The 72,089-nt window shown below is 40.3% G+C and overlaps 1 protein-coding gene and 1 long non-coding RNA gene across 2 annotated transcripts; both read right to left on the bottom strand.

Moving 5' to 3' along the window:
- Positions 1–26,932: 26,932 nt before the first annotated feature.
- LOC131255413 (protein EDS1L-like) lies at positions 26,933–67,220 on the bottom strand. The gene is made up of 3 exons (XM_058256123.1): positions 66,627–67,220; positions 65,636–66,421; positions 26,933–27,810 (listed from the first exon to the last, which is right to left on the bottom strand). Exons 1-3 carry the CDS (start codon positions 66,915–66,917, stop codon positions 27,052–27,054), a joined length of 1,836 nt encoding a protein of 611 aa, XP_058112106.1. The 5' UTR covers positions 66,918–67,220; the 3' UTR covers positions 26,933–27,051.
- Positions 64,091–65,508, bottom strand: LOC131255414 (uncharacterized). Its single transcript, XR_009176011.1, has 2 exons — positions 65,179–65,508; positions 64,091–64,359 (listed from the first exon to the last, which is right to left on the bottom strand). It is a non-coding gene; the product is annotated as an uncharacterized LOC131255414 (long non-coding RNA).
- Positions 67,221–72,089: the final 4,869 nt, after the last annotated feature.

Genomic DNA, 72,089 nt, shown 5'->3' with positions numbered 1-72,089 from the left:
TTCAAGTTCGGGCAACTCAATTCCAATCAGACAACTTTTGATCCTAAGCGTTAAAAAAATTTCTTGTATTAGAAATGGTATGGAATCACTTAGCGTATAAGCATAGACTTTGGATTATAACTATTGGATTACCACTACTCCCAAGTTAAGGCTAGGCTACTGGTTATACTAAAGAATGTAAATGACTGATTATGCTAAGATAATTGAAAGATAGACTTAGTTAGTTGGCTTGATTAGTTTGGAGTGAGACCTCATTCATTCGTTGGATCCCCTCAATACTTATAGGCTTCCTTAATAACTCTTAAGAAGGTTGTTTTGATTAGCAACTATTCACGCTCAAAGAAAACTTATATATGCCTCAGATTGAACGTTAGGTCAAAACAACACACCCCCTAGAATTGTCTTCTCAAGGACTTATTACGATCGGGAACATGGAGTAGAGAAACTATATATAAGTGAAGTATTCACAATTTGAATCAAATTCTCAATCTTAGTAGTTACCAATGAACTCAATGCTCTGATCAAGTAGAAGATCGGGATCAACTAGGATTAAGAACTAATACGATAAATTTTCTGTCATAGACTAGGCAGAAGGTTTATGTATCCGGCCCAGACCCACTATACAACTTTCCTTCTGTGTTGGCCCGACCACTTACAACTAAAAGTTTATTACTTCGCCTTTGAGAAGTGTTAAGAATATATAGCCAATAGAGATTTTCCTCTTTTTGGCCCAAGAAATTTCTCAAATGGGCAACAGATAGTTAGGGATTGGGTCTCGAATCACAGACCATTCTGGCATACATATTGTGCATATGAACTTAGAAGAATAGTCTGCCCCTTAAACTTGTTTTGTCCAACTTCTTTATGTACTAATAATGTATAGATGATCTTACGGTATTAAACTGGACATGATTAAAGAGGGTAAGTCGGGACCATAACAAAAGTTCTTTCTTAAGTAGAATTAGGTATCTTGCCACAAACTCACACCCATTCCTGGAATCAACCACAACACCCATCATTTTAGCTCTTTTTTATAACCATAGGTACTAATGCCATAACACACATCATCGATGGAAGGAAGACCAATATATTGGGAGATCGTATCCCATTTCATGTCAAGGATAGGTCCTAAATTACACCTTGTTCTGGCATACGGATCAGGACATAGATCCCTGAGCCTTGAGAGTGAAAATAATTTTAAAGGAGGGTAGAACATTATGAGCCTAATTTAGTTAAGTCAGTTTATACATCCATTGGATCAAAGTGGTGCAGTGGAAGCGTTGTGGGCCCCTGGCCCACTATCTCAGGATCGAAGGAAATTAATCCAGGCTGTGCGTAGGGATAGGTCACTAAATATGAATCTTCCTTAGAATGTCAATAATGAAGTCATTGAAGAAAAGCAATCAGGGTTCAAGTAATAAACTAATTCATATTAAAGAATAAGTGTGACAATGGGTACGAGTTGAATTACAATAACCGAGGTCAGCGTATCCACAAATGTGCTTGTTGAATATTAACTTAATAGGAGCCTTATCCAATTTCAGGGCGAAAAAAAGTTTTAAGGTAAACTAAATTGAGTCAGACTAGTATATATAGTATACACCCTACCACGCATATAAACTTGAAATCAATAAAACTTAGGAAAAAGAAATAATAAAATCTTTACTTATTCCCCTTAGCCAATTTCGGGGATGAAATTATTTTTAAAGGGGGTAGATTATAATGTCCTGGATTTTTCCCAACTTGGCGATGGACGTCTTTAGGCACTGGGTCGATCATAACACTTTATTAACTTCTTAGAACTCAATCCCAAAGTCTAAAATCCCTTTATAACCCATTTCCTTCAAAATCTCACCTTTTACCACCTTATTCTTCAAAATTTTCTAAGTACATATTACATGCGAATCCTATAGTTTAAGTGATGAAGAACAATACCTAAATTAAAATTTACTATAAATAGTAAATAAATATATAAAATGGGTTTTTGACCATTAAAATTTTGAAATCTCACGAAATAAATAGGTTATTTGGATAGAGCGGCTTCACCTACCTCAAAATCATATATTGTACATCGCGTAACTCATTCTGGATTGAAAGATACACCCATTTCAAATATCGAGTGGTGAAACCACTACTAGATATGACAACGAGCGGCGATGGCATCACTGCAACGGCGAGGCCTCGCCGTCCAGCGGACCGGGCGGGCCAAGCGGCCCGTTTTTTACAGTTTTTTGCCGATTTTGAAAAGTTATATCTCCCTCGATATAATTCCGATTTAAGTGATTCAAAAGGCAGATTGAAGATTGATAAGTCTAGTTTCATATAAAAATAAGTAAAAAATATAATAAAAATTTTAATATAGTTAAATATAGGTCATTGTGATAACTGTCTGAAAAAAATTAGTTTGGACAGCTACTGCTTCTAGAATTTTTAGAATTTTTCTACAACACGAAATCTCATGAAATTTGGTACAGACAAATTAAACTTAATAAAAAATTATAAAAAATAATTAAAATAATATACTAACTAAAAGTGCCAAAAAGGGGCATAGAACTGTCCTTAGAGCTTATTATGTCATAATTAGGGCAGAATTTAGTTAAGTACTAAACTAAATAATTGATGAATTTTGCTTGAACTACTTTCTATAAGAACTGTAAGACCCAAAACTATTAGAATGCTAACCCAACATTACCTAGAAATCTAGGATCAATCTCAAAACCCAGTTGCTCTCGAGAGCACATTGAAACTCCGTATCGGACCTGGACCGCGCGTCGAAAGTCCAATTACAGCGAAACTATACGGTTATGACCGCCTTACTAGGCTTGACGACCATTTTAGAAATCAAGTCCAAATAGTATCCCAAAATGCACAACTTGAGCCTAGAGCAAAGTGTGTGAGACACGCGAATATCTTTAGAAAATGAACTAAAACTTAAGTGATTTGGGTCGTTTGCTTGCAGGCCAAATTTAAGGTTTTAGACCGTCAGATTCTGACCCAACTACACCCTCGGATTAAGAAAAATGTCAAACACATGTCGGTGTACTTGTGGCCCTGATCGAGTAACTGTGACTGTCGAACTGAAACAGGTCCTCCACGGTCGATCCATAAATCTGATTAGACCAAAATCTTAACTTAGCCTAAATCCAATGTCAAGAAACTTTCCTCTAACCATATGCAGGAAATGGACCTCCAAATGTCCTCCATTGGACCGAAACATCCCCTTTTTGGCTATAACCTAAGTATACCATGGCCATGGGGCCATTTTCATCAGTTCTGGGCCTATATAAGGACCTAAACCCACCCCTCTCTCATCCCATAAGAAATTCCAAACCCTAGGAGAGAGAAGACAAAAAAAGAGAAGGAGAAAGTAAGGAGATGTGAGAGAGAGAGAGAGTTGTGGTTTGATGCCGGGATTCGTTCCTGCCACTCCACGAGCTGAATCCCTTCTCTAGTGTCGCTACACCATCGAATCTGAATCCATTTTTGTGTAAGAAATCCTAACCCTAATATTTTTAGGGATTCAAATGGAGGGATTGGTGAAATAGCTAATATATTTCATTGATTCAGGTAGCCGTTGTGCTGTAGTCAAAGAAGTAAGATTCAAACTGAGTCGATACGAGTCCACTGACAGAAGGTGCGGACTATAAACATTTAGGTTATGGTTTTCAAGGCCTTCAATGTTAGTTAATGGTTTATGGCTGACTTGATTGCTGTCACATGTTCTCAGATACGATGCTTTCCGTATATTACATATACATATGAACTATGTTGATTTTAATGCATCCCATGTGTTTGTGTAAATGTTTTGAATGAATATGGAATTATGATTTGTGATTGCCATGATAATTGATTGAGAATGTATGGTTGTTGTATGTGTGGTAACTTCCTCGTGAAAGGATCTGCCATAATATATGTTATAATAAATTTATTACATGTATGTTGATATGTGTAGTCAAAGTGTTTGATAAAATGTCTAAATGAGAAGTTGCTTATTAAAGTGTATTTAATAAGGGCGTTGAGATAGGATTCTCAACTACTGTATCTATAGTTACAGTTTCCTACATGTACTTATATTGCTACTACGTGATTTATGGATGAAATACCTATGTATGATAACATGTGCACTATGTGTTTGTTAAAATGCTCAAATGAGATTTATATTTGAATTGGTTGTTGAATGTTGTTTTGACTATCACATATGAACGCTTATTGGATTTGAGTTTGATTGGGACTACGACGTAGTCCAGGCAATCGATATGACTTCTGATTGAGTGGCTGGATCAGTTTAGCCACATTATATACATTCGATGAGTCTGAGTCGTATGCTGATCGTCGACACTGGTTAGGCCACGCGAAGTGCTTACACGCTCCATGTCGATTAATTCAACGTGTGCTCGTACAAATCGAATTTGTCAAATAACCCGATTGGCTTGTTGTGTGTTACCATGTATGGATGCTACTGCTTGAATCTAAGGTACCAGCTTACTAGTGAAAAGCCCGTTTAACCTTCGTGCCACGATTCAGTAAGACTCATGAGCCAGGCATGGTGGTATGGGACATCGTGGTCGAGTTATCAGCCTGCGCTGGGGTAACAAGCCTCCCCGTAGTGTCCAATGAATAAACCAGACTTGTGAGCTGAATATGGTAGTATGAGACACTGTATTCGAGCTGTCAGCCCACGATTAGGTGACGAGCCTCTCATAGTGACCTCGAGTATGCCCTAGGACTATGCTAAGGTGACGAGCCTTTCCGTAGTTACCTCGAGTATAAAATAGGCCTACCCCGGTGCAGCCTAGCTGTGGTCCCCAGTTAAGTTAGTGACGAGCCTTCGAAAATAGACGGCCAGTTGGTAAGGCATTGTGGTGTGACCTCGAGTGTGAATTAAGCCTACATTGAGGTGATGAGCCTCCCGTAGTAACCTACAGTGTAAACTCGTGAACTTACCTATCGTATGTGATTAACTAGGATTAACGACCCTAGATGGATCATTGTTTGGGTAAATGATATAAGGGGAGGTACCTTAGCTTCCCAAACCTGTTGTATGAGTAAATCTAATTAAGAACTTGGCTAATCATGCACATGCACTACATTGCATGTGCCTTTGGCGTTGGAGTTGAGTACAGTGGAAGGGTTGCATGCGCGATCGTGAGATGATGTCGCAGAGGGAGTGCAGGTGAGGGCATGCATCATTAACACATATCATCCTTGCATTAACCAGAGTACTTAGGAATACTTGTTGTATTGCTTTATCATTACTACTTGACTAAATTGATAACATGTTAACCTTTACTTTATAGTTCCACTGAATTAGCTACTCATTCCCACCTGGGACGATGTTTTAAAACACCACCCAAACTCTGGTTTAGATGTAGGTAATGGAAGAAGAGTTGGACTTCTTAGGTGCAGAGGAAGGATTCTCCTACATTCAACTATTGGGCGGATCTATGTAGATCTTATACCAATGCGCAGGGACTACTAGGATACTTGCTTAGTTAAACACATTTGCTTCCCGCATTTTATATGGTTAGAAACGACACATGTATATATTTAGCCCGATTTCATACTCATACTTTGAAATTTGTAAAACATTTTTATAATTAAATGTATATATTTTAATCTTCCGCTTGCCAAATTACATTAACTCTGGAGTATGATATGTTGTTTTAGTATAATCTCACTCATGTCTAATGCACTCATATGGACAACATTTAAACATCATTATCCATGTTGTATAAGTGATGCATTAGAACTCGGGAGTAGAGCTTTACTGTCAGACCCGTATCCTAGATCGTACCGTTCTGTAGGCTTCCGCGGTCTTCCCAGTCGAATTTCGACAACCTTCGACCCTTAACCGGCATTTGCGTGTGACCCTACATCACAAGCCATCAACCTGAATCAACTCAAACTGAGACTTGTACCCTTGCGACCGCGCCGTCACCGTAGTTCTGATGTCGCGTCTCGCGTGCCGATCCGATACTCTGGCCAGGAGATGTAGGCCAGCGTTCGGTGAGAGGAAAATGCCACGTGTGGGAATTCCGAGAGAATCTCTACATATGTCACATCAATCAATCAACCAATTAATCCCATCATGTCAAGTACATGTCAAGTACACATCACCTTTTATCCATTCCCAAGCAACCCCAAAGTCAAAAAGTTCTTACACAAGCCCGTACTTTTCTTACACCAAGCAACCCCAAAGTCAAAAAGCTTCTTACACATCCATCACCCATCTCTCACTTTCTCTCTTTACAACCCTCTCTCTCTCTCATTTTCATTTCTAAAACTCTCTTTCCCAAGCAAGAAAACACCACACGTCCAAGCTCTTTCTCCTCCAAGAGAGCTTTGTGTATGGCCCACTTCCTACCCTCTCGTCTCCCATCTTAACCATCCAAACTCCATCTCCTCCGTTAGGATTGAAGCTAAGGAGCAAAGGAAGCCTAGGGAGCAAGAAGAAGTGAAGGTGGGTGATCTTGGATCCACGTTTGCATTTTTTATGATTAAAGGGTCACATGTAGTGGGACCCACTTTGATGTATGCTTGTATCCATAGGGGCCCATAGTGGCGGGGCCCCTCCGTTATCTCCGATTTTTCTTTCCCTCTTTCCATCTTCCTCTCTTCTCTCTCTCTCTCTCTTTCCATGATCATGGCCCACTATGATGTGTGTATTTTAGCCATGCCATCCAAAATGGTGCGACCCACCTTGATCATATCCTCTTAATCGAAGCCGTCCATATATTTTATCCAGGCCATCCAGTGGGCTTAGATGATGAGCAAACACAAATATCAGGTTGTTTCAAAATAGGTGCGTGAGGTGTACATCCACACCATCCGTCCAAGGGTGCTGGACGTAACCGACAGTGGGGGGGTGCTAACAGTGAAGTATGGACTGACAGTGGGGTTGCTAGTAGTGAAGTATGGACTGACAATGGGTGTGCTAATAGTGGAGGTGTATTGAAGGTGGGTGTGTGCTGGCGTTGGGTGTGTGCTGACGGTGGGGTCCATGGGACCCATCCATGCCATCCACCCTTTTTGATGGGCCACACATGGTGTATGTGCTTTATCCAGACCGTCCACCACCCTAGGACGGTGGGACCCACGTCGGTGTGGGGCCCTCCCTGACACACACAGATCCATAGCTCAAGTGACAGGCTGAGTGAAAGATACCTCGTTTCAACGCTGGGACCCACCCAGCTCCATGGCTCACGTGGTAGGCTGAGTGGAAGATACCTCATTTCAACACTTGAGGTCTTGGTATCAATCCCTATGGAGGTGGCTGACATGGAGTTTGTGTACTGACGTGGAGTGTTGACTGACGGTGGGGTCCATGGGACCCATCCACACCATCCATCCATTTTGGTGGGCCACACCATCACGTATTTGATGTCCACCGTCCAAGGACAGTGGGACCCACCCCACGTGTGGGGCAACACCGTGATGAATGTCACTGTCCAGGTCGTCCAAGGCCTGGACGTTAGATATATATAATATATATTATATCATATTATATATATTATATATTAAATTATATTATATATGATATATTATATTATATAATATATATATTATATATATGTTGTTGTGGTGGGCCCTATGTGGGACCCACCTCTGTTTTGTTTCAGAAGAGAAAAAAAAGAAGAAAAAGTAAGAAGCAGCTATGCTGCTCATACAAGCAGCCACGTAGCTGCTCTCTCTCTCTCTCTCTCTCTCTCTCTCTCTCTCTCTTAATCGTCCAGAGTTCCGCAGGTCCATGGGATTTACATGTACATTCCAAGCTCTTCTAGTGGTGGGACCCACTCCAGGTGTATGTGTTTCATCCACGTGGTGTGGGCCCTGATGATGTATGGCTTTATCTACACCGTCTATTGTTTGGATGGTGGGGCCCACCATGATGCATGTGTTGTACCCATGCCGTCCAACCATTTTTGAGGCCATTTTACAGCATGGGAAAATGGGTGAGTCTAATCTAAAGCTCAAGTGGGCCCCACCATTTAAATAGTGGACCGTGACATCCACCGTTCAAACTCCTAAGCACCACAGTAGTTTCCGATTAAGTTGATATTTGTTTTCATTTCATCTATCTCTATGTTAACTTATGAATAGATCATATCTCAAAATACATAGGGTGGGCCCGACTGATATACCGACGCCCATTCGATTCGGCCCATTTGAATCGGCCCATTTGATCGGCCCATTCGATTTGGCCCATTTGAATCGGCCCATTCGATTCGGCCCATTTGAACCAGCACATTTGATCGGCCCATTCGATCGACCTGATGCAATGAATGTGAAGCCCATGAACAAGGCCCAGTGTGATGTATGTGTGGTCGTTACAATGTGTATGAATTCCTCATGTAGGCCACTCCTTGGGAGGGATGTTGGTTAGATGTCCACATTGATGAGCAATGATGGTTAGATGTCCTCATTGTGACCTTCCCTTAGGCCTTGTTAGGCCTATTCTCTGCGTGGGTTAACCCAAATGAGTGGGCCCCATTCGCCGCATGTGATTGATCAATTCAAATTACGGATTCCGATTACCGATCTCGATTATCGATTTCGATTTTTGATTTCGATTATGAGTATATAACAACATAGCATCATGATACATGTTCATATGCATCATCTGCATGCTTGTGATGAGATGAGTGATTGATCATAGCACATGCCTTTGAGCAGATTGTTTATGGGCTCCCTGATAGGCAGAGTCACCCACATGAGCACGCGGTACGCGCATGATTGATGTATGACTGGATTGCGTGATTCATGCTTCTCACATTGTATGACATGTATATTGTACGCCCTAGCGACATCAGGGCTATAGCCGTCACAGGCATATTGTGGTTGGCAGGATTGGATACCGAAAATCTTGTTCTATATGGGGTGCTATAGATATCCTTGGGTGAAAGTCCCTAAACCCTTATGGTACCAGGAGGTTGCTCCAACGTCTAGACCAAGTAGGTGCATGAGCGCCGAGTGCCGAATACCGTGAGGTTACGCTTTCCACTGTGTCATGGTCGGTTGGAAGGGGGTGCGGCCTTACCCACCCGAGAGGAGGGGGTAAAGCTAGGCTCAGTTTGACCAGCTCGAGGAATGGGTCCCCTATCGATGAGCCGAGTCCGATATTGGTAGGCCGATAGTGAGGTGTTTTCCACTCATCTTATTGCGCGCGATGGGGCGGCAATCTGGTTTGGAGTGTACTAAACCCTGGTGATATTTCAGAGTTGAGCTATATTGATATGTGAGCTTAGATGAGGATTCGCATGCTTGAGTTGCATTTCACACCGCATGGCCTTGTTACGGCTAATAACATTCATGGATTCATTAGCATATTCCGCATTACTCTGATACTGCATAATTGTATTACTACCTTACGCACACATTTACACCACCCTCTAAGCTTTCTATAAGCTTATGCATGACTATTGCATGCAGGTGACGTTGGACCGCAGCAGCGCTGAGGCAGGAGCACATAGCAAATCATCTTGGAGCTTTTATCCATTATCATTGTATTTCCCTTTATGCTCATTGTACTTGTAAAGTTTTTTATCATAGTGAAAATATGATGGAGTTTTTGGTTGTTGTTTGTGGGTCATGCCTTTGGTTATGCTTATTATGAATCAAACTGACGTTGAAAATCCTCCTCGTAGCATCCCAGGATCGGAACCTGGCGAATGGGCACTGGGAGCCGAGAATGGAGTACTACGAAGGCTGTCGACGTCGGATTCGGTGATCGAGAATTTTGTGAGCCCGGTTTCTGAGTTTGGGGCGTGACATTTGCTCAACCCCCAATTTTCAGGGCATTACACACATGGACATCCCTTAGCACCATCGATACCTCGTCCGGAAGGATAGGATGAGTCATCAACGACCTTACTTGGTTTCCGGTCAGGTTAATATTCAAATTGACTTCACTTAGAGGTACATGAACCTACACATCATCCCCGGGGGGAAGTGTGGTTGGCATTGTGGGTTCGTTCCCGGCAGTCCTACCACTTCTTCTCTGCATTTTGGCAACGGTTAAACCGGTAGCCTACAATAAATGTCCCACCAGGCGTGCCAAAAAATTGTTCGTTGTAGTTTTTACAATCATCTTCTCCGGCACGGGTGGCATGCAGGCATGCCAGAATTGGGATTGCAGTTCCAATTCAAACTGAACAAGAATGACCCCGAGTGTCGAAGTAGGCCGATACAGGGTATGACCAAGGTCTGAGGAGATTGCTCGCCTATTCAACCACTCGCTCAAAGTGTAAATGGATCAGGTGATGGTTAGGGGTTGGGGTTCATTCTCTGAAGATGGGCTTCTTCGTACCTTCTATTCGAAAGGACTTTCTCAATGTAGATGAAATGGAATAAAAGATATGAATTAAGATCGACCACTACAGAGAGTTCTAGCTGCGACTACAATTATCAACTATTGTACTTCGCTATGAATTGAGTTAAGAAATGTAAGCAGTAAATATGTAAAGTAATTATGCTAAGGAGAGAAATTTAATTGATAAATGAAGCAGTGACACTATGGAATGTAAAGTTGACAAGATAATTGAAAGATAATTGATTTATTGGTTTGTTTGGGTTGGTGTGAGACGAATTGTTTTATTGCAATCTTCTTCTATTTATAATCTTTGATATCTTCATTTTAGATCTTTCTCACGTTCTAACAATTATTGTAACCATTTCTTCCCTCACTCTATTTCCAGATGCTTCCCACGTTCTTGCTCTCTATAGTCTTCAGACACCCGTCCAGCGATCGTGTGAACCTAACCATTGGCTACTTGCTGCTTAGCCACCCTGACTCGATCGCACTTTCCTCAACTGGTTTAATGCAATTGATATGTTATGTCTCTATTTTCTGAAATGTGATAGTACATATTTGCAGAAAATCTTGCGACTGTTGAACACGTGCACATGTAGCTCACACGTGTTCGATCCTGAATTGCCAGAAATAGGCACCGACCAAATAGGGTACAAACATGCTTTATATACTTTAAACATGTTTAGTACTTTATCTTTTCTCTTTAATAGGTATACATATATGTATCTAGAGCAATCATGTATAAAGGTTATAAAGTACCTTCTACCATAACGAGTATGAATGTCGTTCAACTCACAGATATCACTGTGCACAAGATCCAATACTTGAGAAGATCTCTCCATACTAGAAAACGGTTTCTTTGTTATTTTGGTTCGTATGCACAATTTACATTTATCGTTCTCATTATCTATGTATGATATTAGACTATTCTTAGACATGAATTTTAAGGTATTGTACCCTATATGTGTTAATCTTCCAGGTCATAGTCCAACATATTCAACCATATACACAGAAGTGCTACTTTCATTCAATGAAAACTTTATCATACTATTACAAGCATATCCCTTTCCAATAAAATTCTCATTCCTTGACATAATTAGTTTACCGGACTCGTACACTACCCGTATTTCAAGTTTTCCCAAAAAATCCCCAGAAACTAAGTTTCGCCTCATGTATGGGACATGCAACACATTTGTTAAGATCACATTCTTTCCATAAGTAAACACTAGTTCCATGTTTCCTTTGTCGACGACCTTTGATCAGACTTCATTACCCATTTCCACTTCTTGACCATTGGTCACATCCTCATAGGTTTTGAATGTTGATATGTCGTAGCAAACATATACTGTGGCTGCAGTATCGTACCACCAACCAAAAATTTTTCCTTGGATTGTGTTAACTTTAGTGATCATTGCCACTATACCACCCTTTACTGCACTTGCTTCTTTCTTGGATTTAGGATAGCGGCAAACACGAGCATAATGCCCGATTTTTCCAAAGACATGTCAATGGCCTTTGAACTTTTTGTTCTTCTTTTGTGCTTTATTGAATTTTCTTTTATTAGGTTTCAGAGAATCGTCCTTCTTGGGATTCTTGTTCTGAGTGTTTTCTACTATATGTACTTTTGTAAGACCCGTATCCTAGCCCGTACCATTCCATAGGCTTCCGCGGTCCTCTCGGTCGAATTTTGGCAACCCGCGATCTGATTTCGACAATTGTGTGCAACCCTGAGTCATATCCCGTGTTCCAGAGTCAGCTTAACCTGAAACTTGTATCCTTACAACCTCGCCGTCGCCGTGGTTCCGATGCCACATCTCGCGCACCAGGCGATACCCAGGCCAGGAGATGTGGGCCCGCGTCCAATTCGAGAAAACACCGCGCATTTGTTAAACCCAAGAGAACATGTCCCATCAATCACATCAATCATGTTAAGTACCTATCTCATCCCCAAGTACAACCACCCTCCCCAAAGTCAACTCTCTCTTACAACCAAGTACACATCCATCACCCATCACCCATCTCACCCCATCACTTAACCATCCCTCTCTCTCTTACAACCCCTCTCTCTCTCTCTCTCTCTCTCTCTCTTCACTCCCAAGCAACCCCATGAGAGGAGCAAATGTCCAAGCTCCATGAGAAAGCTAGGTGTGGCCCACCTTCCTACCACCCAATCCCACCCTCCAAAATCAATCTCGACCGTTGAATCCCATCCACTGGAGCTTTAGAATGCGTTGATGGAAGAAGGGATCTTGAGGTGGGTGATTTTATTAATTGATTTGTGATTTGAGGGCGTACATATGTGGGACCCATCTTAATGTATGTGTTGTATCAAAGAGGGACCCATAATGGCAGGGTCCCTCCGCTACTCCGATCTCCATCTCTCTCTCCCTCTCTTTTTTTTTGTTGTTGTTTGATGGCCCACCTGATGCGTGCATCCACGCCATCCATCATGGTGGAGCCCACCTTGGAGTATGTGAGAAATCCTCACCATCCAGCAAATCTGGATAGTGAGACCCACTTGACGTATTGTTTGTCCAGGCCGTCTATCTGATGGTGGACCACCTAATGCATGTATTTTATCCAGCCATCCACTACTGGGACGATGGACCCCACCATGAGGTCTGTTTTTACCCAAACCGTCCGTCAGCAGGGCCGTGGGACCCCTTACCATGATGCATGTGCCTTCCATCCACACCGTCCAGTGTTCTGGATGGTGGGGACCACCGAGATGTATGTAAAAATCCACATCGTTTGTCCATTGTGGATTCACCTTTGATGTGTTTAGATCCAAGCCATCCATCTGGATAGCAGGTCCCATGTAGTGGGCAGCTGCTGCTGCTCTGGACACCAGCAAGTTACGTGGACCATACCACCATGATGCATGTGATTTATATCCACGTCGTCCGTGCTGATTGTAGCACGTGGGACCCTCCTTAATGATGTTATCCACACCGTCATCTACTGGTGGGCCACCCTAATATATCTGATAATCTGGACCGTCCAGATTGTGTGGACCCACCTTAATCACCACGTGTGACTCCATTGTCCAGCAGCTAGGACAATGGGTCCCACATGGAGTCCATTCCCAGACCGTTTGTCAAATGAACATCCAGGGTTGGACGTTTGAATGCATGTTAATATAATATATATATATATATATATAGAGAGAGAGAGAAAGAAGTGGGGTGGCCCATACATGTGGGACCCATCTGACGTGTGGATTTCATCCACACTGTCCGTCCATCTGGACGGGACCCACCTGCGTGGAACAAATTGGTTGGTGTACCTCGCACCAACTATGTAGCTGCCAACATTAGCAACTCTGTGGGTCCCACCTACCTGCTACATAGACGTCTACAAGGTTTGTGGGTCCCTCCATGATGTATATTTTGATCCACACCGTCCAGAATGTCTGGACGATGCTGGACCACCTTTGGACTGTGTTGCGGACCCCACCTCAATGTATGTTTCATTCCACACCGTCTAGAGTGTTTGGACGGTGCTGGACAATGTGTGGACAGTGTTGATTTACATGGACAATGTTTGGACAATATTGTGGGCTCCATCGCAATGTATGTAACCACGCTGCCCATTTGCTGCATATGCGGACCCACTTGTTATGTATTTGAGGCCCGGGTGCAAGGCCCACCTGTTATGTATATTAGGCCCATATGCAGGGCCCACCTGTTGTGCATATAAGGCCCATGAGTGAGGCCCATTTTGATGTACTGAGGCCCATGGGTCGTAACCCATTGAGATCGTATGCGACTCACCATGATGCGGTCCCTTGTGTGTATATAGGCCCATGTGATGTGGCCCATGTGATGCGGCCTATGTGATGCGTATTATGTCCTATGTGTCAAGGCCCATTGTGATATATATATGCGGCCCATGAGGGAGGCCCAAAGTGATGTATATTCGACCCTTGTGTGAGGCCATGGGCCCACTATATGTTTGGCCCTATGAGGGCCACCCATTGAGAGTAATGTTGGTTAAATGACCACATTGATGGGCGATGGTGGTTAAATGTCCACATTATAATCTTCCCTTAGGCCGATATTGATTCTAATTGTCGAGGCCGATTCCAATTCTGATTGTCAAGGCTGATTCTAATTGTTGAGGCCGATTCCGATTTTGATTGTCAAGGCCGATTCTGATTGTCGAGGCCGATTATCGATACCGATTCCGATTATTGAGGCTGATTTCAATTCTGATTCTAATTGTTGAAGCTGATTCCGATTCCGATTATCGAGGCCAATTTTGATTGTCGAGGCTGATTCTGATTGTTGAGGCTGATTTCGATTACGATTGTCGAGGCCGATTGTTGATGCTGATTCTGATTCTGATTGTTGAGGCCGATTCCGATTCTAATTGTCGAGGTCGATTGAGGCCGATTCCGATTTTGATTGTCGAGGCCGATTGTTGAGGCCGATTCCGATTCCGATTGTCGAAGCCAATTGTTTATCAAGGCCGATTCCGTTTATTGAGGCCGATTCCGATTATTGAAGCTGATTTCGATGGTCAAGGCTGATTGTTTATCGAGGCCGATTTCGTTTATCGAAGCATATTCCGATTATCGAGGTCGATTCCGATTATCAAAGTCGATTCCGATTATCGAGGCTGATTCTGTTTATCGAGGCTGATTTCGATTGTCGAGGCCGATTCCGATTACCGAGGCCGATTCTGATTGCCGAGGCTGATTAACGAGACCTAATGTGATGTATATGCGACCCGTATTTGAGGCCCATTATGATGTGTATTCAACCCGTGTTAAAGGCCCATTGTGATGTATATTAGGCCTATGTGATGAGGCCCATTACGATACATTTGAGGGCCAGGCAATGGAGTCCATTGTGATGTATATTAGGCCTATGTGATGAGGCCCATTGCGATGCATTTGAGGGCCAGGCGATGGAGTCCATTATGATGTATATTAGGCCCATGAGATAGGCCCATCGTGATGTGTATTAAGCCCTTGAGTGGGGCTCATGGTGTTGTATGTTAGGCCCTTTGTGAGGCCATGGATCCACTATACATTAGCTCTATGTAGGCCACTTAGGGGCAATGTTGGTTAAATGTCCACATTATCGAGGCCGATTGTCGATGCCGATTATCGAGGCCGGTTATTGATACCGATTATGAGTATGTGACAGCATAGCATCATGATACATGCCCATAGGCATCATTTGCATGTTTGTTATGAGATGTGATTGACCATTGCATATCTCATAGTGCAAGTAGTTTATGGGACTCCTTGATAGGTGGAGTTATCCCACATGAGCACACGGTATGTGTAGGATTGATGCATGATTGGACTACATGATTCATGCATCTTGCATTGTGTGATTGTGATTACTATACGCCGTAGCGACATCAGGGTTGTGACCTCCACAGGCATGTCGTAGATGACCAGATGGGACACCGAAAATGTTTGAGTTCGATCATCTGGGCACTTTGGATGTCCGTAGGTGAAAGTCCCTAAACTTCTGAGGCCAGGAGATGCCCCAATGTTAAGACTAAGTGGATACATAAGCGCCCGAGTGCCGAATACTAGGAGGAAACGTCTCCCACTGTGTCATGGTCAGTTGGGAGGGGGTGTGGCCTTATCCGCCCGAGCGAGGGGGCTATAAGCTAAGCTGAGTTTGACCAGCTCCCAAATGGGTCCGTTATCGATGAGCCGGGTAGGCATTGGTATACTACTAGCAGGCAAGTAGTGAGGTCTTTTCTACTCCCTAGGCTACACGGCCGGCTGGGGCGGTAGCCAGTTTGAAGTGTACTAGACCCCGGTGATGATCCCAGAGATGAACAGTACTGAAATGTGGACTTATTGAGCAGGAGTTACATACTCATTCATTCATTCATTCACTATCCACTTGGGTTGGTTGTGCGCAACTATTTGTTATGTGTACCTTCTCAATGGCCAGGATTTCGGTTGGGGCGCGTGGCTAACCTGAGATCTAGAGTTTACCACATTGAGTCTGACTATCCAAATTAGGTATGGGACTAGTTTGGATAGAAGTCCCTTGTGATGGACCTCATAGCCTGCGATACTATGTACTATCATCCCGACTTCACACTCAAGCATGGTCATTCCATTCGCACCGTATATTGCATTATATCCGCGGCATATGACATTTTGGGTTACTGTGTTTCTGCATTTGTATGTTCTAAATACGGCTAACAGTATTTGTGAACTCATCAGGAATTGTATATTGCATTGCATCCTTGGCATCTGATAATTGGCTCTGTATGGCTCCTCATTTGTATAGTTGATTTGTATTGCGTACTCTGATATTGTTTGATTCTTGGACTTGTCAGTATTTCCACTTACTTTGATATCGTATGATTCATGATCTTACCAGTATTTTCGATATTGTATGATTATGGCATTGTATTGAATACTTGGTCCTTACATTTGTATAGTTGATTTGTATTGCGTACTCTGATATTGTTTGATTCTTGGACTTGTCAGTATTTCCACTTACTTTGATATCGTATGATTCATGATCTTACCAGTATTTTCGATATTGTATGATTATGGCATTGTATTGAATACTTGGTCCTTACCTTGTGCACACACTTACACCACCCTCTAAGCTTTATATAAGCTTATACACGATAGATGCATGCAGGTGATGTTAGGTTGCAGTAGCGTGGAGCTTGGAGCATGTAGCTGACTTCTGGAGCTTTGATTTTGACATATGTATTTCCTTTTCAGCATTGTATTCAAATGTTTATATTAGTGGATATGTGTTGATGATGTTGCTTTTGTAATTTGGGTAAACTTGTGGTTATACTTCTTACGAGATAAATGTACATTAGAAAATCCTCCTTGTAAAATCCCAGGATCAGAACCCAGCATATGGGTGCTAGGAGCCGAGAATGGAGTACTACGGAGGCTGTCGATGCCAGATTCAGCAATCGGGATTCCTGTGATCTGATTTTCGAGTTTGGGGCATGACAACTTTCAACGAGGAATTTTCATTTATAGATTTTTTATCGTAGTTGCGGGATTCTTTCTCAATTCGTAGATGTTTCTAGATTTTTTCAGTGTGTAGTCATTGGTCTTATGCAGCAACTTCTTTTTGTAGTCTTTCCACATCGAGGGTAATTTTGCAATAATAGCCCCGACTTGAAATAATTCAGGAAGATCAATTTTAATAGCTTTTATTTTATTCGCTATTAGTTGTAATTTTTGGATTTGGGGTAGTGGCGGTTTATTATATATCATGTTATAGTCAAAGTACCTGGCTATTAAGAATTTGTTGGTGTCTTCTTCTTCAACCTTGTACTTAAACTTTAGGGCAGTCCAAATTTCTTTTGAAGACGATGTTTGTGTATAAATAGTATAGTTGGTCAGAGAGGGCGTTTAGTATGTATCCACAGCACATAAGTTCATCTTTAGCTCATTTATTGTTGGCAGCAATCTGTCTAGGTGTGTCCTTGTCGGTTGCTTCAAGTGGCAACTGCATATTTGGATAAAAAATGTAGTAGATCTTTAAGGCTGTCAGGAAAAACTTTATCTTGTCTTACCACCTTGTAAAATTGGTTCCCTCAAACCGATCGAGACAAATCAGATCTTGATTCATCAGCATGATGGAAGATACACCTTTAGTTTCCATTTGAATAACGCTTTAAGATTATTAGCGCAAATTACAGATTTACAACTTCTATAAAAATAATTAAAGAAACCGAAAATAAAGGATAAGTTGAAGCACGTGTGATCACGCCGTCCTTAAAACGTTTTCCCCCCCTTCTCAAAGTGATTGAGAATGCTGATAGGTTGCAGGCAAATAGCTTCTAGGATACGACAAGCCTGTTTGTGGTTCTGCATTCAGCAAACACAAAGAACCATGAATGGAATTCTGTATACACAAATTTCATTCTAGCAGATAAAACAAATAAAATCCCAGATCAGATAGAAAATTAGAAATTTTGTTGCTGGTTCAAACTACTACTTTGGTTTGTTTCTCGAGGACTACTGGCTATGGTTCGTAATGAACCTGTCTGGCTTGATCTTGTTTTTTCTTCTTGGGTTGTATATGAGAGTGGTTCGTGTTGTTGGTGATGGTCCAATGAACCACCCAAGCACTGTTTATATAGGCCAAGGTTGCTAACCGTTTTGGTCCTGGGTCATAATTCAATATGACCATTTTATGGTTGTTGGAGAGAAGCTAGCCATTATTTGCAGTTTTTGACCATTATGTATGTGGGACAACTAGCTGCTACATGCTAGCCTTTTAGACTCACCGGCTAGCCGTTTTATAACCGTTGGTCTAGCCACATGCAACAGTTTCTACATGATCTGGTTTAATGTTGCATGTGCAGTTAAACCTTTCTCTAATGGCTAGTTTTCAGCCTCTATAAAAGCCACATTGGTCTCATTTAGACCATCGCCCACTACAGCCACCTAACCAATATTCCTTGTTGCACTTGTCTCACATCTGCTACACAATGCACACGTGCGAAGTGCAAAATGTGCCATTAGCGCCTCTACAGCCACACTACCTCACATGCCAATGCCCTCGCATCGAGCACGAACCCATGACCGAGACCGTCTGTGCACTGGAACTGCAAGGCCCGGTATTCCATGGATCAACCAAGCAAATAATAAGGTACTCTACACTCCATATATAAAAATGTAAGATTTTCTTCTTTCCTTTTCGATATGGGACTATTCCCCTCTCTCTCTCTCTCTCTCTCTCTCTCTCTCTATATATATATATATATATATATATATATATCTATACATATATATAGAGAGAGAGAGAGACTCAACTACGCACTGGTTCGCACACCATTACCTGCGAACCTTCCTATCAACCATCAGATAAGGTAGATAGTCTGGATGAAGGTGCTCTTAGTGCGCGCTTGAAAGAGCGAGTTTCCTTCTCTCGCATGCCTCTTCACCCTATTCTTTAACTCTCCGAAGGATGCATCAGAAGCCTTTTCACATAAAATTCTTCTGCTGGGATGCTAGGTGGGTCCCACCAAGATGTTACTGATGAATCCACGCCGTCCATCCATTTTTTAAAATAATTTTATGGTATGAACTGAAAACTAAGGTGGATTAGATTCTCAAGTGGGGCCACACAGTGCTGATTGAACTCTCACCATTAAAAACTTCCAGGGGCTACCAAATTTTTGGATCAAGCTAATATTTGTTTTTTTTTTTCACCATCCAGGTCTATATGACCTAATCTATAGGTTGGATGTCAAATAAATATCATGGTGGGCCCTTAAAAATATTTAACACTGAGAATCATTATCACTGCTGCTTCCTGTGGTGTGGTCCACTTGAGATTTGGATCTACCTTAGTTTTGGGATAATGCCGTGAAATGATAAGGAAAAATGGATGGACAGGGTAGATTTCTCAAAAACATCATGGTGGGCCCCACCTAGGTTTCCAGCACGCAAAAGGCTTTTGCCAGAAATCCACATTCAAAAAAATCACGCTGCGGATTTCTTGCTCAAAACGGGCATGAGCTTTGAGTGGCCACCATGAAGTATGGGTTTTATCCACACCATTCATCCATTTTTAGCATCATTTTATAGCATAAAACCAAAATTTAGACAGATACAAGGCTCAAGTGGACCACACCATAGGAAGCAGCAGTGATAATAATTCTCACCGTTGAAAATTTTCTACAACCCACCGTGATTTATATTTTCCATCCAACCTATTCATAAATTTACATAGATCTGGATGAAGAGAAAACACAAATATCAGCTCCATCCAAAACTTCTTTGGCCCCCATGAATTTTTCAATGGTAATGGTTTAATCCCCACTGTGTAGCCCACATCTATCTTGGATCTGCCATGTTTTTCGGCTAATAGCTTAAAATGATGAAAAAAAATGGATGGATGGTGTGGATAAGACCATAGAAAACATCTCGGTGGCCACTCAAAGCTACCGCCTATTCCCAAAGACGGGCGGAGGTAGGACGCGATATGCGTCCCTCACTTCCCTAATGACAGGCGTGGATTAGCTACTGATAGGTTGAGTAACTAGACTCCCTAATGAAGTGAACGTCACCAAGTTTTGGGGGCCACACGATGATGTATGTTTTGTTTCTACACCGCCCATCCATCTGGAGAGATCATATTAGGGCATGATCCAAAGAATGAGTTAGATCCAAAGATCTAGTGGACCCCACCACAGAAAATAGTGGGGAGAGTGACGCCCACCATTAAAAAGTTTTAAGGGCCACAAAAGTTCTCGATCAAGCTAATATTTGTGTTTTCCCTTCTTTCATGTCTGCGTTAACATATGAACAAATTGGATCTCAAATAAAAATTATGGTGGACCTTTTGAAGGTTTCAATGGTGGGCGTCACTCTCACCACTATTTTCTATGGTGGGGTCCACCCCAGTGTTGGATCTACCTCGTTCTTTGGACCATATCTTAAAATGATCTCTCCAAATGTATGGACCATGGGGATACAATACATACATCATGTGGGGCACACAGAACTTGGTGATGTCACTTTAATAGCGACTCTGGCTACTCAACCTCTGCCAGTATCCAATCCGCGTCCCCTAATGACGCACGCAATTTGCAAAGTTCGCTAGAAATCTAGGTATGGCCCACCATGATGTTTGTGAGATATTTATCCTGTCCATCCATTTTTTGAGCTTATTTTAGGACTTGAGACCAAAAGTGAGCAGGATACAGTATCGTTGATAACTCCTTGGGGTCGACGTGATGTTCACATGCCATCTATACCATTCATAACATCATTCCTACTAGGATTAGCTAAGAACACAAATATTATCCTGATTCAAAACTTCTGTGACCTACGAATATTTCAACTGTGTAAGTTCAATCTTCACGTTTTCAACCCACTTGAGTATTGGATTCGGCTCGTTTTTCTACGCATGTCCTAAAATGATCTCATAAAACAGATGGATGGATTGAATTTCTCAAAAACACCACGGTGGCTCCCACTTAGGTTTCCAACGCAGGAACTTCTTGCGAAAGGCTTTTGCAGGAAATCTGCATCGCGATTTTTTCAAAAGTGAATTTCCTGCTAAAGCCTTTTATGTGCTGGAAACCTAGGTGGGGTCCACCATGATGTTTTTGAGAAATCTACCCCGTCCATCCATTTTTCCTTATCATTTCAGGGCATTATCCCAAAACTAAGGTAAATCCAATTCTCGAGTGGACCACACCACAGGAAGCAGCGGTGATAATGATTCTCACCGTTAAATATTTTTTAGGGCCCACCGTGATATTTATTTGACATCCAACCTGTAGATTATGTGTGAACGTTGATGTCAGCCATAGGATACGCCTCCTGACACGGTTTCCTACGGAAGCCTTTTGTAGGAAGTTACAACGCTGGGATGCTAGGTGGGGCCCACCATTATATTTATGAAAAATTCACCCCGTCCATCTGTTTTGGGAGATTATTTTAATACATAGCCAAAAACTAGAGTGGATCCAAAACTCTTGTGTGCTGCACAAGAGGAAACAATGGGGATTCAGTTACTACCATTGAAACATTCATTCTGCCACAAAAGCTACTTATTAGGCTAAGTTTTTTGTGATTTTACTTTAGCCCATTAGTAATAACCTTATAAATAGTTTAGATACCATATAAACATCAAGATGGAGCCTAGGAAGGTTTCAGTGGTAGGAAAGTCTTTCCTCAGTTTTCCATTTTGTATGGCCCCCTCAAGTTTTGAATCTACTCCATTTTTGGTCCTATGTCCCAAGATGATCTTGCAAAACAAATGAATGAGGTGAATTTCTCACAAACATTACGGTGGCCCCAAATAGCATCGCAGCACGCCTAATTCATGTGACAGCCTTCCACGGGAAACCCTGTGTGTATGGAAACAGATTGGCTATGGAAGTGGATTGCGTCCTACCCCCACCCGTTTCTAGCTGGGAAGGGGCAGCAGCTTTGAGTGGCCACTGTGATATATGGGTCTTATCCAGACCGTGCATCCATTTTTTTCATATCATTTTGGGGGTATAAATTCAAAAATGAGGCAGATCTAAGGCTAAATCCAAACGAGGAGGCCGTTTGGCTAGTGATGCTATCCAGCGGCTAGTGGTCAGTGCTATATGGGCCCCACTATGATCTAGTGTTTTATTCACATTGTCCATCCATTTTACACATTATTTTAATAATATATCCCAAAAATGAGACAGATCAAAATCTCAAGTGGACCACACCATCGGAGACAGTAGGGATTGAACGTCTACCATTAAAAACCTCCTATGGCCCACTGTAATGTTTATTTGACATTCAAACTGTAGATCAGGTCATACAGACCAAAGTCAAAAAATAAATATCAGCTTGATCAAAACTTTTGTAACCGCAATAAGTTTTTAATGGTGAGATCAACACTGTGTGACCCACTTGAGATTTTGATCTACCTCAGTTTGAACCCATAAAATTATCCAAAAAAATGGATGGACGGCATGGATGAGACACATACACCATGTTGGGTCCACATAGCACCGACCACTAGCTACTGGCTAGTGTAGGGGGAGTAGCCAATGAACGCGGATTGCGTCCTACCCCGGCCTGTCTCCAACTGGGAACGGCAGTAGCTTTGAGTGGCCATCATGATGCATGGGTCTTATCTACACCGTACATCTATTTTTTTTTTTCTATCATTTTATGGTAGAAGCCCAAAAATGAGGGAGATCCAAGGCTCAAGTGTACCAGACCACGGGAAGCAACAATGATAATGATGATAATGATTCTTACCATTGAAACTTTTTTAAGGCCCACTGTGATGGTTATTTGCCATCCAACTTATTCATAAAGTTACATAGACCTGGATGAATAAAGAGAAAACACAAATATCAGCTCCATCCAAAACTTTTGTAGCCCTCAAGAAGTTTTCAACGGTAAGACTTTAATCCCCATTGTGTAGTCCACTTGAACCCTGGATCTGCCTCATTTTGGGATTTATTCGCTAAAATAAGAAAAAAAATGGATGGAGACCCATACATATAGGTGGCCACTCAAAGCTGCTGCCCGTTACCAGCCCGAGACGCCCAGCCGGAGACGGGCAGGGGTAGGGCGCAATCAGCTTCCGTAGCCAATGGATGCGGATTTCCCGTGAAAGCCTTTCCCAGCAGTTCCTGTGCTGGAAACTTAGGCAGGGCCTACGATGATGTCTGTGAGAAATTTACATGTACATCCATTTTATGAGCTCGTTTTAAGACTTGAGACAAAAAAGTGAGGATCCAAGGCTCAAGTGGGCCCTACTAAAGGAAAAGTTGGGTAGGAAAATTCCTACTGTTAAAACCTCCCTGAGGATGACAGTGATGTTTAAATGCCAAAATATTACCCTGATTCAAAACTTCGGTGGCCCCACGAATATTTCAACTATAGAATATTTCAAATGCGGACATTCAATACTCACATTTTCAGCCCACTTGAGTATTTAATTCAGCTCATTTTTGGTACCATGTTCTAAAATGAGCTCGCAAAACAGATGGGCGGGATGGATTTCTCATGAACATCACGGTGCGCCCTACCTAAGTTTTCAGCGTATAACTTCATTCTTGCCTGTTAGTAGCCAATCCGTTCCATTTACAGCGGTTTCCTGCAAAAGCCTGTTGCATGAAGTAGGCATGCTGGATGTTATACGGAACCTGTGATGTTTGTGATAAATCTATCATGTTCATCTGTTTTGTGAGATCATCTTAGGACATATGACTAAAAATGTGGCAAATTCAAAACTTGAATGTGCGATACAAGATGGAAAACTGGGAAAGACTTTTCTACCATTGAAACCTTCATGGATCCACCTTGATGTTTATATGCCATCCAAACCATTTATAAGATCATTACTAATGGGATGAAGTAAAATCACATAAAACTTAGCCTGATAATTAGCTTTTGTGGCCGAATGAATGTTTCGATGATAGTCATTGAATCCCCATTCGTTAGTTGAGTTTTGGATCCACTCCAGTTTTTGATCCAATGCACACTATCTTATTTCCATTCGTTAGTTTTCCGATAAGAGATGAGCCTAGTTCCGGAGAGAGCATTATCATTCGAGAATTTCGCTTGACAGTGTAGACTTGATTAAGGTATTTCGGCTGCTTGGGGTTCGTTTAGCAGAGCTGTCCGAGAGTATGACACTGGACTGAAAAATCGGGGATGTCTCGAGGCAGTTTCTCGCTTTGAAGACGGTATTGTCATTCCTTGTCCCACGACATATGCCGTAGGGTACTACGTAGTATCAGTGGATGCGATGTAGGATGCATCTATTTTACTTGGACTGGGAGACCCTGCCCGTGAAACATCCAGTTTGGGTACCTCCTACTGAGGTGCGAGATCTTGCCGTAGACAACGCCTTTAGCTATTTTGTGGGGGTCATGGACCGTCCTAAGACTCTTAACTATCGTTGCGTAGAAATATCTTCCGCCAAGAAGTCTGAGAATGTGCTGGAAGGATGGGCAGCTTCCGCCAAGAAGTCTGAGAATGTTCTGGAAGGATGGGCAGCTTTTGGAGATAGGTCTGAGAATTGAGAAGTGTGACCGAGGGCCCACAGGAGCAACAATCTTTGGCGGTGGTCCAATCTACTGCAAGACGTGAGGCTGAGGTAGTAAATGCGGCTCCCAAGAGCCCAACAACTGTCGCATTGGAGGCAAGGTTGTTGGATGCTCACAATGAGTTTCATGGGAGGCTCCCGGGTAAGAGTCCAAGAAGGATGGTGGCCTGGGCCACTAAAATGGCATCGATGATGACGATGAAGTTGTGGTAGACGATCATATTATTTTCACACGGTCTACAATTGCAAACGAGTAAGTGCCAGGCGCAGAATATGAATGGTTGCCCCATTAGATTGTCTCGTTGCCTCAGAGGGAAGGCGTCATTCCATTTAATCAGACTCTTGCCTTCGAGGAGACTTTCTCCCATTCATGAGGCTTCGAGGCCTGAACTTGGCATGTTGCCTGAGCACGGCCTGAGGGCTTAAAGCACAGTTGGTTCCTTCTACGGCCACGACATTCCAAGATACACAGTCGGTTGACTTAGAAAGCTGAAGAAGTGTTATAGTTGCTTCTCAATCAGAAGGGTGCTGAATAGAGTGTTGCGACTTTGGTGGAGTTGGTAGACATAGTGCCAAACGCGACAGTCATGCCCCAGTGGGCCTAATGATGGCATCATGCCCACAACAGATTTTGTTGGGGGTGGTTCTGTAAATGAGGCTTCAGTTGAGCCACAACTGGAGCCTGGATTGTCTTTGCTTGCTCAAGGCACAGAAGGTGAGGAATTACCTGAAGTATCTAGTGGATCACTCTCATCATCTGACTCTTGAGGAAATTAGAATTACCTGAAATATCTAGCAGAGCACTCTCATTGTCCGACTCTGAGGAGATTTTTGTGGGGACACAGGATGTTGGCACGTTTTTCACTCTAGTAGAGAGAGCATGAAGAGATGGAAGCAGCTTTGATGGATATGGGAGCCGAAGATGCTAAGGTGGTTCTGATGGAAGCCAAGCAATCTGCGGCTCTTGCCAAGGGAACCTTGGAAGAGGAAGTCATGGACCATCTTACAAAGGGGATCTGGCAATTGTTCTTGATAGAGTGCCGGTTCCTACTTCTAGCATGTAACAACTGATGATGAGATTTACCCATATTAGGCCGTGGGTTAGATTTCAGTAAGGTTAGCCGATACTACCAATTGGCTGAATCTTGATGAAGAGTGGAAGGCTTTAGATTTCTGTAAGGTTAGCTAATCCTACGAGTTGACTGACTCTTGATGAAGAGTGGAAGGCATTACAGTCCATTGCCATGTGGATCAGGACAGATGTTAGCTGGGTCAGGCCATCTTTTGGCCAATCTTTCAAACATAGCATATCAGCCAGAGGGATTCAGGACCGAATCTACTGGTTTGGCCAAAAGAGATCGCTTGCTGGCCATAGAGGCCGAAGTCCCACGGCTTAAGAGAGTCTGCAGTGAATTACTCAGCTTTGCTAAAGCAGCTAAGAGAGAGGGTGACGGGTAGCCACAAATGCTCAGGGCTTCGCAGTAAAAGGTGAAAGACATTGAAGTCATGTTTGTTGTGGCCAAGAAGGAACTTGAGAGAGTGAAAGCTAGCTTTTAGGAAGCTAAAGAGCTTGTGGAGAAGGTGAAAGACATTGAAGTCATGTTTGTTGTGGCCAAGAAGGAACTTGAGAGAGTAAGCTAGCTTTTAGGAAGCTAAAGAGCTTGTGGAAAAGGTGAAAGACATTGAAGTCATGTTTGTTGTGGCCAAGAAGGAACTTGAGAGAGTGAAGGCTAGCTTTTAGGAAGCTAAAGAGCTTGTGGAGAGAGAGAGAGAGAGAGAGAGAGAGAGAGAGAGAGAGAGAGAGAGAGAGAGAGAGAGATTGAAGCCATGTTTGTTGTGGCCAAGAAGGAACTTGAGAGAGTGAAGGCTAGCTTTTAGGAAGCTAAAGAGCTGGTGGAGAGAGAGAGAGAGAGAGAGAGAGAGAGAGAGAGAGAGAGAGAGAGAGAGAGAGACTCTTTATTTATAACATTACAAGATGTGTGGGAACTGCATCCATGTTGGGCCTTAATGGGCTTCCAACATGGGTTGGTCCGCTACATGTAGCTGCTTATTCAACTGCCTGCCTGCAACTTATTCAAGTGACTTGCAAAATGTATTTAACTCACACTACATATAAATCTAATTGAAGAAAGAAGATAGTTTCCCACACCCAGATCTAAATCTAATTGAAGAAAGAAGATGCAAATTGATTGTTTCCCACACACACATCTAAATCTAATTGAAGAAAGAAGATGCGTTCCTTCCCTCTCCACTGATATATCTTGCAATACAAGACCCCAACCTATGTTGTTGAGGGAGATTCTTCCACCACTTGACAAAAGTGGACCCTTCCAAGAACACATCTCTAACACCCGAGTCCCGACCACTAGCACCATTAATCCCTCTCGATAACTCATTTTCCAGTTCCAAGACCCTCCCACTAATTTCTTCAAAGCCTTTTCCACTAGCAGTGTCAAGACAGAGCTCCTCAACCTTGGCCCAAAAACAAGAGTCGGTGGTGGACCTGGCAATCATTCCTTCGGCATGCTCAAGCCACCTTTGGGTGAACCTATAACGCGTCGGCCTTCCTTTCACCATATACGGCCCAGTGTCTTCATTCTTGAAGTGCCGATAGTAGTTGGCTATGTCCAAGGGCTCAACCAGGCATCGGTATCTAGTGCCCAATTGCACCCATTCTATCCGACTCTCAAAGTCATCAGGCAATTCATACCTTTTCAACATCTCAATGATCTCATCCCACAGCCCAGCTAAGTCAAGCCTTTTCAAATTAGCATTGAAGTCTTTTGTGTCCTTTTGAAGTTTGAAGGCATCGTAGTAGCCTACTTGACGTATCTTGCATGTTTCTCGGTAACTATCTAGCATGTTTAGTGCTTCTTGAATCTTGTTACGGTTGGCTTCAATCTTGTACAGGTTTCTCTGTTTATGCTTCTCTGACTCTCTGGTGGCACGAAGGCACAGCCTAGCTTCCATGCTCTGAAATGCCAAACACAAACAAGGGGTGATTGATAAAGCACAAAGCATGTGATGGATATGCTTGCTGAGCTACAAAAATATTTTTTTGCTACGTTAATCAATGTCTGGCTTCTTCTTCTTCTTCTTCTTCTTCTTCTTTTTTGATGGTGACAAATGGTAAATTGAAGATTACTTCCTTTTGAAGTTCTTGTTATTTAAGCATTCTTATTGGCATGGCGGAAGGAGGACTTGTAAAGCCAAACCCAAATAAATAGATGGGACAAGGCTGTGACAATGATAAATAATTGGACTCATCATCATTCCAAGGTATTATTGTCCACTCATATAAATTTAATTATGGCGAGATATGTCATTAAGATAGTAACCTACAAAACAGGTTCCTGTAGAAATTAAAGACCTCCTAAAAAGAAAAGGTCCATGTTTATTATTTGTTATTCTCATTAGTAGTTATCATTAGTAATAGTATTTAAAACCAAACTAATTGGAAAATTTCATCATTTGTGTCGTTAGTTCCAACTTCTCAATAATTAGATGACTAACTGTCATTAAAAAGCTTTCCAATAAGATGACTTACTGTCATTAAAAAACAAATAGGCTCTAAAAATGAGTTCATCTATTTTTAATTAGTATTGGAAATCTTGATCTATAATACATAATGAGTTCTTGTTAACATCAATTATCTATTAGTGATCAATATCTCCAATACATAATTACTGTTATAACTAAAATGAGATGAACTCCTTTTTAGGCATCTACCAAACAGGGCCTTCATGTTTTAGACTTCAGTGTGTTACATGATATCACATTTTCAAACCCTTTTGGATAATTTCTACACACATTTTAATAGATAAATTAAAAAAGGGTTATTTCCTGAGGGAAAGAAAATGGACATGCATAGTTCAACATCTTATATGAAAGCACATCCCAAAAGTGTCAACAAGTTGATATTCTCCATGTATTCTGCTCCAACAAAGTTCCAACTAAATAATAGCATGGTGTTGACTATGCTGTTCATCGTTCATCCCATCTTACATCACAACTAGGTGATGTTTATAAAGCTAACATTGTGGGCCCCACCATCCCAGATTTTATAAACAGATCTAAATTATGGACCCCTCTTCCGATCAACATAGTAACGTAGAGAGTTCTGGCATGTTATGGTTGGGTAAACAAATATATTAGAGAGATTTCACCAAATTTCAACTATATAAAATGTTCAATCTTTGTTTTTTTCTTCCAGGGTTTCCATCAATCTCAAAACGTAGAGAAATTGCTTTTCATGTTCAATTTCTTCATCATACTAAACCAGTCTAAGAATCAAACAACTTTGTATCATGTTAGGATTTCCTACTTAATTGTCGTCATTCTTGCCAACATGATCAACAATTGTTTTAACTCTCAGTAGCAACATGCTAGCCGGTCCCAAGGGCAGGTGAAGGAGGATTGATGTCAGGTTGGCAGCTATGTCGGCTAACTTTGAAAGACATGGATGCGCAAGGTTTTAGAAAAAATCCAGATTATAGATTTTAAGGATACCCGTGTAGATGCAATCAAATTCCCAAGAACACAAAATATAAGGTAAGAATTTTACCTTAAATATGTGTCCCGTTGATTGTGTTGATGAAAGCCGATGTTGATCCTCCAACCTAGGATGTCTCTCCTTGATCTATCCCAACAACAAGTGATGATTGTTCTCATGCCCTGGCATGTGCACTTGAGAGCTGTCCACAGGTGGACCACACACGATCAAACCTTTTATGGAAGGAGGAGAGATGAGAGATATTCTCCTCTTTTCCTCTCACGAAATGTCTAGGGGGGGACGTGAGATGAGAGATATTCTCGTCTTCCTCTTCTCCTTTTTCTTTTCCTCTCACCAAATGTCTAGGGGGGACATCTAAAGCTCAAGCTATTTTGGGGTAGGATCTATTTATAAGAGGTGAAATTAGGGTCTCTGTGTGTGTGTGTGTGTGTGTGTGTGAAAGCTCCTAGCCATTAATCTCTTGTAGGCCTAACAAATGGACCAAGATCTTAACCATCGAATATCCATCAAGTATGACAAAACATTTTTAAAGGTGAAAACAAAATATAAACAATTAGAAACATTAAGATAAAAACAACTTGATGAATGGTCCGATCACCAAGATTTAACTCGCTAAGACGTCTTGGGCGGACTAGTGTGTTCCATATATGTGTACCTCGTTCACATCCTTAATGCATTTGCCCACCACATCATAAGTCAATCGCAATTGTAACCTCGCAAGGTTATGGCTCTTGATAAAGTGGAATAGAGGAAAAGGATTCATGTAGTTGACCCTAATTAGTTGGGATAAGGTTTAGATGATGATGATGGTGATGATGATGATGATGATGAATTGTAACCTAATAGGGTGAGCCAAAGTTCACAACACTAAGATCTCAAATCTCCATACATCCTCAATCTAAGAATTATTCAAAGCTGGTACATGATCAAGTTAATCCAATTTGAACATGATAGGCCTCTCAGACCAGAGACTTGATGTGATCATCTAATGCAAGTGAGTCATACCTATAGAACTCGTAAATATGATGAAAACTCACAGTCCTATGCGGTGTTTAAATTATCAGCGATATTATCGAATTATCACCGATAATTTCGATATCACTGGAGTTCCGACACCGAAACTCCCTTTTTTCGTTTCTCTTCCTAATATCGTTCATTTTTCGGCGATTTTATCGATTTTTTGCGAAAAATCCAGTTGTCAGCGAGAAATCACGGTATAACTGTAGCAAACAACCCATTTTCGACGATAAAAGGACCGACAACATCGGAGCGTTGCGTAAATACACAAAATATCCCCCCCAAAAAAAAGGAAAAAAATGGGGAAACTTGCGAATTTCCGTACCTGTAGAAGAGGATCGGTGAACGGAAATTGCGGTGGGCCAATTGATTGATCGGTGTGCCGTAAGTGCCATCCAATCTCTACTTTCCACTTTTTTTCTTCAACTACTCAAAAATTTCAAACCTAAAGATGATTTTGGCGAAGAATCTGCTGAAGATTAGGGATTTGGAGAGATTTTCTTTCGAAAATTTAGGGTTTTGAGGGCTCCTTCCGAAACCCTCTTCCATTTCAAAAGCGGCCTGACGATGGGTTTTTACGGGCGCGGATTGGCTACTGACAGGTTGAGTAGCGAGATTGCTACTGAAGTGACGCCACCAAGTTCTGTGGGCCCCACCATGATGTATGTTTTGTATCCACGCCGTCCATCCATCTGGAGAGATCATTTTAGCATAAGATCCAGAGAATGAGTCACATCCAAAGCTCCAGTGGACCCCACCACAGAAAATAGTGGGGAGAGTGACACCACTATTAAAAACTTCTAAAGGCCACAAAAGTTTTCAATCAAGCTGATATTTGTGTTTTCCCTTCTTTAATGTCTTTGTTAACTTTTGAACAGGTTGGATTTCGATAAAACATCATGGTGGGGCTTAGGAAAGTTTCAACAGTGTACATCAATCTTCCCGTTGTTTTTTGTGGTGGGGTCCACTAAAGCTTTGGATCTGCCTCGTTCTCTGGGGAATGCCTTAAAATAATATCTCCAAATGAATGGACGTTGTTGATACAACACTTACATCATAGTGGGGTCCACAGAACTTTGGTGACATGTAGCGAGTCTCGGTACTCAACTTGTCAGTATCTAATCCACATCCGATTTTTACGGAAAATGAAATTGCGTATTCAGTTCACTCTTACCATACCGAGTAAACTCTGTTAGGCCCATCGTGAATGTATCTGGTCTATCCACGCCGTCCATCCGTTTTTCCTTCTTATTTTAGGGGTTGAGACCAAAATTTAAGCATACCCAAAGATCAAGTGGACCGTACCATTGGAAACAGTTGGAATAATAACTTCCACCGTTGAAACATTTCTTGAGCCCACAGTGATGTTTATTTCACATCCAACCTGTTCATAAGATCACACGGACATGGATGAAGGGAAAACACAAATACAAGCTTGATCCAAAACTTCTGTGGCCCCCATGAAACTTTCAACGATAGATGTTCAATTCACACTGTTTCTCGTTGTGTGTTCCACTTGAGGTTTGGATATATTTCATTTTTAGGCTCAAGCCCAAAAATTATCTATTAAAATGGATGGACGGAGTGGATAAAATACATAAATCACGGTGGACTCCACAAAGTTTACTCTGCACGGTTAGCCTACTGAGTTACTCGCTACGCAATCTGCTTCCTTTTAGCGTGGTGTGCGGGTGCGAACGTCAATGGCGTGTGGACGTCACCAAGTTCTGTGGACCCCACCATGATGTATGTGTTATATCCACATGATCCATCCAATTAGCAAGATTATTTTAGGTAGTGAACCCAAAAATGAGGCAGATCCAAAGCTAGGGTGGACCACACCGCCAAGGCAATGGGGACAATGATTCCTACCATTGAAACCTTCCTAGGCGCTATGGCCCATAGTGGTGTTTATTTGTCATCCAAGTTGTTCATAAGATCACCCGGAGATGGATGAAGGTAAAATACAAAAATGACATGGATCCAAAACTTTTGTGGCCCCTAATTACTTTTCAATGGTAGGCATGTTTAATTCACATTGTTTCCTGTGGTGTGGTCCATTTGAGCATTGGATATACTTCATCTTTGGGATCAAGCCCTAAAATTATCTTGTAAAATGGATGGATGGGGTGGATAAAATACATAAATCACAATGGGCCCCACACAGTTGACTCGGTACGATAAGCATACTGATTTATATAATGCGCACGTGTTACTTGTTTGTATCCATGGATTGATGGGTCGATGTTATGTAGGGCCATCATAATGATAAATATTTTATAAATGTCGTCAATTTATTTTGATAGATAATTTTAAGGCATGAGTCCAAAATGAGATAGATTTGCATGACTACATCTCAGGTGGACCACTCTTAAGGGAAACAGTTATGATTAAATGCCCACCATTAAAAACTTCATAGGGCCATTGTAATGGTTTTTTTTTTGCCATCCAACCTCTTGATTAGGTCACACAGATCTTGATGAAGCGAAAACACGGTTTACATTATGTTAGAATTTGCCACTGTACCATTTTCAAATGCTAGGTATCAAGTGTCATACGTAGCCAGAGTATCAAATACCACACTGATTGGATAATCTAATCCATCATTGATTTGGCATCTTTGAGTTCATTTACTTTTATGTCTTAATTACTGTATGTCAACTGCATTTGTATTATATAAACTCATTTTGGTTACTATTTGAGTGATTTCTTACAACAACACATGCCTTTTGGCCCCCATTAAATGGAAACTTCTAATTTAATGCATTCTCTTTGCAATTTTTTTATTCTTGAATATGTAAATATGTGTATTTAGGCATGTCCTGAAGTTTCACTAAAAAATTCCTCCATTTTCTCCATATTTTCCCCCTTTTTCCCTGCATTTCCGGTTATCGGCGATATTATCGGCAATAACAATATTATATCTTTATCTCCGGCAAGCGAAACTTGTAGCGATACCGACAACTCGAACACTAGTCCTATGTGGGATAGGGCAAAGGCACAAGATGCACAATGGTAAAAGTTGTCCACCCCAACTCATCATTGGCTCCCCTCACATAATATGACCATATAGAATATGATCACAGGTAGCCCAAACCTGCTAAAGTGATCATAGACATTTTAGGTTACTCAAGAAACATGGACCACAACTCTCCCATTGTTGATGGCCGTCATGTCCAATTTCATCATCCGCATGGACAACCAGAAGAATCCCTCCTTGTAACCCTCACAATCATTAACAGTTGAAGTTTCCCATGCATTAATTATGGCATCCATGATATACTCCAAACATGTGCAAACATGCGCACACATAATAGACTGGTAGGGTAGCCACAACCACATACGAGCCTGACATGAGTGCAAGTGCAACTTTAAAAAAATCCCCTAGACACCCATATGGGTATGCATGAGAGCTTCTCATTTTAATGAGTCTAAGACCCTATACATAATCATCACTTACAAGGGAGGCTCTGTCTATCCACTGTGTGACTAAACTAAAACCCACTTTTCAAGTCTTGAAATTGGTTCTTCTCGAAATTGCAAACATATTTTCTACCAAAAGGCTTTTACCAGAACTTTATGTTTGGAAAACCCCACCCCTCTTATTCTAAGACAAGCTCTAAGCAACCTACCATTCTGAGTTTATGGCAACTCATCCACCAACTTATTTTGCAGTCAGTGACAAATGATAGGTTTCTCACTCCAAAAGAAACTTTGTCTCCTTGATTTCTTCTTCATCTGACACTTCTCATCAAAGGACTCCCCATTTACTAGCTATATATGACTGAACTTGCTTCCATTTCCAAGGCAAGTAAACTATGCTTCCTTGAGCTGTTTAACAGGTAGCCCTGCAACATGTTGAACGAAGACCTCATGGTCACTAACAAGTTCATCAGTTCTAAGATGGAGTGTTGCTCCTTTCATCCATTGATTGCTGTGAATTAGGGTATGAGCTTTTTCATGAAGCCTCTCATGATCACTCTATGCGGCGGGTTCCTCTTCTTTTTTTTTTTTTTTGGGGGGGGGGGAGGAACTTTACAACTTACCTCTTGACTCAGCACAAGAAGTTTGACAGCTACTTCTCGAATGTGTTAAAGACTCAATGTTCACAAACAGTTGAGGTGAAGCATCGGTGAAGTGAGAACATGTAATAGATGCCCTTGTTCGGCTAGTAGCTGGCGTCTCCTTCCTGTATATTTGGGAGAATTCTTCACTCTGGATGTTGACTACCACTTCCAACATTTTTCTATCACAGGAGTGGTTTTGTTCAATGTGTTCATGTTCATTTTGCAACTCCTCAGCATTCATCCTCTCCTATAATTCCCAATCATTCACAATAGGATTCCATACACAATATCTAGTACATATAGTTTCTAAGTAAAGTTTATATCTTTAAAGAAATGACTACATTCCCCCCTGTCAACAGACAGATCAAATGGTCCAGAGTCATGCAACGCAAGTTGTGCTCAAGAAGCTAGTGTGGTCCAAAGCACCCTTAGAAAAAGGGTTTTTAACTATGCAAACCAATGGCTGGTGTGAAAGAAAAAGAACCAAAGACATCAATGTTTGATCCCTGTACCAATAATATATCCCTATTATACAGCAGTACCCATACCAATAATGTAACCCTGTATATGGCAGTATTCAGTAAGGTGCCTATGACTTGCAAAGAGGATTTTTCTCTTCTCTAATATCTCGGCTAGCACTGACAATACATACATACATACATAGGCTAGCATTAACCACAAATGCGGAAATAAAAAATAAAAATAAAAATAAAAATAAAAATAAAAAGAAGAAGAAGAAACACACATGCCCAGGCCCACACACGTGTGCGCGACATTGTTTTAGGTGTATTTATGTATTGAGTATATATGTATATATGTGATCATATCCTTAGTTAAAACCATCAGTCATTAGGTCTTTTCCTAGCACCTCCACCCACGTCCTTTTAGGCCATTCCCTTGCCCTTTGAAAGCCTACAACTTGAACTGACTCACTCCTTCAAACCGGTGCAGTTCTTGGTCTCCGTTGCACATGTCCAAACTATTTAAGTCTACTTTCCCTCATCTTATTACCGATTGGTGCCACTTCTAAGTTCCCTCAAATTCATTTATTCCTAATTCTATCCTTCCTTATCTTGTCACTCATCCATCACTTTCCCAGACACACTTGTCACTCATCCATCACTTTCCCAGACACACTTGTCACTCACCCATCACTTTCCCAGACACGCACCCATCCATCGCTTTCCTAGAGGCACACACCGACAAACATGTGCACATGCACGCACACGTGTGCATGCGCAATGATGACGTATTCCAAATGGGACTTCTTTCCACTTTCATAAGCATACACCACATACACATAGAAACACATGATAGCCTATACCAAATGGGACTTCTTTCTAGTTTCATAATAATACACCATACATGTGTATGGCCCATGCTTCCAAATTACCTTGTCTCGGTTATGACCCGCTTCTAGCTATCCAACATCCAGGACCTTTCTGCTCATCATTGAGTGTCCTGAAAATCCTTTTTAAAAAATTAAAAAAAATTGGAGTCCATTTACTAGTCCATCACATGATTCCTTAAGATCCTACCAAGATCAAGATCTCAACCTAGATGGTCCCAATTGTTGACCTGGATGCTAACTGCTTAAATCCATTATGCCAAAGTTTTAGGATCTTCTAGATTCCACAAAACACAGAAGCTTCAGTTTCTTTGACACTCAAGCTATCAAAGGGGGAGATACATGTAAAATCTCAACGAGATTGGTGCCTTTGGATCATGGTGATAGTTTCTGTCATAACATTTTGTGAGAGATGCATGAGACTATCTCCAATTGAAGCCATGATTTTAAATATTGTCACAAGTTGTATCAGTTTTGGTTGGGACCAGTCCAAGTCGCAACATCGCTATGCAAATTATCCCCAGATCAGTCCGACATGATCCCATCTTGGTTCAACTTATCCCATATCAAGATAAGTTATGCCAACTCAGGGAAATTCATGATGAGTTTGGGTGAGTTGATTGCATGCATGTGTGTTATGTTTTCAACTGCTCAGTTTATGTCCACCAATCAGCTAGGTACAATATAAATCAACGATGATCTTTGTTTAATGATCGATGTACTTAGGTCACATGACATAGATTGTTTAATCTGAGTTACACATATGCCACATACAATTTCTAAGCAATTACAATCAATCATCACACTCTGCCAGTGTCAAAGTTTTTGTCTTTTACTAAGTGAAATGAGATCAGCGAATTCCACATGGTGCGTGGGACACATGGCAATGCAACCCGTTGTTGACCCTATGCATTTTATGAGACAAGTGTAGCAAAGGGTTATTGGATGTTTTAGGCCTTTGAGAAAGGAGAGGAGAAGGAAGAACAAGAAAGAAAACGAGTGTAGGAAGGGATAGTTTGATGTTTAAGGCTTACAAGAGAGGAGCGGAGAGAAGAAGAGAAGGAACAAGAAGGGACATTGTTTTTTTCCTTCTCTACTCGAGTGCTTTTTTATTTTATTTTATTTTTGTGCTACACTTGAAGAAGAAGAAGAAAGAAGGAAAGAAAGAAAGAAAAGAGGTTCTTCTTTTTCCCTATGCCAATCACAGAAGAATTGGGTCCCTAGCATGGAGTTATGAGATGTGACCATCTTTTTGGATCCTTGTCGTTTCTCTTGTTGTAATCGTAGAAGAGTTTTCAATTCCACGAGGAAGGATTAGTCGTACTTTCTTTTACTTGAAGCAAAAGGCTAAAGACAAGCATGCAAAGTATCAATAACAAGATGCTGAAGATCAGTATTTGTAGGTGTATTGGCCTAGCCAGAAAACAGTACAATGCAAGCGTCATATATCGGTATCGGCCTGTATCAGTCGAACTTTTTTCTAAGCCAAAGTAAAGGAAAATATCACAAAAAGGAAAACGACAAGATATTCCAAGAATCTATCTTCCTTTCCATTTTGGACATTTATATAATGGTGTATTAGACCTTCCTTCGACAAAAACAGTCATCTATCGGCTTGACCCATTAAAAGTCAACCAAATGAGCCTGAGGGGCTGTTTGTTTTTCCAATTACAGCAGTAATTGTGATAGTGGACAGCAACTAGGCTAACGATGTTAATGCAAAATGGTGGGGATGGAAGAATCCGAGATCGAATAACAAAGGACAAGAAATCAGGAAGTTCAGGGATGAAGCCAATCTAGGGATAAGGATAGAATACGTGAAAGTAATAAGAGAGAATATTATATGAGATTAGAAGGGGGAAAGGGATGGATTTTGTAAGTGTTGTGATATATAAAGCACATTTATTTGTCAAATTTCGATGGACAAAACAACTTGTTATGTGATGACTCAAAAGATAGAAAGTTCACCTTCAAGTGAACTAAGATGGAAAGTTCACCTTCAAGCTCAAGACATGAAGTTGGAAAGTGCAAGTTCAAGACATGAAAAGTCCAAAGAACTCAAGCTCTACTTCTCTTCTAGTTCAAGATCAAGCTACATTTACAAGATTACTTCAAGTAGAAGATCGAATGAACGCAACCGAAGATTCAAGAACAAGCTACAAAGTATACACTTCAATGTTCAATGTTTTCAGGTATATTTGACCCTAGAAAGACCTTAGACTTAGGTTCTTTCGAATGCCAAACATAATTGGGTTTCTATAATTTAAATAGGCTTAAGTTCGACTAGTCTAAACCTTAGTTCGACTAGTCTAGGCTTTGGTTCAACCAGTCTAGGAAAAACTTCGACTAGTCTAAGCTTTCAACTGAAAATCAAATAAAATTTGTTGGTTCCTCAACTAGTCCAGAAAAGGACTCGACCAATTGAAGGCACACCCTCGACCAGTTGAAGGTGGCTTGACTCGAAGTCCAGCAATGCATTTTGGGCATCCTCGACCAGTCGAGTAGGCCACTCGACCAGTCGAAGGACGGTTTAATCCGATCCCGCCTGAAATTTGAAATTTGGTTGTTTCTTAGACCAGTCAAAGCAACAATTTTTCAACCTGTAAATAAAGGTCTTTTCTCACTCCGAATTACATCATTCAAGCCATAAAAATCCTTCACTTTGAGAGAGAAAAGTCCCCATCTTCTTCAAGCTATAGAACAGTATTTTAAATTCCTTTTAATAGCTTATTGCTTTGTAATTTTTAGATCTCTTTTTTATGAATCATATGTTTTAAAGGGAGTTCTTGTTCCTCCTTTTGAGATCTAAGAAATTCAAACAAGTAGCCCAGGTTTGAATCAAGTTAAAATCTATTTAAAACCTAGAACCCTTCATTTTGGTTATTGGACATTGATCATTGAACATTGAACATTGAACATTTGTCATCAACTGAAGCGGTTCTACGGGCTACATCATTCAACGTCTTCTGAAGAAGATAAGTATTTACTTTTTGTTTTTGGTTTATTTGAAATATCCAGGAAAATCTCATGTATTGGTTTTGACTAAGATAGCTAAAAAATCTCAGCGTGTGGGGTTTTGATTGTGATAGCCCTTCTAAAATCACAACTGTATAGGTTTTAAGGTGAACCTAAGAAAACCTTGATTTTTAGTGAACGCCAATATCACGTGGGGTTGTGATTATTGGGAGTGGAGTAGGTGTGGTTGTTTGAGGACAGTTGGTGTACACACAGAACCACTATAATTCCTAGTGTTTATGTAGTGAATGATTTTTGAGATGTACATATGGTGAATGTTTGTAAATATTTATGTACATGTGGTGAATGTTTGTAATAGATAGTTGCATTTCTTTTTCCTCTTATTCTAGTTTGCGATCTTGATTCTTGAAATCAGGTTGTCCTACCTAAAACCTCGGTTTTTGGTGTAAGGTTGTCCTATGAACACGGTTTGAATCAATTTCTCAATACTATTGCAATTGAGATCTCTGATTAAGTTCTGATTTATTTATTCTTTCAGTACATTAATTTTTATTTGGCATAGTCCTATTCCCCCCCCCCCCCCCCCCCCGGGACTGGCTCGCCTCTTTCAAGTGGTATCAAAGATAAGTGGCTCATTTATTTGGATTTATTTCCCATAGTTTAAAGATCTAGAGCTTCTGATATGTCAGATTTCGATAGCCTATATCTATTACCAGGCCACCACCATTTGATGACTCAAATTATGCCTATTGGAAAGCCAGAATGCAGATTTTCTTAAAAGCCATAGATGAAAGCGTGTGGCAAGCCACCGTGACCAAATGGAAACCACTAGTGTCTGAGGTTCTAGGCAGTGATGGAACTAAGTCCATTAAAGAAACACCTTTTTATTTATGGACCATACCTCAGAAAAATGAGAGCAGTGCAAATGCAAAGGCCTTAAATGTCATTACTTGCGCTTTATCACCTGATGAATTCAAAAGAATTATATCACATGATACAGCTAAACAAGCCTGGGACATCCTTGAAATGACACATAAAGGAACAACTATTGTTAAAAAATCTAAAGTCCAAATCCTCACTACAAGGTTTGAGGAAATTCGTATGGAAGAAAATGAAACTTTCATGGAATTCTATACGAAATTAAATAACATAGTGAATTCCATGTGGGGTCTAGGCGATGGAATCCCAGAAAGCAAGGTTTGCACTAAGATACTGCGATCACTTCCTGAGAGGTTTAATTCCAAAGTAACTGCCATTCAGGAACTTAGAGACACTGATCAAATGAAGGTTGAGGAGTTAGTCAGTTCACTCCAAACATACGAGTTAAGTTTCAAAGCTCCTAAAGGTAAGCCCATAGCCCCTAAGTCATCCAAGTCTATTTCAAAAGAAAACAATGCTAATTCTGATTTAGAAGATACTGAGGATGATATGGCTTTACTTGCTAAAAAGTTTTATAGAATTTTCAAAAATAAGAAACGATCTGATTTTCAAAAACCTTATGATAAAAGAAAAGGTAAATCAAAAACTTGGCAATCTGTAAAAGACAGCCAATGTTTCAACTGCCATGAATATGGGCATTTGGCGAATAAATGTCCCAAAAGGGATAAATAAAAAAGAAAGGGCATGATTGCAACCTGGGATGAATCATCTGGCTCTGAAAGCTCTTATCAGTCAGATGAATCAGAACAAGAAACTTCAAATGAAGTGAAAGCCCTAATGATTATAGCCAAAGTCACCTCCTCAGATAGTTGAAACTTATCTGATTCTGAGAATCTCAGGAGTGACCCTGAAAATGAGAGTGAAGATGATATTCAAGACGCCTATAATGCCCTATATAGGGAGAGTTGTAAAATAGCTGTCAAGTTAAAGATTCAAAAAGAAAAATTTCTTAAACTAAAAGAAGAACTTGAAAATGTTGTTTTGGAAAAGTCTCATTTTTCTGATTGTTATGAAAAAACAAAACTTGATTTAAGTTTTAAGACTTCTGAATTTGAAAACTCAGAATAGAAAATGAGAAGTAAAAACTTGAAGTCTCTTCTCTATTGAGTTCTAAGGACACTTGGAGATACGCCCATGGAGACCCTAAGCTGGAAAAATTACTAACCGCATCCAGAAAATGTGGCGATAGATCGGGTCTGGGCGATATTAAAAATGCTCCATTGAAAAATAAGAATGCATCTCCTATTTTTGTAAAAGGAGAGTCCTCGAACTCAAAAGGTAAGAACTTGAGAAATAATCAAAACAATTTCAAAAATTCAAAACCTTTTCAAGCTTCTAAAATCAAGCCTAATAACATCATCTTTAGAAATCAAAGTTATAACCCCTTGGCTAAAAACATAGTGGACTTACTCAAAGAGCTTCTCAAATCTAACTTGAATGTTATCGGAGTTGACAAATAGAGATATTTCAACTCTTACAAACCGAGAAAAACCAATGGTACTCCTAAACCCAAGACTACAATGATATGGGTTCCTAAAGTTACTTGTCTTGCTGCCCACACTGCCTTTAAAGCTTCTAGCCATTCAAAATGGTACCTAGACAGTGGATGTTCAAGACATATGACAAGTAACAAGGAGATATTCACCAACTACAAAGAAATGAACGATAGTTCAATTACTTTTAGTGATGGAGGCAATTGCAAGATTATAGGCCAAGGTACTGTACAACTCTCTAACCTTCCTCCTTTTGAAAATGTTTTATATGTTGAAGGTCTTAAACACAATCTTCTTAGTATATCTCAAATCTGCGATAACAAACATAGTGTAAAATTCACTAATCAAATATGTGAGATTTTAAATGAGAAAGGATGTGTGATTCTAAATGGTCGTAAGACTTCTAAAAATTTCTATATTATCAATGAGACATGCTCGTCTAAACTTTCTTGTTACATGGTCCAAACAAACGAATCAGAATTGTGGCATAAACGTCTTAGACATGTCAATTACCGAAACCTCTATAAACTGAGCAAAGTTGATCTAATTCGAGGTCTACCCAAATTGAAAATGGTTGATAGAATATGTGGCGCATGCCAAATTGGCAAGCAATCTAGGAGTAGTCACAAGAAGATGGAACTCCTTAACCACAACCAAAACCCTTGAACTTCTCTATATGGACTTAGTTGGACCGACAAGAACGGAGAGTCGAGGCAGTAAAAAATACTTTCTAGTTATCGTCGATGACTTTACCAGATTTACTTGGGTAGCTTTCATGAGAGAAAAAAATCTGAAACTCTCGATGAAGTTAAAAAGATATTAAAATGAATTCAAACCAAAAAAGAAATGAATGTTATCAAGATCAGAAGTGATCATGGTACTGAATTCGAAAATAGCAATTTTGAGAAATACTGTACCGATCATGGCATATCGCATGAGTTTTCTGCTCCTAAGACACCTCAACAAAATGGGGTTGTTGAAAAGAAAATTAGAGTGCTACAAGAGATGGCCAATGTTGTGCTGAACAACATGAATTTACCTAAAAATTTGTGGGTTAATGCTATAAATACTGCATACTATATTATAAATCATGTGTATGTAAAAAAATCTAAAGATAAAACAGCTTATGAATTATGATTCAATAAGAAACCAACTATTAAATACTATCGAATTTTTGGAAGTAAGTGCTTTATTTTACGTGACCGTGAAAACTTAGGAAAGTTTGAAGCAAAGAGTGATGAAGGGATTTTCTTGGGATATGCTCTGAATAGTAGAGCGTATCTTGTTCTGGATAAAAGACCAGGAGTGATTCAGGAATCCATTAATGTCATAATCGATGATTACCTGATCACACCCACACCTAGTCGATAAGATGATGAAGTCAATTTAATTGAAAAACCTAACTCTTCATCTAGTCCAGTTAATATTGAACTAAGATTAGTCAAGGAGGAATCCTCACTGGTGTGTGAACAAGGAAACAACTAGAGAATATTTGCAATTATGTTTGCTTTACTTCTCAAGTTGAACCGGCCACGTAAAAAAAGGCACTTACTAATGAAAATTGGATTGTAGCCATGCAAAAAGAATTAAATCAATTTGTAAGAAATGATGTCTGGTATTTGGTTCCAAGACCAACTGATAAACATATATTTGGAACCAAATAGATTTTCAAAAACAAATCTGATGAATTGGGCAATATTATTCGAAACAAGGCTAGACTGGTTGTACAAGGGTACACTCAAATAGAAGGCATATATTATGATGAAACCTTTGCGCCAGTAGCCCGTCTTGAATCCATCAAATTGTTTATATCCATTGCTTGCTTTAAAAAATTCAAAATATATCAAATGGATGTCAAAAGTGCTTTCTTAAATGGGGATTTACATGAAGAGGTGTATGTTGAACAACCTAAGGGTTTTGAGGACCCCAAACACTTAAATCACGTATATCGCCTTAAAAAGGCACTTTACGATTTGAAACAAGCTCCCAGGGCATGGTATGAAAAACTGACTAAGTTCTTACTTAGTCACAATTTTCTCATGGGAAGTGTTGATAAAACTTTATTTGTTAAAAAATACAATGAACACATACTGATTGTATAGATATATGTTGATGATATCATATATGGTTCTACATGTACTAACTTGTCTATTGAGTTTGCAGAACTGATGAAATCCAAATTCGAAATGAGTATGGTTGGAGAACTGAATTACTTTCTAGGCTTACAAGTTAAACAGCAAGAAAAGGGTTATCTTCATTTCTTAAACCAAATATATCTTCATTTCTTAAACCAAATACGCCTTAAATTTGGTTAAGAAATTTGGATTCGAGAATGGTAAGAAATTCGATACTCCTATGAGTACGACTCTCAAACTCTTAAAGGATGAAACAGGTAAGAGTATAGACTCTCGCTTATATCGTAGCATAGTCTATTATACTTAACTGCTAGTAGACCAAATATTTCCTTTAGTGTTGGAATCTGTGCAAGAAATCAATCTGATCCAAAAGAATCACATCTTATTGCTGTTAAGCGAATAATTAAATATGTCGCAAGTACTGCTAATTACGGTCTTTGGTATCCACATGATACAAATGTACAATTAGCTAGATATACAGATGCTGACTGGGCTGGGAACATCGATGATAGAAAATCTACCAGTGGTGGATGTTTCTACGTTAGAAACTGTCTGGTTTCCTGGCACAGTAAGAAACAAAGTTCGATATCCTTATCCACAGCTAAGGCTGAATACATTGCAGCCGGTAATGCATGTACCCAGCTGGTTTGGATGAAGAGAATGATTCTGTATTGCGGCAACTCTAGCGCAATTAACATTTCTAAAAATCCCATTCGACATTCTCGTACGAAGCACATAGACATTCGTTACCATTATATTCAAGAATTGGTTGAAGATGAGCATCTCTTTAGAATACATGTAGACCGAAAAACAGCTTGCCGATATCATGACGAAACCGCTTGACAGGAATAGGTTCTCTAAATTGAAACATGATATTGGTATGTGTATTTCAAATTAATTATGTATGTTATTATTTTTATTTTTTAAAGCAAAATTTTAAAAAAAAAGAATTAAAAAAAAAATTTTAAAATATTGATTTTTTTCATTCTGCACGACTGATCGAGCACGTCCTCGACCAGTCGAGGAACGCAGGTTGGCTTCCTAAAAGGGGGGAAAATCACTTTTTCTTCCCATTTTCTTCTTCTTCCTCAACAACTCTTTGCTCAACCCGTCGAACCCATCTCCATAGAGTCCGTATAAGTACATCATTTTCAATTTCCTTTTAGATTTGGGTTCTTCTATGCATTTTAATCTCTGTGGTGTTGTTAATTTGTGATTTTCACTCTTTTCTACTAGGGTTTTTGGGCAAAAATCTGACCTTAGCCAAACCCATATATTATACTCTCTTGTGCATACTCTACATGGAGCATCGCTCTAAGAGGAAGCTCACATGCAAGGGCCCTGACAGCTCCTCCCGGACGACTCCAATTAGGGTGAGAACCCTACGAGCTCCTGAGAAGATTCGGAGCATGCAAGGGATTTCCGCACTCAAGATATAATAATCGAAAGACGGTAAATCTTGATCATATTGCTCGCTTCGAGTTGTTGCCCATTCTCTCGGCCATTGGCTAGGAAAATATATTTGGTTGGGGCAGACCTGCTTACCACTCTATTGCACAAGGCATGTTGGCATCCATCGGCAAGTTGTCCCTTGAAAATCTTACATTTTCCATCAATTTTAGAGAAGGGACAGTGCCGATAGATAGGCACCTAATTTCGGGTCTACTTGATGTAAATGTTAACGATGAAGGTATCCCGATTCATCCTCTTTCTAATAAGATGTTTGAATCTGAGCGTAGGTATATTACCCATAAATTATGCCAATTTAATACCGAGTGGAGTGGCGGTAATGCACTATGTGCCACCCAGATGATTCCCCGTTTCCGTGTCCTTCACCGCATTTTTACTTCGAATATATATCCGCAGTCTGGAAACAAATCTGAGTTCACTCCATTAATGGCTCGTATTCTCCATGCTGTCGCATCGGGTATCCCCATTTGCCTTCCTTCCTTGATCTGCTATTTGATCATCCAGTTTCGTATTCATCCTGGTCATGGTTCTATTCCATTCGCTTATCTTATGACTACACTTGCCCTTCATTGCAATTTTGTCATTCCATCCACTGAGGCCGCTGAGGCAGTTCTTCCATTTGACAATACGAACATTAATAAAATGACTTTGAATTATCTCCCCACTCGGCAAGACGAGGATGAGGTCGAGGAAGAGGAAGCACCGTTGCTAGCAGATACTTCGATGGATGATATCTTTGCTGAGTTAAGAGTCTGATGATGAGGCGGATCCTGACTTTCAACCATCTCAATTCGATGATCGCCTCCGCTCACTAGAGGACAAGGTGGATGCTTTGAAAGTATCTCAGGACAATATGGCTGAAAGCCATCGCTCTTCAATGAAATATATGCGAAAATATTTTCATCGCATAACGAAGGGCCTTCACCAGATTGACCCATCTATTCCACCACCTTCTTCCTCTAGTTCCGACTAGTTTTGCTTTGTTCTGATTTTGGGGTTGTATAACTTTAAACTTATGCTTAAGTTGGTTGTATAACTTGGATGATATTTTGGATATTATTATGCTCTCTTAATGTTTACCCATGTTTTACTCTTAATCATGATGCTTAACTTGTCATTCTATTATTCATTTATCTCATATTCCTACTTTCCTATGTCAACTTGTGACAAAAAGGGGGAGAGTTTGTATGGTTTTGATTGATTTGTATGGATATGATTGGTATGATGATTAGAATTGATTAAATATATATATCGTTAGAATGGATATGTATGTTAATACACAGGTATTTTGCACAAGGCAGTGAAGCACTGATTGGGAGGGAGTAAATTTTTGCGCTGCTCATAGTGAGGGAGAGTGTGATTTCAAACAAAGTAGATATGTTGAACTTGTATGTTTGTTTTGTTCTGTTTTGTCACAAATTTGACAAATGGGGAGATTTGTAAGTGCTGTGATATATAAAGCACATTTATTTGTCAAATTTCAATAGACAAACAACCTGTGATGTGGTGACTCAAAAGATAGAAAGTTCACCTTCAAGTGAATCAAGATGGAAAGTTCACCTTCAAGTTCAAGACATGAAGTTGGAAAGTGAAAGTTCAAGATATGAAAAGTCCAAAGTACTCAAGCTCTACTTCTCTTCTAGTTCAAGATCAAGCTACATTTACAAGACTACTTCAAGTAGACGATCGAATGAACGCAACTGAAGATTCAAGAACAAGCTACAAAGTATACACTTCAATGTTCAATGTTTTCAGGTATATTTGACCCTAGAAAGACCTTAGACTTAGGTTCTTTTGAATGCCAAAGATAATTGGGTTTCTATACTTTAAATAGGCTTAAGTTCGACCAGTCTAAACCTTAGTTCGACTAGTCTAGGCTTTGGTTTGACCAGTCTAGGAAAAACTTCGACCAGTCTAAGCTTTCAACTAAAAATCGGATAAAATTTGTTGGTTCCTCGACGAGTCCAGAAAAGGGCTCGACCAATCGAAGGCACACCCTCGACCAGTCGAAGGTGGCTCGACTCGAAGTCCAGTAATGCATTTTGGGCTCCTTGACCAGTCGAAGGCATTGCTCGACCAGTCAAGCAGGCCACTTGACCAGTCGAAGGACGGTTTGATCCGATCCCGCCTGAAATTTGAAATTTGGTTGTTTCTTAGACTAGTCGAAGCAACAACTTTTCAACCTATAAATAGAGGTCTTTTCTCACTCTGAATTACATCATTCAAGCCATAAAAAGCCTTCACTTTGAGAGAGAAAAGTCCCCATCTTCTTCAAGCGATAGAACAGTATTTTAAATTCCTTTTAATAGCTTATTGTTTTGTAATTTCTAGATCTCTTTTTTATGAATCATAAGTTTTAAAGGGAGTTCTTGTTCCTCCTTTTGAGATCTAAGAAATTCAAACAAGTAGCCTAGGATTGAATTAAGTTAAAATCTATTTAGAACCTAGAACCCTTCATTTTGGTTATTGGACATTGATCATTGAACATTGAACATTAATCATTCGTCATCAACCGAAGCGATTCTACGGGCTACATCATTCAGTGTCTTCTGAAGAAGATAAGTATTTACTTTTTGTTTTTGGTTAATTTGAGATATCCAGGAAAATCTCATGTATTGGTTTTGACTGAGATAGCCAGAAAATCTCAGCGTGTGGGGTTTTGATTGTGATAGCCCTTCTAAAATCACAACTGTATAGGTTTTGAGGTGAACCTGAGAAAACCTTGATTTTTAGTGAACGCCAATATCACGTGGGTTGTGATTATTGGGAGTGGAGTAGGTGTGGCTATTTGAGGACAGTTGGTGTACACACCGAACCACTATAATTCCTAGTGTTTATGTGGTGAATGATTTTTGAGATGTACACGTGGTAAATGTTTGTAAATCTTTATGTACATGTGGTGAATGCTTGTAATAAATAGTTGCATTTCTTTTTCCTCTTGTTCTAGTTTGCGATCTTAATCCTTACTGGTTCATGAAATCGGGTTGTCCTACCTAAAACCTCGGTTTTTGGTGTAAGGTTGTCCTATGAACACAGTTTGAATCAATTTCTCAATACTATTGCAATTGAAATCTCTAATTAAGTTCTGATTTATTTATTCTTTCAGTACTTTAATTTTTATTTGGCATAGACCCCCCCTCCCCCCCAGGACTGCAAGCTCGCCTCTTTCAGATTTCACCACGGAATCAGCACCAGTGGCGATCTTGGAATCGGCACCAAGACGAAGGAGAAGAGTAAGCACCTCTACCAGTAACAAGCTATGAAAACTCTTTTTCTTTCTTCTCAAAATCAAGTTACAATAGATGTCCCCTTTTCCCCCAAAGAAAACCCTATATAAGGACTACCAGACCGACCTACATAAACTACTTATTACAAAATTACCCTCGCAATGACTTTTTTAATAAATTAAAAAAATTCAATTAAAAAAAAAAACACGTGTACGTTGTTGGGCTCAAGGGGCCCACCCGGGCCACCTATTGTGGCTTTTAAAAGTGGTTGGCTAAGCTATGGGGTCTAGCGAAGAGTTGTGGGCCCCACCCTGGCTTTACTTTTCCTTTTGTAGACTTTAAGGCCCCCATCATCCCTCCCTGGTTTGGAGAAGCTCAACCTCGACGAGTTAGCTGCTTGGTACCTCTCGTACAAATCAGCATTAAGACGCTGAGAATTGGAAGTTGTAATCCATGTGCAATAGGAGATTGGTCTACCCTTCCATTTGACAAGGAACTTGTGATATACACCATTCTTACTAGACACCAATTGATTATCGTATACATCTTCTATCTCTTCGCTTGTAGTAGGCATGGGAGGCAATCTTATGGCTTGCTTTTCATATTCTTCATCTTCACAACCGCCATGATAAATAGTCAAGTCTTCAACATTGAATGTTGAGCTGATGTGTAAATCTTCTAGCAACTCCAAAATATAAGCATTAGCACTGATTTTCTTCAATATTTTGAGAGGGCCTGCACTCCTAGAGTGAAGCTTTTAGTACTTCCCCTTAGAAATCTTTTTGGTCGGAGACGTACCATCACTTTGTCACCTTCCTTGAATTCCATGAAATGCCGATGCAAATAAGCTTGTAGTTTATATCTTTCATTGTTGGTTGTCATCTTCCTTCTTACTTCTTCATGGATGTCATGCATTATGTTGGGCAAAAGTTTCAACTTCCCCAGTCAGTCGCACATCTATAGGCAGGGCAATAAGATCAATGGGTTGTGTTGGTTTCATTCCCAACACTACCTCAAATGGTGACAATCCAATTGACCAATTAACTGAACTGTTATAGACAAATTCAGCTACAGACAGGATCTGATCCCACCTTGAGACATGGTCACCAACTAAGCATCGTAGTAGAGTTCCCAAACTCCGGTTAACCACCTTTGTCTGGTCATCTGTTTGAGGATGATATGCAGCTGAAAACTTAAGCTTGGTGCTGATAATCTTCCATAATGTTTCCAGAAGTAGTTCATAAACTTCACGTCCCTATCAGAGAATAAATTTTGGCACACCGTGTAAGCAAACCACCTACCGGAAGATCAAGGTAGCCATCTTTGGAGCATTTGAGGTCTTAAGAGCAAGGAATGAAATGAGTCATCTTAGAAAAATGATCTACTATGACAAAGATGGAATCATTGCCTTGTACAATCTTCGGCAACCCCAAAACAAAATCCAATAGATGTATTCCCATGGTTCTCGAGGCATGGGCAGCGGTGCATAGAAACCTATCTTTTGCTTTCGTCCTTTGGCAAGTTGACAAATTCGACATTGTTACACCCATCTCACCACATCGCGCTTCAATGAAAGCCAATAAAATCTATCTTCTACTAGAGTAATTGTTTTACCACACCCAAAATGACCGCCAAGGCCACCCAGTGTAGAGAAGTGCTGGGTATGCACAAATGAGTTCCAAAGAAGAGATACCCATCATGCACACTCAACTTTGGGTGATTTGCATGCTACCCAGTATGAAAATCCGTGTAAATCTGCCCAAAATCACCATCTCCCCTATAGTCACGGTTTATTTGGTCAAAGTCGATCACTTCTATTGACATGGTTGTCAACAAGTGGATTTGTCTGCTCAATGCATTAGGTGCTTTGTTCTCAACTCTCGACCTATGTTTTAGCACAAAGGTGAATTCTTGGAGATAAGCACTTCATTTGGCATGCCTATGACTTTAACTTCTTATAGAAATTAAGATACTTAAGTGCTTCATGTTCGGAGTAAAGAACAAACTCTTTGCCGATGAGGTACTGCCGCCAATGCCTCAGTGGCTGCACCACTGCATAAATTCCACATCATATGTTGAGTACCTTTGTTCGGTTGCATTCAACTTTTCACTAAATTAAGCCACCGGGTGTTCATCTTGACCAAGTACCCCTCTGATACCGACGTGAGAAGCATCACAAGCAACTTCAAAGATCTTGTTGAAGGCCAGCAATTGAAGAACTAGGGTTGCAGTCATCTTAGCTTTTATATCTTCAAAAGCCTTAGCAGCTGCCTTGGTCCACGTGAACTATCCCCTTTTCAAACACAGTAATCAGTGCCACAATGGTGCTTAAAGTTCCGATGAACCTCTTGTAAAAGGTAGCTAATCCATGGAAACTTTGCACTTTGTGCACATTAGTAGGAATAGGCCAATCTAACATTGCTTTTACTTTATCTGGGTCAGCTTCTACACCATGTGAAGAGACCATAAAGCCAAGAAAAATCACACTTGCACTCATAAAAGTGCACTTATTCAAGTTAATATAGAATTTTTCTTTTCTGAAAACTCTCATAACTTCTTGAAGGTGATCAATGTGCTCAGAAGCCTCTTTATTATTTACAAGTATATTATCAAAATAGACAATAACAAAGAGACTGATGAAGGAACATCATACTTGGGTAATTACTCACATGAAGGTGTTAGAAGCATTGGTCAATCCAAAAGGCATAACCAACCATTCATAGAGCCCATCATCTGTTTTGAATGTTGTCTTCCACTCATCCCCATGTCTGGTTCATATCTGGTGGTAGCCGCTTCCCAAGTCAATCTTCAAAAAGACTTTGGAACCAGCCAACATGTCGAGCATATCATCAAGTCGTGGTATTGAAAAACAGTACTTAATGGTTATTTTATTTATGGCACAGTTGTCCGCACACATTCAGCAACTCTCGTCCTTCTTTGGTGTCAACAAGGCCGGGACAACACATAAACTAAGGCTTTCTTTAATAAAGCCTTTCTATAACAATTCATCAACCTACCTCTTTAACTTGACATACGCAGTTGGATTCATCCTGTAGGCTGGTAGATTAGGAAGCACAGACCCCGGGACGAGGTCGATAACATGCTGAATGTCCCTCATAGGTGGTAGTTCATCTAGGGTACCAGATTTGGGAACTCAGACAACAACCGCTCTACTTGTGGATTCATCATTTGCCCCTTCATCAAGACCTTATCTTTAACCTCTCACGCCACTAGAACATACATTACACATCCCTTTTTGCTCACTTCCTCAAATTGTCTTATAGGTAAAACATTGGATGACTTCTGAGGCTCGACTCTCTTCTTCATTGGTTCGCTTGCTTTCATAGGCATGAGGAGAATCTTACTTGTCATTAAATTTGAAGGTAAATGTGTTGGCCTCTCCGTCAGTAAACACTTTTCGGTTATAAAGCCAAGGCCTCCCAAGAAGTATATGAGAGATCTTCATGGGAACTACAATGCACCAAATGGAGTCTTCATAGTGGACTATCTTGAAGTCCACCACGCACCTCTTGGACACTAGAATGGTCATGTTATTGACCCATGCAATCTTATAGGGTTGTGGGTGTGACACCACTAGTAATTGTATCTTCTAAACCAGCTCTTGCAATACCACATTTGAGCAACTCCCCCCATCAATAATCAGGTTGCATACCTTATCACCACACCTAACTCTGGTTTGGATGAGTAGTTGGTCGCCAGTCTTCAGTTTCTTCCTTCTTAGGGGTTGCGAGTACTCTCTGAACAAGGACCAGTGTTCTGTATTTCAGGTCACATTCATAGGTTTCTTGTTGTTGTTCATCAGCCTCACATGGATCTTCTTCCCCTTCGGCTTCATTATCCTCTTCCTCCACACAAGTAGCACTAACTTTCTGAGGGCAACATGCCACATAATGCCCCTTTCCACCACAACTACAACCGTCTACATCTTTAATATCTTTGTGCGATTCACTTCCTACAGGAGCCTTACCTTTATTCTCCACCAAAAAGGGTGGCCTTGAATTTATAGACTTATTGGTCATTGTGTTATTAGGAGTCCTCGTTGTCCGGCTAATTTTGGCACCTCTTTGAGTCGTCAAATCCACGGCAACAGTGCCAAATCTCCTCCCAACGGGTTATTTAAGTTGTCCCTTAATTTTCAGTGCTAATTGGAATGAATCATCCATCCTGTAAAGTTTCATAGTGATCATCTCTCTTTGAATTTCAGCTTTGAGGCCAAACTTGAAATGAGAGAGAATATGACGTTCCTCCCCATTAATTTGACAACGGACCAAGAGCCTGTTGAAGCCAAGGTATACCGTAACAGTAACGGTGGCCATAACGGCCACCATTACCTTTATGATATGGGTCATAATGGCTATTACGGACCCTTTTTTATTGAAAGAAAAAATCCAAAAAACCTCAATTTTCCACGTAACATTTAAATATATATATATATATATATATATATGAAAAACCTATATTTTCCCCATAATAGACCATTATGGGCTATTACGACCTTTACAAGGGGGCGCAACGGGCAATTTATGGCAGTTAGAGGTTATTTTTTCCATAATGGTTGTTAGGACCGTTACAACCCTATAACGTGTAACAGTTGCCACCATTACATTTACGTGACGACCTTTACAGCACACCATGGTTGGAGTGCTCCATGTATTCTTCTACCGTCATGCTCCCTTGTCGAAGTTTGACTAGCTATTTGCAAAGCATATCCTCATAATCAAGAGGAAGATACTTCTCTTTTAACTTCAATTTCATCTCTTCCTAATGAACAATGGGCGATTGGTCAAGTTGATACATACGATCTTCCGCACTTCACCAAACACGAGCATGCCCCTTGAGTTTCATCTTTGCAAATCGGATCCAACAATCATCATCCATGTCGTACCATTCAAAGCAATCTTCTAATGCTGTCAACCAATAAAGAAATTGATTTGGCTCCATTTTACTAATGAAATCAAGTACGTCTATTTTCACTTTCTTCATAATATCATCAACTACATAGTTACACTCACGTCTATCCCCTCCAAAATACATTGGTACAGTCTCCATAAACACACCCCGTAGAGGAATAGGCTGCTCCCTAGCAACTTTATCGGCAGTTAGATCAGCGGGTGCCAATGGATGCTCTCGAGGAAGATCATCGACGTCACCCTCTTCTTCTGCCACCTTCTGTCCAAAAGGCTCACCGTCTCTCGTGTCATGTGTAGGGTTTGTGGGTACACGACTTCCATCATTCCTTAACTCCAATCACTCCACTCACATCTCCAATGCATCCATGCGATGTATAAAGTAGCCAATCTAAGCTGCCATGTGAGCAAGCATGTCATCCCATTGCACATTCGTAAATCTCCCATGGTAGGATTTGCCTGTGTGAGTTGACATTTTGGCAAACCTAGGCTCTAATACCAATTTGATAGAGGACAACAACTGGGTTAACGATGTCAATGCAGAACGGTGGGGATGGAAGAATCTGGGATCGAATAACGAAGGACAAAAGAAATCGGGAAGTTTATGGATGAAGTCGATCTAGGGTTAAGGATAGTATATGTGAAAGTAAGAAGAGAAATAGAATATTATATGAGATTATAAGGGGGGAAAGGGACATATTTCACCACGGAATCAACACCAGTGGTGATCTTGAAATCAACACCAAGAGGAAGGAGAGGAGTCGGCACCTCTACCAACAATAAGCCACGAAAACACTTTTTCTTTCTTCTTAAAATCAAGTTACAATAGATGTCCCCTTTTTTCCCCAAAGAAAACCCTATGTAAGGACTACTAGACTGACCTACATAAACAACTTATTACAAAATTACCCTTGCAATGACTTTTCTTATTATTATTATTTTCAAAAAAAAAAAACACACATGTACATTATTGGGCTCAAGGGGTCTACCCGCACCACTTATTATGGCTTTTTGATAAGGACATCACTTCACGTATACCTTTACGTATGTATTAGAGGAGGAGGTGGGCTGCACCAATTACGTTGTGGCTAGGAGTACTTGTGATCGTGCTGAAGATCTCATATGCATGTGTGAGCATCTGAAAAACCCCATACTGGGAAGATGCACATGAGCTACTTTATGGAGTGATACAGACTGTTGGATTGGAGGGACGTGACGATTGGGCCATTGGATCACATATTCGGACTGTTGATCATGGATCATCCACACTAGTTTTTCTTAGATTTTATCAGCTTATATGATTTAGTTTTGTTTATGTTATATTTGGACACTATATGAATGTTTTTAGTTGATTTTATTTAGACTAGGGTTATTTTCATCAAAATTCACAAAATAGGGTATTTATGGTAATTTTTGAACTTTCTTGGAGCTATAAAAGAGGGTGGGCGTGTGACCCTCTCCCTCATTAGATTTTTGTGTGTGTGTGTGTGCGTGTGTGTGTGTATAACAGAGAAAAAGCTCTTGCTTTCTTCTTCCTCTATCTTCATGATATTTGAAGATAGTTCCATGTGATTTGGAATGGAGTTTTGTGTGAGGCTAATTTTCATCAACAGAGGTGCGAGGTCTCCATTTATCCCCACATCATCTTCTTTTTTCTCCTCCATCAAGGTATTTTCTTTAAGTTCTTCAGTTCTCCCATTCTAAGCCTTCATCTTTTCTTTATCTATATATCATCCAAACCCTAATCGATGTAAACCCATCCACCTCACGCCACACGTGTGAATTATTTGGTTTGGCCGTACAGCCACACCTTGCCCCTTTTGGTTTTTCATCATCCTTATATCAAAACCCCTTTCTTCCATTCCCAAAACCCTAACCCTAAATCTAAAATCCATAACTTTCTTACTTTTCCAAAGTACCCAAACCTTAATTTTTACCCTAGGTTGTATTAGGTCTTCTACTTTCAAATAGACTATACCATATGCTAATTGGATGTCCCTACATCCAATAGATCCTAGTTTTCTTTTATTTAATGATCTTGTGTGACGATGTTGATAACTTAGGCTAGGATTATACATGATGTTCTTTTGGTTTTCATGAGATTCGTGATGATTATGACAATGTTTGTGTTTTTTTTGTTATTTGTCTTAATTTTGTTACTTGATCTCACATGTTATTAGGTTCATGCATCGGTCCTGCATCAAATTTGGTATTAGAGAGGTTTTTAGTGTAGGATTTTTGTATTGCATCTAGGTTAGTTTTATCATTGTCCTAACATTGTCCTAGGGCTTAAAGTTTTCCTATTAGAGTTTCCTTGTGTATGCCCACTCGTTTAGGACATAGTTTTGGTCTACAACCCATAATGAATCTAGAGCAAATTGCCGAGGCCCTTAATGCTATCAATAGCTGTCTGATGACCATTGAAGCACACAATAGAACCACTGCCACTCAATTAACCATAACCAATGTGCGCGTCAATCAACTTGAGGACTCCTTACAGACAAACCCCGACACTGGGGAAAGTGTTCAATCTCAGGCTCGAAATCAAGTTGATATGCGGGACGTCGAGCACACGTGCCGCCGCCACGTGAGGAGCTTTATAACTGTTACAATCCATATGCATAAGATATGAAAGGTGTGAAAGTTGAGGCCCCCAATTTTGATGGTCGCTTGGAACCCAGGCAGACATGGACCACTATTTTGAGTGGTAGGATATGTTTGATGCTCGTCGAATGAGATTTGCCAAGATGAAGTTGGTAGGCTAGGCCAAACTTTTTTGGACCAACATGGAGCGTAAAATTGAAAGGAAAGGAGAACAACCAATTGTGCACTCGACCATGAAAGAGGTCCTTAATTAATCTCCCTCTTTCTTATCGCCAAAGGCTCCTAAACCAGTGAGGTAGGCTTTGCGCCAAGGATTCATGACCATGTCAGATTAAATCGCTCGGTTCGAGAAGTACATGATGCGATGTAACATTGAGGACCCGATGGTTACATTATCCAGATTCAGGATGGGCCCCGGATTTGAGATCCAACGAGAACTTTATTCTTGTGATGTTGGCACATTGGAGCACATGTACCAAGTGGTGCAAGACATCGAACGCTACCTCAAGACACCAATTGGTAAGCGTTATGACTCTTGGGATCCAAGTATCAAGACTTACTCTCAAGGGGCTAAGCCTAACATGGGGAATCAGTCCGGACTCCAAAATGGTTCTCAATCGAACCCTAGAGAAGTCAAAGGAAAAGAGATCACAAGTGTTAGCTCTAAGGGAGGTGAGCAAATGCGATGCTTCAATTGCCCTAAAGTTGGCCACTTTGCACATCAATGTCCCTCGAAAGAAAGGAACAAGGCCCTGGTGATTGACGATGGTGAGGAAGAAAGAGATAAAAAGGGGGACTATGAAAAAGAAGTCTATCAGCCCAATATCATTGGTTCTAGAGATGAGGAAGTAGAAGAAGAAGAGACCACACCACTTGCAGTAGTCAGGTGCACCTTGACCAACACTAAGGAGAATGATGATTGGTGTCGGACTACGATATTTTACACCTATGCAAAATGTGGAGAGAAGAATTGCAAGGTGATCGTCGATAGTGGTAGCTGTACCAATGTGGTCTTCACTAGCACTTTATCCCATTTGAGTTTGAAACCGGAACCACACCCTCAGCCCTATAGAGTGTCATGGGTGGATGCATCTTCCATGCCTATTATCTAGCGATGCCTCGTGCCTGTTAACTTTGGATTCTACTCATATTTGTTGCGGTGTGACGTCTTACCTATGGATGTTGGACACATCATTTTGGGACGACTTTAGCTATCTGACCATGATGTGATGATATACGGCCGCTCAAATGTATGTTCATTCATGCATCAAGGCAAAAAGATCTCTAGTTCCTCTCCCACCAAAAAGCAATACGGAGAAGAAAACTGAGGAGAAGTCGGGTAACCCAAGGGATACAAGGAAATTCTAAGTCTCTCCATGTTATCAACACCAAGGAGTTTGAGAGAGAGACTATGGTGGATTCGATGGTGTACGCCTTAGTGGCGAGAGAAGTTACACCCGAGGTTAGTGTAGAGGAACCCCTTGAGGTGAAACCAATTATGGATGAGTTTCATGATGTATTTCCAGAAGACTTACCATATGAGCTTTCACCCATGAGGGACATCCAGCATGCCATTGATCTTGTCCCTGGGTCGACTCTACCAAACCTTGCTCATTATCGAATGACCCCTACAAAGCGTGCGGAGTTGAAGAGGCAAGTAGATGAGCTCCTCATAAAGGATTTCATTCAGGAGAGTCTGAGTCCGTGTGACGTGCCAGTGCTCCTAATGCCCAAGAAAGATGGCACATGGCACATGTGTATGGACAATTGAGCCATCAATAAAATCACAGTCAAGTACCGGTTTCCCATACCGCGTCTTGATGATATGTTAGACACGATGGCGAGTGCCACAATCTTTTCGAAGTTTGACCTCAAGAGTAAGTATCACCAAATATGTATATGCCCAGGAGATGAGTGGAAGACAACCTTCAAGAGAAAGGATGGGTTATACGAGTGGTTAGTCATGCCCTTTGGCTTGACTAACGCCCCAAGCACATTTATGAGAGTGATGACCTAGGTGTTGAGACACTTTATTGGTAAGTTCCTTATGGTGTATTTTGATGCATTCTTATCTATAGCATATCAAAGGAGCAACATCTCCACCATCTGAGGCAAGTTTGCGGGGTCCTCAGAACTGAAAAGTGTTAGTGCACTGATTTTTGCACCCTATTTGTTAATCAGGCGAGTCATTGTGTCAAGTAGTTGGTTGAGCCTTTGGAAAGGAAAGACCGATGACACATGCGAAGCTGAAGCATCAAGGAAGCAAGAACAAGTAAAATAAGTGCCTTGGTGACCCTAATCCTTGATCCAAAACAACCCATGTCCCTCTAGATGATCTTGACCTAATAGGAATACCTTAGTGATCATCCCTTAGCCTTAGGAGACCAAGAAAAACATAATAAATAAGGCTAGAAAATGTGCGAATCTATTGTGTAAAAGATAGCCTAAAACAGCAAATTTCGATTGGTGTTCAATGGCATCGAGGTGCCATCGAACAACCTTCAATGACATCGAAGGCCTGCCGGATGACATCGATCGAGAGTCAGAAATGTCCAGCAACCAACTGAATTTTTCTATGATTTTCTCGATGGCATCGAGGTCCCTTAGATGACATCAAATACACCTCGATGACATCGATTGAGAGTCAGAATTGTTTAGCAAGAAATTGAATTTTTCTCTGACTTTCTCGATGGCATCGAAGACCTTTCGATGACATCGAAACTTGAACTTCGATGACATCGAAACTTGTCCAGATATGTCCAGCAAGAAATCACAATATATTGCCTATATTGTTTGATGGCATCGAGGAAACTTTGATGACATCGACAAAGCTAGTTTCTACCCATTTTTTTAGCATTGGAGCTCGAACTTGTTATAAAGGGTGTTCGATTCTTGGGTTTTTTGAAAGGTTTTTAGAGCAACAAAAGGTAGGGTGATTCCATATTCATATCCCTTATCCCTAGCCTCTATTCTATGGTGTTATAAGCACTCTTCCTTGAGATTCACACTCATATGAGGATTCCAACCTCTGCATTGAAGATGTGCTTAAACCCTTCCATTTTCTAGAGACTGGACTTGAGCAATCTTGGCAAATCATTGTCCAAATCCTCTAGAAGACCCATCCAGGTGAATCCCCTAGAAAAACTTCCCACTAGTTGTAGGAGATTCAACCAACCTCCCATCACCTTAGTCACCTCGAAGGAGCATCATATGCAAGGTGATTGATCGTGGAGCTGGGGGGTATGTGTATGTGTGCAATAAAAATAAAATAAAATAAAATAAAAAAGCAGCTACATCATGATCGGGGGAGCATCGGGGAGCTGATTGAAGAATGGGAGTGCAAAGATCAAGCAACCCAAAGAGGCGCTACAAAATGGGCTCAATCCAACAAGTTGTCATTATAAAAGTCTAGGTTTACTATCTTTCCTTGTGTAGGATTGAGGGTAAGAGTTTGTAAACCCAAACTCGAACTAAGTTCTTGTGTAGGACCTTGGCCTTTGGCCTAAATTTCAGGTTCTTATGTAGGACCTTGACTCTAATGTGGAGTCTAAATTTTCAGGTTCTTGTGTAGGACCTTGTGATCTTGTATAGGGCCTAAATCTTTTGGTTCTTGTGTAGGACCTTGGCTCGGGAGTAGAGCCTAAATGACCAGGTTCTTGTGTAGGACCTTGTTTCTTTCGTAGGGCCTAACACTTCGGATTCTTGTGTAGGACCTTGGCTCGGGAGTAGAGCCTAAATTAACCTTGGCTCGGGAGTAGAGCCTAAATTTAGAGTCGTTGTGTTGGGCTGTAAAGGTTTGAAGTGAATATGATTTGAAACCTCCGATGGTGAAATCCGATACACTTATGGGTTGAGTGAGTCCACCGAAAGTGAAGTAGGCAAGTAGTCGAACCACTATATATAATTGTGTTTGGGATTGTCATTTACGCATTTATTTAATTATTCTTATGAGTTTGAATGTTTTGCATTATGTATGCATAATTAGATGAATGTCTAGTGTTGATAGGCAGCACATCTCACACACTCATATACACTATCTTGATATAGACTAGTTGCTTATTTGCAAATCATTTGTAGTGTTTGTGATTGGACCCTCATTAGCTTCGAAGCCTTAAGTTATATTATCTTGCTTAGTTTAATTGTTAATTAGTTTAAATTAAGCAATTGGAATTTTAAAAGGTATAATTTTTAAATAGGTCCTAATCACCCCCCTTCTAGAATATAGCCTTCATTCTCTAGCTCCGCCAAGCTTCTGCATGCACAGCCGTGGTAATCTCATTATGCCATAGGCCACATTTTCAAAAAGCTATTGCCAACCTTAAGAAGTGCACATTTCTATCAAAGAGCGTTATCTTCTTAGGACTCATCGTATTATCTGAGGGCATGAGAGCGAACCCCGAGAAAGTTCGGGCCATAGTTGAATGGCTTGAACCGCGCAATATTCATGAGGTGCAAAGCTTTCATGGCTTGGCAAATTTTTATACGTGCTTAATCAAAGGATTTAGCTCCATTATGGCTCCCATCACGGATTGCATTAAGAAAGGGGAGTTTGTATGGACTAAAGTTGCCTCTAAATCTTTTAAGGAGATTAAGGGCAAGATAAGTGAAGCCCCCGTCATGTGCCTTCCAAACTTTTTAAAAGTCTTTGAGTTCGCGTGTGATGCCTCTGGGGTAGGTATAGGTGGAGTGCTCAGTCAGAAAGGTCACCCTATTGCTTATCTTAGTGAGAAGTTGAATGAGGCAAAGCAACGTTATTCCACTTATGACAAAGAATTATATGTTGTTGTCCAATCCTTGCGCCATTGGAGGCATTACTTATTACCTTAAGAATTTGTCTACTTCTCTGACCATGAGGCCCTACGTTAGAAGAAACTAAACCCTAAGCATACCAAGTGGGTCCAATTTCTTTAGGAATATTCTTTCATTCTGAAACATAAAGCTGGGGTCGAGAATAAACCTATTGATGTCCTTAGTCATCAAGTGGCGCTTCTCGAAAGTATGAGAGTGAAAGTGACTGGGTTTGATTGATTGCGAGAGGAGTATCCTACATGCCTAGACTTTGGATATTTGTATGCGTCACTACAAGATATTCAGTTGACCGCCAGTTGCGGGTTTGTCATCATCGATGAGTTCCTATTTAAAGGTGACAGACTCTACATTCCCCGTACCTCCCTCTGTGATTTCCTAGTTTGGGAACTTCATGCAGGAGGGGTAGCCAGTCATTTAGGTATGGATAAAACCATTGCCCTTGTGGAGGATAGATTTTATTTGCCAAGTCTCAAACGAGATGTAGCCAAGATTATTGAGCAGTGCAGGACTTGTCAATTGGCAAAGAAAAGGAAGAAAAATACAGGATTGTATACGCCTTTACCAGTACTCCAAGCTCCGTGATAGGAAATTAGTAAGGATTTCGTGTTGGGCTTACCGAAAACTATCAAGAAACACAATTCTGTATTTGTAGTTGTAGACCGTTTTTTCCAAAATGGCTCATTTCATTCCGAACTCGAAAATGTTAGATGCCTCCAATGTAGCTAAGCTTTTCTTTGGGGAGGTAGTACGTTTACATGGTCTACCTAAGACCATAGTGTCTGATCATGATGTACGCTTTATGAGCTATTTTTGAAAGACATTATGGCACACGATGGGGACAAGGCTCCAATTTTCATCTACCTATCACCCTCAAACAAACAGTCAGACTGATGTTGTCAATAAGAGTCTTGGAATCTACTTGGATGCCTTGTGGGTGATCACGTCCGAACTTGGGATATTGTTTTTCCTATAGCCGAGTTAGCATATAATAGTTTCATTAATAGGTCCATAGGCATGAGTCCATTTGAGATTGTGCATGGCGACAAACCTAGGAAACCTGTAGATCTCATACCTATGTTTGTGTCCCATAAGCCATCTGAGTCCGCACATGAGTTTGCACGTCACATACATGAGTAGCATAATGAGATCAGGAAGCAAATTAATGTAAGTAATGAAAAATAACAAAGCGTTTATTGATTCTCATCACATGTTTCATGAATTCCAAGTAGGAGGTTATGTCATGGTTCGTATGACGCCTGAACAGTTCCCACATGGGGCCGTTAAAAAGTTACAAGCGCATAGCGCGGGACCATACAAAATAATACAGAAACTGGATCCCAATGCATATGTAACCTTCCACCTACAATCGGAATTAGTTGTACTTTTAATGTGGAAGATCTAGTACAATACAAGGGTCTAGCTACTTCGCCTGTTGATCCGTCTACAGACCATGACCTAGTCCCAAACTCATGGCCCCTACCTGACCAATCATCCAAGCCATTAGCACCTTTACCTTCCTTGCCCACTCAAAGCGAACAGATAGAAGACATACTGGATACACAAGCAGTTTTCATTCGACATGGAGGATTTCAGAAATTCCTCGTTAAGTGGAAGAATAGGCCGATTTCAGACAGTATGTGGATTATAGAGGATGAGCTACGACATTTAGATCCAGACATTTTAGAGCACTACAGGAGTTTTAGTCAGCCAAAGGCGAACTCTTCTCAGCCGAGGAGAGTTGATGAAGACATCACTTCACGTACACCTTTGCGTACGTATCAAAGGCGGAGGCGGGCCGCACTGATTTTCCTGTGGCTAGGCGAGTACCCGTGATTATACTAAAGACCCCATGTGCATATGCGAGCATCTGGAAGACCCAACACTAGGAAGATGCACATGGGCTGCTTTATGGAGTAATCCAGACCATTGGATTGGAGAGACGTGACGATCAAACCGTTGGATCACAGGATTGGGCCATTGATCGTGGATCATCCACACTAGTTTTTCTTAGATTTTATCAGCTTATAGGATATGTTTGGACACTTTTATGTGTGTTTTTAATTGATTTTAGTGACTATGACTATTTCGTCAAAATTCACAAAATAGGGTGTTTATTGTAATTTTAAAACTTTCTTGGAGCTATAAAAGAGGGTGGGCGTGTGACCCTCTCTCATTGGATTTTGTGATTTTTTAAAAAAAGAGAAAAAACTCTTGCTTTCTTCTTCTTCCATCTTCATGAGATTTGAAAATACTTTCATGTGATTTGGAAAGGATATTGGTGTGAGGCTAATCTTCATCAACGGAGATGCGAGGTCTCCATCTATCCCCACATCATCATCACTTTTCCCCTCCATTAAAGTATTTTCTTCAATCTATTAAAGTATTTTCTTCAAGTTCTTCGATTCTCCCATCCTAAGTCTCCAACTTCTCCTAAACCCATCTTCCCCTTATCTATCTATCTATCATCCAAACCCTAACCGACGTAAACCCATCCATCCCACACCACACGTGTGACTGTACAGCCACACGTTTGAATCATTCGATTTGGTCATACGGCCACACCTTGCCCCTTTGGTTTTCCATCATCCTCATATCAAAACCCCTTTCTTCCATTCCCAAAACCCTAACCCTAAATCTAAAATCCCTAACTTTCCTACTTTCTCAAATTACCCAAACCCTAATTTTTACCATAGGTTGTATTAGGTCTTCTAATTTGAAATAGACTACAACATATGCTAATTGGATGTCCCTACATCCATTAGATCCTAGTTTTCTTTATTTAATGATCTCGTGTGACAATGTTGGTAACTTGGCTAGGATTATTCATGATGCTCTTTTGGTTTTAATGAAATTCGTAATGATTATGGCACTGTTTGTGTTTTTTTTGTTAATTGTCTTATTTCTGTTACTTGATCTCACATGTTATTAGGTTCATGCATCGGTCCTGCATCACTTTTAAAAGTGGTCAGCTAACCTGTGAGGCCTAGAGAAGAATCACAGGCCCCACCCCAGCCTTACTTTTCCTTTTATAAACCGTAAGGCCCCCATTAAATTGGTTGCAAATGGGTAATGATTACTTACCCCTGTAATTCCTTATTGATGTCGGTGTAATTTGACTATAATGACGACTGAGCTTAGGGTGTTTGTTTTCTCCATGAATCACCGTAAATAAGTAAGTTTTACAATAGAAAATTCTAATGATTATAATTTCCTTTACTTTGACTGCGTTTGAATATTGATTCTTGTGTCGTAATTCCTGTGTTAACAAACACCTTCCAAAGATAATGATGGCTCATTTACTTGTAATTACACAGGAAATTAGAAAAACAAACGGGCCCTAAATAAACACAAATCAAGCATGAGTGGGTGAATTATGAACCACTTACTTTTTCTAAGGTAATCTAAGACCCATTTACATTAAAATACAACAAATGAAAAAAAAAAAAAAAAACAATGGTACCCTTTTCATTTTTCCTATGATGGGCCATTCCACTTTGATCTAACGAATCCCACTCAAACTTTTTGTTTTGACAACCCAAATTAAGCCTATGTCTAGTCTAAAATGAGTTTTTAAGCTTCCTTCATGGTTTAAATAAATAAATAAGATGAAAAAGAATAGAAATTTTGGAAAAATAAAATAAAATTTTGGCATTTTTTGGCAGTAACTGTATTAGGCCATATCGCGCCCATATCAGTGTGGATAACCTGCCCCGTATCGGCCAATAAGGACTGATAATATAAGACTTTTTTATTTTTTTATTTTTCTTCAAGCCATTTCGACCCCATATCGCATATTGTATCAAGTTGATACAAAGCTGATAAAGATACATGGCCATATCGGCCAATATAATATGGATATTACAAACCACAATCAGTAAGCACGGCTTCCAATTCTAGTTAAGAAGACAATATGACCGGGGGACTAGAAATCAAGACAATTCCAGCAGCTGCAATGAATGATGGAAAAGGAATGTCACTTGCACAAGCTTAGCAATCCTGCACAATGTCAACCCACATTCAATGTTATAGCTAGGTTTTTGAGTGGGATTGTTATGAGTTGGACTTTACCTGTTGTACATGTAAAAGGCAGCAGTTAGGCTAAGTGCTAGACTTTCCTATAAAGTTCCCACAAGATTAGTCGTCGTCATCACCTAAGGCTTATCACAACTTATTGGGGTTGGCTTCAATTGTATTTAGAGAAATTAGGATTTATACATTTCTTTTAATTTGTTTGCAAGGAAAATTGTATTAGGAAAGGAACACTGTATAAAAAACTCCCAATTTGGAAGTTATGTTTTAGGTTCCTTAAGCAATGAAGGGCATTAACTGTCCAGTGGGAGTTTCACGCTCTCAACATTGACCCCAAGCCAAGATTGAGGAGAGTTGCATCAGGTTGGCAGCCAGTTATCAAACTTCCACCACAGCTTTTATCATGAATTTTGACAATCTGACAATTCGAGCGATTAAGTGGAATGGTGGAACAGGATTCATGTAGCCAACCCCAAGTAGTCGGGATAAGGCTTGGATGATGACAATGATAATGACAATGATGATGATGAGGACAACGGCAACAACGGTGATGATGATGGAGCAATGGAAGGCATGCTGATCAGTGTAGCGTGAGGGTTTATGTAGATAGCAGAAAAAACAGAGATGCAGGTGGCCTGTGAAAGCTAAGACCTATTACCTTGTTATTGTGCAGTCTATCTTATATGGTCCTTTATTTTCATGTTTCCTATTTGTGTGTGTGTGTGTGCGTGGGTGTGTGTGTTCTTCATAGTAAATTTGCAATAAGGCAGCGAATGTTCTATGCACCAAATTCAAACATAAGCTGAGATGTGAAAGAGGCTTTTGTTTGGAAACTGCAGCAACCCCATTCCACATGGAGTAGAAGGGAGAAAGTCCATCAGATTCAGATCAGCAAGCTCAATACAAGAATTGGTGGAATTAGGCACAACAGCCATCTTCCCAAGTGCAAATATTTTTTAATTTCCCAAATTCATCCTTAATTTGTGTGGGTTTCTGTTTCTGCACACGCAGTTTGTTGCATGCATGTTAACAAGCCTCACACACCATCTCAGCAAATTTGAGCCTCACCAGTCAGAATTTTGAAAGAATGAAACCATGATAATGTAATTATTAAAAAATAAATTAAAAATTAAAAATTAAAATTTTTAAAAAAACAATTTAAAAAAAAAAAAAAAAAACCTCTTTCAAAAAAAAAAAGTGTTGAATGGTTTAGCAATACCATAACATAATAATGGAAAGTTACCAGTCCAAGATCTTTCAATGCCATGTCAATTGATTGCATCTCATCACTGCTGGCATCTTCCAAAGACAGCGGGAGCTGTTCCAGGTGGTCTAGAGATACGATGTCTTGCATTTCGAAGCTTTCTCGCAACTCGAACTCGTAAGCTAGATGCTCCTTCAAACATTTGCACACAACCTCTACCAAATCTTGCTTGGGACCCAATTGAAGACAGTAGGAGAGCAGTTGGAGAACAACATCTGAATTCTTCACAATGAGGAGTTTCCCATTCCCAGTACAAAAGATGTAAGTTCCAACAGGTCTGAAAGGGCTAAGCTTGATAAAGCTGGGTAATGCTTCCAACAACATGTTAGTGCAGTCCATGGATAAACAGGCTCCGTGGCTTGCGACCAGAGATGTATTTCTCATAACAGTGCTAACAAGTGACACTGCTTGTGGTGATCTACAAAGGGCCTCAACATTAGAATAAGGCGATTTTTGATCCAGGAAAGGGAGAATGGTCTGAAGTTGTTGTTCGATGGAATCAAAAGGGGTGAGTAAAAGACGAGGAACAATGTCATATCTCAAGATGAAATGAGAGAAGTGAGAAGACCAGGCCTCTCGACGCAGAGCATGGCCAAAGATGCTATCACCAACAAGAGGAGAACCAAAAGTGAGACAAAGAGGAGGAAGTTGATTGAGTTTACGAAATTGTTCAAGTAACCAGACAGTAGCAATGATAGCTATTGAACCACCAGATGAGTGGCCCGTCATTACTATCTGTTTTCCTCCTGTCACAGCCTTATGCACCTGGACATTATTCATTCAAAGAACAAACTTAATAAGTTTACATGCTAATCATCCCTAATTAGTGAAGAAATTACTTGAGAATATGAAGGAAGCAATATCTGCACCTGCCTGATGTGACGTGATGGATAGATAGCGCACAAATTATTTCTGAGAGAGAGAGAGAGAGAGAGAGAGAGAGAGAGAGAGAGAGAGAGAAGCAGCTGACCTGGTGTTGGAGAGTGGAAGTGGTGAGGATGGCTAGGAAGCGGTGGAAGAATGGGGCGTGGAGGAGAGCGGTTTCATTGCTGCCGATGGTGCGGAGAGAAGGGAGGAAGGAGAGAAGGTTGTCGGAGGGGGTTGGTGCTGCTGTTGGTTTCCAGTCGTCGACAGACCAGAGGCCAGGAAAGGCGAAGAAAACGATTGATGACGAGGATTTGTAAAGAAAGGGAGGAGTTGCTTTCATGGAAAGAGAGGAGCTCTCCTTTATAATTGCAACATCTACAATCCCCTCACCCATTCTGCTTCTGCTTCTGCTTCTGCTTCTGCTGCTTCCTTTCCTACACTAAAACACCATTCTCATTCCTCATCAGTCTACGCGTCAACGACCCCCACTGCCCCACGGAAGGAGGAAAGTCTTGCTGACAACTTCCACCGGAATGAGTTGCTCTCATTCAACCACTGGTTCCAACGGTGTGCTCCACTTGAGATTTGGATCTACTGCATTTTTGGCCTCGAACTCTCAAATTATCTGGCCAAACGGATGGACGGCGTGGATATAAGAAACATACATCAAGGTGGACCCCACAGCCATCCACTGAAGCCGCGTCCCTCTGTCTCTATACTGGCGCGTGTGCAACGAATTTCCAGCTGTAAGCACCGGTCCGGACGCGAATTTCCTGAAGAAAGTTTCTACCGTGGAAAAAAGGTTAGGCAACCGTCATGTTTGTGAGAAATCCATCCCTGTAACCTCATTTTAGAATTTAGAAGAAAAGTAAAAAATAAACATGATCCAAAATTCAAGTGGGCCGCACTAAAGGAAATGGTAGGTAGGATAATTCCTACAGTTGAAGCCTCTCTGGGTCAACGGCGATATTTAAATGTCATCCATACCGTCCATGACGCCATTCGCACTGGGATGAACTGAGAACACAAATATTACCGTAATTCAAGACTTCTGTCACCCCACGAATAATTCAACCATGGACGTTCAATCCCCAGGTTTTAGGCGTACTTGACTATTGGATCCGACTTATATTTTATCCCATGCACTAGCTCACAAAATGGATGTTCGGGGTAAATTTATCACTAACATGGTGGTGGCCCTGCCTAAGTTTCCAGGGCAGGAACTTCTCATGGAAATCCGCATCCCACCGGTCCCGAAGCCCAAAATCCTCTGGGCAAACCGGTCGAGTTTTTTAGTACATTTAATATTTAAATTCAAAATAATGATTTATTGATTTGAATTTTTTTACCAAGGCCTACTTTAAAATATTTTTTAAGAACTTTCATAATTTTGTAATTTTTTTAACAAAATTACCCTTACATCTATCCCAATACTTTATTAAAGAGTCCGGATCCTCTATTACCAGGTAAACAGGGATTTCCTGTTACACTAATCCTCATTGGTCCACATCACCACTCACTTAAAAATAAAAAAATAAAAGAAAGCTCCGGACGCCAGACCATTATAAAAAAAACAAAGGAAAAAAAAAACCAGAAAAAGAAAACGGGAAGGGAGGGAAAAGAAAAAGAAGAGAAGGCAGAGAGTCTCATCTCCTCTCTCTCTCTTTTATTGGGTCGTTTTCCTTCCTTACGGAAGATTTACGAGGTTAGTATTTGAATTTTCATATATTTTAGTTGAATTTTTCCTTTAAATTTAGACTCCACATTCTTTAAAAAGATTCACGGCTTTGATTCTTCTCTGTCATTTCACCGCCTTTCGGCAAAATCAATACAGTTACCCTGTAGTTTTTTCCAACCAACTATGGATGGAGTATCAACAAAATTTTAACAGGGAGATAATCTTAACTGTCTGATTTTTTTCCATTTTCTACCGGACCACTCACTTTTTTATTCTTAACCATCCATTTGGTAGACTTTGATTAGACGGTTAGGACTGCCTTAATCAGTGTAGTTTTAGAGATACGATTCATTTAAAAAGGAACCAACAATTTGAATGGCCTGGATTGTTGTACCGGTACCACCATGTGACGGACAGGAACCAGATTGTTTTTTCCAACCAACTTAATTGCCATGATTGTTTTGTTAAATTACCAAAAAAGCCAAGCATTTATCATGTTATGGATAATAAGTACAGGGAATGATCACATACTCAGACGTATTTCAATTCAATTTGTACCGGTACCACCATGCAACGGACAGGGAACCAGATTGGGTGGTGAAGCCAACAACAACGGGACGGCTTCGGTGGAGTACTGTTAGTTTTTTTTGCTATTGATTTTTTTTATTTATAAAGTTTTGAGTACTGTTTCTGTGATGGCTTTGGGTGAATTCGTATGTTGTTGGATTTTTAATCACAAAGTCTGATTGAGTTTACTTTGATTCTCTTTTTTCCAATTCGGTTTTGAAATTTTGAATGTTAGAGAAGTGCTACTGTGATTTGTCTGGATGTATTTAAGTGACTATTTTGTGTGTTCTCTACACCATAATGATGTCTTTTAGTTTACCTTTGCCAATCTACTACTCTGCTTTTCTGGGCAGGGCACACTCCTATGATAGTTTAACCAGAAGGATTCCGAGGAGCTTTTTTTTTTCCTCGATAGCAGGCACATTTTTTAAAGAAAGCTCAGGGTCTTTGTCTTCTCTCTCCAAAAGGTTCTCTGATGGGCAGGTGAATTTGAATTTCCTTCGAGAGGCGATTTTGATTTGTGCAAAATGTGGTTATTGAAAGTGTCTTTCATGCAAGCAATGGATAATCTAGTAGAAATTATTTGCATCGATTTGGAGGTGGTTTGGCAGCTTGGATTTTGGCAATTTTGGTGCTTTTGAAGGAAATAAATATTCGCATGCTTCCCCTTTTGCAAGAATAATGGAGGGTGGTTATGCTCGGCGGCTTTTACAAGTAAAGTTGTTTTCTTGTATTTCTTTGTACTTCACCGTTTAGCATATAGATTGTGGAACCACAATATGTTTACTTAGCAGCAACCATGTCTGAACAAATGTATTATTATTATCATATCTATTATTATTATTATCATTATTATTTGTTTCTCTATTGCTTTCTCATAATTCAATGCTTCAGTTTCAGCATATCCTATAATGTCAAATGTTAAAATGTCTATTCATCCATATTAACTTTCTCTTCTTTAACAATCCTACAACACATTCATGTAATTTTTATATGTACTTTGTAATTGTGGGTGTTATATCCGTATCCATGGCCATGATATGTTATTAGTGTTATATCAAGCAACCTTGGGGGCTGTGAAGGTTCTGCTTGTTCTATGTGTAAATGTGGAAAAGGATGAATTTTGTGTTGTACATTTGACTTAATTACAAATTTAAATTCATGTTTTCAGCTAGAAAAAGGTGTAGATAGGCTATTTGATAGTTTTGCTAGATTGGATTCACGTGTCTCTAGCGTGGGACTGACGATTCAGAAAAACTGAATTCTTCTACTTGTGGCCAGCAGAGGATCCAGATTCATGTTAACCCTTCTGTCTTTTGTTGTTCTATTTTTGAGACAAAGATTACCAGATTTTGTTCTGAGACACTGTTTTTGTCATTTAAAAAACATAATTTCTTATCATTGATTTATGTTCTCTTATTTAGTAATTTTTAGGCAACAAGTTTTAGAAATTCCAATCTTAGTTCTATAAAATGGTTGTACATCTCGTTTGAATGATCAATAAAGTTACAAGTGGCGTGCTTCCACTTTTCTGGGAAAAAAGTATTGTATTTTTTGTGAGCATGGTGTCTTTTTTTTTTTTTTTTTTTGTTGACTCCTGCTGATAACATTGTATTTACTATTTGCATAGGAAAAGGGCTTAGATGAAATTGTCTTCAAGGTGATGGGAAGAGCTATAAATAAAATTGTTATGATCGCGGAGCTGATTAAGGTGGAGTATCTTATATCAATATTCTATTTTTCCTTCTTTTTTTTTTTTTTTTTTTCGGGGTGGGGTGGTGTTTAGTAGTTCAGTTCCAAGTAGTAAAGATGGGAAGGACCACCTGTATTCATTTGCAACTCATGTTGCTGGCTGCATTCTCATTCCTTTTATGCAGAGAAGGATTGTTGTTCTTCATCAGAATACATCAGTTGGATCAACTGACATAACTGACAAAACTGTTTCCTATCACTTCTTATGTTGTTAGTCCCCCTATATATTGTTACATATACAATTTGTTATTGGTAGAGTCTCATGTCTTATCTAATGGCATAATACACACTAATAATTAGCCATTTGCATTGATTAGTTGGTGCCAGGTGTCACAGAGTTCGTGATAGCAGAGCTGCTTTACTTGCAATGGATGGGATCCAAACTAGCCAATTTATCTTTACATCAATTCAACTGGAACGACTCATGATGATGGTGAAACGGTATGTTGGTTCTCGTTTCCAACTTGGTTTAGTCTTAGACTCAGTTGGACAAGGTTATAGGTGCTTCAAATTTAAGTTTTCGAATCTCTACTGTTCCAAATTTCAGAGCAACTGTTGAATTTGTTCAATGCAAACCTGAATCTTATTTTTTTTTGTAGATTTTGTTAATATTTGTAAACTTACCAGTCTTTTTTTTTTTTTTTTTGGTTCAATGCAAACCTCTGTTTTAAAGAAATTGATTTTTTATTTTTTATTTTATTTTATTTTTTTCTGGTCTGGCATGTTAGGTCCCTGGATGCATCAGGCTTTTTGAATGCACAATATGTATACTTATGAATGGGAAGTAAACATTTTGTCTCATTGTAAAGACAATTTGTCTGATATATGCTATTGATCAAAGGAATAAGGTTGTGTTTAAATGCAATGTGATAGTTGCAACAAATTCAATAAACAGGAAATGACGAAGGGTAGCAATGGGCTGGGTAGTCTGCCGGACCCAGGTTTGGACTGGGCTTGGACCTACTAGCTGGCCCATGGGTTGGGCTCGGGCCTCCCATGCATGGCCTGATTAATTTGCAAGTCAGGCCTGGACTCATGTCACTTTAGCCTGGCTTGTTCGGCTAACTATGTGCATGTGTTGAATGTATACTGTTGGTTTAATTCCTCTGTAATGTCTTTTTTCTTTGTGCATTTTTTTTATTTCTTTGTGCATTTGTTCCCCACATGATCAATTGATATTAGGTCTCTTTCTCCCTCTCTGTCTCTCTTTCTCAGTTTCTCTTCCTATCTCACATCTGTTTGAGACTAGACATGTGCTCCATTTCCAGTTGGGCATATCCTCTTGTATGTTCCTTTTGGCAATATTACATTTTCTTGACTTTCACATAACAATATTACATTGGTTGTTCATTGACTTTCACATAACAACATTTTCTTGGAAAGTAATTCCTATTGGAGATATTTCTTTGAGTAATTCCTGCTAGTCAATGGAAGCGTGTTGCATGTCAAAACTTAGTTCATTTTTTTAATACTTTAAATGGATCTAGTGGTTGAATATTGCATCAATTGAAAGCATCTTTATGCCAAATTATGTGACCCAAAATATAACTTCCATCTAATCATGTGCAT

This window comes from Magnolia sinica, chromosome 9 (genome assembly GCF_029962835.1).
Source record: "Magnolia sinica isolate HGM2019 chromosome 9, MsV1, whole genome shotgun sequence".
Classification (NCBI taxonomy): domain Eukaryota; kingdom Viridiplantae; phylum Streptophyta; class Magnoliopsida; order Magnoliales; family Magnoliaceae; genus Magnolia; species Magnolia sinica.
This window is presented reverse-complemented; position numbering and strand designations above follow the sequence as displayed.

Excerpts from the sequence above, each read along its gene's own strand:
- LOC131255413 (XM_058256123.1), bottom strand. The coding sequence starts at position 66,917 with ATGGGTGAGGGGATTGTAGATGTTGCAATTATAAAGGAGAGCTCCTCT. Across the intron at positions 66,422-66,626 it reads CTTCCACTCTCCAACACCAG|GTGCATAAGGCTGTGACAGG; the intron begins GTCAGCTGCTTC and ends AATAATGTCCAG. Across the intron at positions 27,811-65,635 it reads CATTGAAAGATCTTGGACTG|AGCATGGAAGCTAGGCTGTG; the intron begins GTAACTTTCCAT and ends TTGGCATTTCAG.